Here is a 72,089-nt window from a genome sequence, read left to right as displayed (position 1 = left end):
TGTATGCCTGTCCCTAGATGGGGCTTCTTCTACCCCGCCCCTACCTCTGGAGCCAACGCTCATTGCTGTCACTGAGGGTTTCCCTGTGATTACTGAGCTTATAACGAGGGACGGGGATATGGGAGCTTTACTAGAGAGGGATTCTTCTGCCCCTCTCCCTTCTAACCCAGCTTTTCTAAGTCTACCTATTGCTGCCCCGATTATGGACCGTGAAGGTGCTCCCTCTGGGCTCGATTCTGTTCGCTACAATACTTCTCTCAATTTCTGTGAAAGACTTCCTGTGGGTCCAAATGTTATTCAAAATAGGACTATACTAAGAGGTGCTAGGGGTCCCGACTTGGCGGTTGATTCTTTATCTCAGTTTACCAAAAAGATCTCTGACTCCCTTCCTAATATGTCAGAATTAAAAGTTCCTCGGGATATTATACAACTTACCAGCCTCTGGGGCCAAGATACGCCAATCTGCTTAAACCGTGGAAATATTTTAAAGATCTTCCATCAACTTCCCTCGCTCTCACTCATCTCTAGCTATGACTTGGATAGCATTATCTTCCCCATTCATGACCGGGTAGATGTAAGTAATATCATTCTTAAATCAAGAGTGGTTTTGGATTTGATCATGGGACATAAGGAAGGGTTAAAGCAACTCGGCTTTGAAGCAAATTTACTGAAATCCAATCAGCTCTCCACTAACAATGAAGGGGATGCAAAATATAGGGATAATCTCACTATGGTATATTATCCGGAAAGAACCCCACAGCCCCATGGGAGGCAATTCATGCCCAAATCAAATGGACACTTTCGCAATTGGGCACAGGTCACTGCTGGTCTGTGGAAATGAGTCCCTCCTGATTAATCCAGAACTACCTCCAGATGCTCTTCCTGTGAATACCTTTGGGTTTCTCTCCTGGAATTCTAGAGGTAACTCTCACCTCTTTACGAACTTAGACACTGTTACTGTGATCAGGGCTTCACATTGCTTCTTTCTTCAAGAAACCTGGATGCTCTCAACTCCCATTCTAGATGGGTTTAATATCTTTTCTCAAAATGCTAGACCCAGCCTGGGAGGGAGGCCATCGGGGGGTCTTCTCATGGGATTAAGAACTTCTTTGGGTTATAGGTCTAAGGTGCTTTTGGATACGCCTTTTGGTATCCTGGCCCTGGAGGTGTTCTCTCTTGATCTTACGGTTACTCTGCTTCTGGTTAATGTATACTGGCACAAGGGAATCTCTCCTCTTGAGCCGTTTCTGCAAAAGTTAACGGATATGCTTCTTTCTTGGAGATCTGCGCATCCCAGGGGTAAACTGATCCTGGCAGGTGATCTTAACTCGGATTGTTCTATTTCCTCCGAATCCAAATATGACGACTTGGGACTAGCGATGGAGGACGACTCCCGCCTAGGCATGAAATTTGCACGTGGTCGTTGTTGGAATTTCGCCATGGATTCAGTGGGTCTTACCTGTCTCAATGGTTATTACGACGCTACCAATCTATCTCGACCCACATGGCGTAGATCTTCATTAACATCTACCTTAGACTACGTGTTTGTAGATCACTCTCTCACTCCTTTCTCGTCTAATGTCGAGGTTTCCTTCAATTCATGGAGTGACCATGGTATTCTTCGGGTCTCATTTCTTTGTCTCCTTCCGACTAAGTCTTTGCCCGTGGGGGGACCTACCCATCTCCAAACTGTGGGACAAGGGACAGGGGTTCGTTGGACTCCTCTCAATATCAGCCTACTGAATCGTAAACTGATCTCTTCTTTTAACCACACCTCTTTTTGTTGGAAATTGGCAGTCTTCAATACAGTTCATTTCGATAGCTTTCTCACTGCCCTACAGCGCAGTATTCACGGCCAGCTTAGGAAAGGTGTTATTAAAATATCTCACCCTCATAGATTTGATCAAGAATTGGCTAACGAAAAGGGTCTCACTAAGAAACTCATTAGAGATGTACAAGCCCTAGACATGGAATGGGCCGACAAAAATATAAAAATTAAAACCATCCGCCAAAAATATAAAAACTATTGTAAGTTTAGAAAAGCTTCTATGCTACAAAATGATGCAGATCATATGCTTGAAGTGCTTATAAAACGAGATCTGAGGGCATTTTGGGTTACAGTAGCTAGCCTAGATAATGCGGCGGTCGCCGACCAGCTAAATGCCATTCCTGAGGTCCAATGGGTTGAGCATTACACCAAACTCTTTGACATTGGGGGTGAGGGATCAGTTTCCTGTCTTCTGGGGAACAACCCCTCTAAGGACTCATGGAAGCCTCCGACTGATTCCGAGACAATACTTGGACTCATCTCCAAAGCTAAGAAATCTAGGGCTCCTGGGCCTAACGGCCTTACTAACAACACATTCAAAGCTGAGCCAGTTCTCTGGGCTAACCTCCTTTCCCTGCTCTTTGAAGATGTCGTTAACTCCAGGAAGGTACCCACTAGTTGGCAAACTGCCCACATTGTCCCAATTTTCAAAAGAGGCCTGCGTAACGAGGTCAAAAATTATAGACCTATCTCGCTTATAGATGCGGATTGTAAGCTTTTTGCCTCCTTGTTGCTCTCGCACCTTAATGTTTGGATCAGGGAAAATCATATTCTCCCCAAACTACAAACAGGCTTTAGGGCAGGCCACTCAACTAATCTCAATGGTCTTATTCTCAGTGCCCTACAGACCTCCTCTTGGGGTAAATATGATGGTCCTCTCTATGTTGCATCTATTGACCTGTCAAATGCTTTTGACTTGGTTATCAGGTCAAGACTATGGGGAAAACTAACCAAATGGGGCATTCCGGCAGGGCTTTTATCTCTTATCATGGCCATGTATGAAAATTCAGGGGTCCATATCAGGCTCGACTTGGCAGGAACCCTCTCCAGAAGGATTAGGACACGTATTGGGGTGAGACAAGGTTGTTCGTTAGCTCCCTGTCTCTTTATCCTTTATATGGCTGATGTGGATGACTTCCTGAGAAATGCAGGCATGGTGAGTGCTAAACTAGGGGATCTGAGGCTTTCATGGTTGGCTTATGCCGACGACTTTCTTCTTTTTGACAAAACTAAAGTGGGCCTGCAGAGGCTCATATGTAAATTTGAAGAATATGGTATTCTCAATGGCCTTAAGATTAACCCGAGCAAAACCCGTACTATGGTCTTTTCAAAGGGGATAATGGGGAATAACAAAGTATGGAAAATAGGTGGCGAAAATATAATTAGAGCAAACAAAATCGTCTATCTTGGTTATTTGATTTTGGCTAGACCCTCGGCGATCGAACTTAGACGATTCCTCAGACACAAATTGCTCCCTCTCATCTCCCAATCCCTCAAACTAGATAATAAATATGGTATGTTCTCCCTTAAGCCTGTAGTAGATTTTTTTAAGGGTAAGGTTACTCCCAAACTTTTGTATGGAATGGAATTTCACTACTCGGCACTTTTGATTTTCTGGGACTCTCTTGAGGGTATCTATTGGAGGAAAATTCTAAAACTGCCAAATTCCATTCCAATAGCGGCTATTAGGTATGATTTAGGGTTAGTCTCATTTCGAGCCAGGATTCTCTGGAGGATTCTCTCACTTTTTTCAGCTTTGCTTTCTCCTAAACCTGACACTCTTTATGCTGATGTGGGCCACATGATTTCTTCTCAGGGACATTTAGTCAAGAATCTATATCTCAACGCTTTTAGTGATCTCTGTGACAGGACCCTGTTGGATATTTCCTCCGATAGGGACACCCTACTAACGAATCCGAATAAGGTCAAGGAGTGTCTCTTTTCTCACGACTGGAGTAATACTATTGAAAAATTACATTCGTACCCCTCTCTGAGAGATTTACAATTTGATCATAAGAAAAGAGGCCTGTTGTCTTTTATTTTGAACCAATTCCCCAACAGATATTATCGCTCCCTTCTCATTAAACTCAGATGGAATCTCCTCCCTACTCGGGAAGTTCTACATAAAAGGAAGGAGTTCTCTGATTTAGATCCTAGCTGCCGTTTCTGCAAAACTTTGGGGGTGATTGAAACCACTCGGCATCTCTTTTTAGACTGTACTGCTTTGACAGCTTTAAGGGACAAATATCTAGGACGTTTTAATGTAATGGGGCAAATGGGGGAGGCCCATTTGATCTGGTCTCAGTGTCTCACTATTTCAAACATTAAGGATGGACTTGCTGTGGCTGGATTTATCAAAGCTTTAGATTTATACGCCCCGCTGTTATGATTATGCTTGTTATGACTATGCCTGACTCTATGAAATTTCTCTTTATTCTCTGCAGGTTTATTTTCTATTTTTGAATTTTGTAAATTTTAAAGTTTATTGTCGGTATAATTTTAATGCTGCAGTGTATTTTTGCACTGAACTCTTTAAATTTAAATTTAAATTTGTCCCTTATTCTCTGGAAATCTTAACTGGAAATTGGATCTAAGTTTTAACGCTTGTTTGTATAGTTGAAATTTAAATGTAATGAATGTTTTTCTACCTTTTAAAGACAATTTTTTGTAAAGGTTTTTTGTAAACCATATACAATAAAAAAAAAAAATAAATAAAAAAAAAAATACTGGACAGGTGCTGCAAAACACAGCATCCCAGGCCGTCTTTGGGCTTTCCTCTCATGACGATGTTTCTTGAACTGATTACTTGCAGCAAAGGTTCTTATGCTATGTGCCTGCTCGACCGCTGCATTCATCCTCAGACTTTTTGATTCTAGTTCCTAGAGTCTATCGAACTAGAATAGGTGGCTGAACGTTCTCTGTCACAGCCGCACACCTATGGAATACGCTTCCTCTCTTTCTCTGTGTAAAACATCCGGCCATCTGGCTTTTCGGTATAATCTCAAAACATTTTTATTTAATTAATTTCTGGTATTTTGTCTCAATTTCTCCTGTTCTTACTGGATTCCCTCAGCACCATGTTGCTTACGGGTGTAAGCTGCCCAATATAAATACTTTTAACATAACATAACCAGTGCAAGGACGGATTGAAAAATGTTCTGCTGCCACACCTGGAAGGGAGGCCTGCCACTATGAAATTAGGTGAACCACTTTTCTGTCATATAAGTGATTCCTGTCCAACAAGATGAATGGTCCACCATATCAAAAGCAGCTGAGAGAACAAGCAGCATCATCACCCCCATTCCATCCTCCAACAACATCTAATATCTCAATGCCTCAATGCTGTGAGTGTGTCTCTATTTGGTCTAAAACTGGACCAGAGATCTCCAAGAAGTTATTAATGCAATTTGTGGGGGGTGAAGGTGAAACAGTGCAAAATTACATCCAAACCCCTCATAAAATATGGTACCTCAGAGTTGGGCCTACCGTTGACATTAATGGTATGACATGTGCTAGGATTCTTAAATAGAAACGTTATCTAAGCTATTTTAATGATATTAGGCTGAAGGTCCTCTGCAAAATGCATATGACCTATATGATGATATTAGCATAATTCTAATGCATGCAATTGTGTGAATGCAAGATCCCTGCCTGTCTGTCGCACCTTAAATATCTTGGAGGTAATTGCTATTGATCCACCACTATTTTTGCCATATATATAGCTGCAAAAGATAACAATTTACATGGCCCAGACCTACACAGCCAGAAATGTACCACCTCAAATGCTACCTACCCCACGTTGTGCCACAATTAGCACTGCGCGAAATACACGACCGTGCCAGCCCATAGCAAGCAATTTGATTGCAGTACTCCCCTAGCTAGCCTCTCCCCCCTCCTGCCCTAGGTGACTTTGAATACCTTCGACCCCCTAGCACAAACATTTGTATAACCAATACCTTCTCCTACCTAGCAATGCATAACCTAGATTCACCTACATTCAGTCACCCCAGGTGGCACCACAACCCCTCACCTATCAAAACAACTACCATCCCCACCATCAATCAGAGAAATGAAAGACTCAGTGACAAAACGAAAACTACTCCTTACCCTAGGAACTCACACAAGTCTAAGGAATCCCACCCTACTATACCTAAAACAAACATGTCACCTAACAGGCCTCAAGTGAAAGATATGCTCCCCCTTATCAAAGGAGCCCTCATCAATGCCAGATCTCTCCCTGTGCATGCCCAGGACATATCAGACTTAATCACCACCAACAACCTAGACTTAACTGCCATAACAGAAACCTGGCTACATCCGGCAGCTGGTCGGCCCGCCTTTAGCTCTCGCTTTACCAGATGGCTGCTCCATCATTAGAAAAGATAGAACCACCTCAAAGGGAGGAGGAGTCACCTTCATAACCAAGAAAAACCTAAGCATAAGAGGCATACCAAAACAAGCCTTCTCATCAGGAGCATCACTGACAGCCAAAATAATGCTATCAGCCACAGCATCTCTCCTTATCCACTTCATCAACAGGCCTCCAGGCCCCACATCCTCCTTTTAGGAGGACATAGCAGCACTATTACCCACAGATTTCAAGCCCTCCTCCAAGGTTTTCAGCCTAGGGGACTTTAACTTAGGTCTCTATGACAGCACAGACACCCAAGCCACAGCTCTGTCCAACACCATAGAAGCACAAGGATTTACCCTTCGCACTGCAGACCCAGCCCATGCCAAAGATCGCACTCTAGACTGGCTGGCCAACCACAACTGCTCCATGGATTTCGCTAGCAATGACCCCTGCCCCTGCTCAGACCACATCACAATACTGTTCACCATCAACACATCCACACAGTCAAATTCCCCTGCCATCATTGCACCCAGAACTCAAGCTTACAACCACTGCAACATCACACTGGCTAACATGCTGCCCTTGCTCTCAAATCTAACAGCACATGATGAGAAGATCACTAACGCCACCTACCACCAGACCATGGAGGAAGCCATTAACAAATTGCCTCACTTGGCACTTGGAAATCTAAACCCAAAGCTCACACCAATACAGGTTCACCTCAGAGCTTAAAGAACTACGCAATAGAAAAATAAACTCAGAAAGTAACTGGAAAACAAACCTGAGCCACAACAATAAACTTCAATTCACCACTCTAGCCGTCTGAATATAAAGAAAGCATACAAAAAGCACTCATGGACAAAATCGCAACCCTACAACACAAGATTAATCTAAAAAAAGCTGAAGCTCGCCCCACCCAAACTACTACCATGGAACTCAGCCCTCCGAAAACTCACCTATTACTGTAGGTGAGACTATCAAAATCATAAAGGGCTTAAAACCATCAAAATGTTAAGGAGACATTTTCCCTGCCATGCTGATCAAAGAATGCGCAAATAATCTAGCCCCGTTCATCACATCCTTAATCAACAACTCCTTTGCCTCTAACAAAGTGCCAGAAAATCTGAAGGAAGCGTGGGTATTTCCCCTACTGAACAAACCCACACTAGACCCTAATGTACCAACCAACTACAGGCCCATTACACAGTCCCCTTTTTACTAAAAATATTATAGAGAGTGGTCTATGTACAAATCCAGAACTACCTCGAAAAGCATAATCTACTCAGCCTTCGCCAATCAGGATTTAGACCCTCCATGGCATTGAAACAGTCTTGCTAGATCTTAAAATCCAAATGGATCAAATCAGAGACATAGGTGTCCTAGCCATCCTCCTCTTACTGGACCTCTTGGCAGCCTTCGATTTGGTGAATCACAACATCCTATGCCGCCACCTAGCTAGCGACGCCACTTCTCAAATAATACCATAAGCTGGATTGAATCATTCCTTCTAATCGATCAATGAGAGTCTTCTACCCCACTGCAGCAGCACTCCCCAACCCAGTCACATGCAGAGTCCCACAAGGATTGTGTGTCTCCCCCACGCTATACAATGCATTCACAAAACCGCTCTTTGACCGTCTAGACAAATTGGGTGTGACATACACAAATTACACTGACGATACCAAAATACTCCTCCCAATCATGGGCGATTACGACACTGACTCCAAATCCCTAAACTCCATTTACCTCGCTATCCAAGCATGGATGGCTCAACATGAACGTCTTAATGGTGACAAAATAGAGATTCTGATCACAGGCAGCCCTACAGGCTGAAGAACCTCCCATTCACCTACAAATCCTTTGACATCAATGGGAAAAACATCAAAGTTTCCAAAGAAATCAAGACTCAGCACTAACTCTCACCCATCAGGTCAATGCCATCACCTCCACCTCTCCATACACTGCGAAACTCATCACTGCTTGCAAACCGCTATTAACCAGTGAGAACCACATCACATTGGCCAGAGCCCTGATCCTCTCCAGGATTGATTTCTGTAACGCCATCTTCGCAAGCTCCTCAGCAAAAAACATCACAACACTTCAGATTGTCCAAAACAATGCAATTAGAGCAGCACTCAGCATCCCCAAATCAGATCACATAACCACAACCAGAAGAAATATCCATTGGCTCCCAGTCAGAGACAAAATATTCTCACTCACGCAGAAACGCCTGTCTAACACCGCCCCACGCTACCTCTCCAACCAAATATCTGAAGCTCAACCATCCAGACCAGCCAGATCTGCCTACTTGGGGCAACTGACCCCACAGAGACACAAATGACAAAAAGCAGGAGGCTTTAACTTCGCAGCCAACTACTGGAATGCCATGACCCCAGAGCTAAGGATGGGCCATTCACTCTGGTCATTCCGTAGAAAACTCAAAACCTGGCTCTTCAACCACGATATCAAAAATTACCCCTAGCCCGCCCCTGAGCACTAAACTCCATCATAGCCCCCTCAGCTGAGGCACATCCAAGGGATCCAAGAAAAGTATTATGTTATCAGTCAGTCTAAGCTTGAAACGTATCCATATCACAATTGCAACTGTAACTGCATTAAGTATTTGACTAAGCATGAACGTAACTGGATGTACCATCTCCTTAAGCACAAGACCTGATATGGACTATGTCGAAAATGTAACTGTCTGTAACCATTCTCTTAAGCACAAGCGCCCAGATGCCTTAGGGTTAGGTGCGCTATATAAATGTAATAAATACATAAATAAATATAAGGAAGAAGTGGGACTAGTTGTGAGCACACACATAGACCATTATTGAGGGAAGGTGTCTTCTTGGCAGGAGGTCGAGTTCAGCTTCATAAAATTATGCCCTACCTATATCCTCTGCATGTACAGGTTGAAAAGCAAAGCGTCAGATTTGTTTAAATAATATCCGGAATAGGCTAGTGTGCATTACCTGAGGAACGCTTAAATTACTTTACCAATCACCTGGCAACCAGCCCCGAAACTACGGAACCTGATCACAGATGTTGCGAATATGTAAGGAGGAATTGATACAATAGTGCATTTTTCGACATGGCAAAGAGATGCCAGACATCTATGCAGATACAATTTTGACCAACTAGAAAAGGGAAGGCCTACACAGGCGATATACATAATTCTTTGGAGTCAACCGAATACAGTAGTTGGATCATGATGACAACCATTTGAGCTGATAATCAAATGAATGTTTGAATTGTATGCCTTGGAAAAGCCTGAGTATGGGCGAAACTGATGGCATACAGTCAGCAACATGCATATTTATCTGTCACTAGTCAGCTCTAAGAGTAAAGAATTTGCACACATCACAGTTTTAGCTCCAGCGTGTGGGCTTTCTCTTAGAGACGCGAAACTGCCCTATACTTAATAACTGCCCGACACATAGTAATAGACATAGTAACATTCACAATTAAGGCACAGAACTGTAGGGTCTGACAACCATTTCTCTGCATACATTTCTGGCAGGGGTTTCGATTTATGAGGTGCTGCCCAAACACTTGGGAGATTGTATCCTAGAACTAGAGCTGTATGATGCCCAGAAAGGGAGCTTCTTGCTGTAGTGCACAAAATATTGGTACCACATTTTAATTGGGTGCACTGACAATGAATGTATGATTACTATTAAACACATTATAATGTTATACCAATGTTCTTTCATTGCAATGCCTAAGAATAGAAGATTGGGCTCTAATTTTGTAAGAAATCAGGGCCGAGGACAGATAAGCAACTTCTTCCATCACTCAGGTGTGCACCAGACCAGATTTTAGAATGCTTAGCCAGTTGTTCAGAAAAGTTGCATCTTAGAAAAGGTGTTATTCATCATAGAAACATTCAAGTGAGGCTCATCCAACGGTGGAGTATTAGAATTATTAGGTGGAATTTCGCTATTGTTACAGCCAGTTCAGTTGCATCTGTAGTTTTGAAATTCTTTTGTCAGAATGACGCACAAATCCCAGTTTTCGGCCCAAATAATTCCATGAATCAGCCTGCCCGTGTCCTTAGATAATGGACAATCCTGTCCCGTGCACACCTTCTTAACTGGAAACAATCAATTGTTAAGTAAGATAGTGCTAAGTGTGTAATTTATCTCATTTCAAGGCATCCTACAATTGGGTAATTCTCAGCAACATTCACTTATAAAGAAAACAGCATTTTCCATATTTCATTTGAAGATTATTTAATTAACAGAAAAGTAATTAAAATTAGGATCTCAACGCGTTTCGGGCTAGGCCCTACCTCAGGCGCGAGTATCTCTTGAAAACAGCATTTTTTCACTCTATCTGGCCGATTCATGGAATTAATGTGCGCTGAAAATTTCAGCACAAGCGCGCGAAAGCGTGCGAATCGCAGTGCCAGTGTGAACATCGCAGCGAAACCCGCGCACAGGATTCATGGAAGTCTGTGCGCGTGGAAAACCATGGATGTGCACTGAAATCCTGTTCGGCGCACGCTGGCGCACACGCCTTCAAACAGCGTGCGCTAAGCGCACAGCGAAAGCGCACATAGCGCGGCGCACACAACAAAAGTAGGCGTAACACGGGGCGTGACACGCGGAATGGGGAACAACACGTGAAAATGTGGGGGTCACGGGGGAAGTACAGGAGCCAAGTGCACGGAACACCCACACGCTCACCTACAACATGTATTCATGGAATTGAATAGGGCAAACCAGCGCACAGGCAAAGACGCGCACAGGCCTAAACACGTCCGCAACACGAAGGCAGGCGGTAGCGTCCCTGCGCATGAAAAAATGTGCGCTAACAAAAAGCACGTACATACAGCTATGATGAATGTTCCATAATGTGTCCCTCTAGGACAAATGACGTGCAAAGGGGTACGCGACAAACACGGACACCCGCTGTGTGAAAAATAGCGTGTGCGTGTATTTCGGGGGTGCGTGGGAAGTTTCACATGCGATAGGCCTTGGGCGAGCGGGGTACTTGTATAACTGGGGTTCGCGTGAAGTCTCACACACGATTGGATCCGGGTATGTGTATTTATGGGGTTCGCGTGAAGTTTCACACGCGATAGGCCTTGGGCGAGCAGGGTACTTGTATAACTGGAGTTTGCGTGAAGTCTCACACGCGATTGGATCCGGGTATGTGTATTTCTGGGGTTCGCGTGAAGTTTCACACGCGATTGGCCCTGTGCGAGTGGGGAACGTGTATTTCTGGGGTTCGCGTGAAGTTTCACACGCGATAGGCCTTGGGCGAACGGGGTACTTGTATAACTGGGGTTCGCATGAAGTCTCACACGCAATTGGATCCGGGTACGTGTATTTCGGGGGTTCGCGGGAAGTTTCACACGTGAAAGGGCCTGTGCGAGTGGGGTACGTGTATAACTGGGCTTTGCGTGGAGTTTCACACCTGATTGGACCTGTGCGAGTGGGGTACGTTTATTCCTGGGGTTCGCGGGAAGTCTCACACGTGATTTCAGCAGGGTACGTGTATTTCGGGGGTGCTGGGGAGTGGTACACGTGAATTGGCAGTGTGGGTCCTCCCAGGTGTTCCCTCTACACCCTCCACGGCCCCTGCAGGCAGCCCACACCACTGGGGACTACCCTGCACCCCTGGTCATGTCCCGCAGGCAGCCCATCCACCATGGGCATGCCCCCCAGCCAAGCCACATGTCAGCTTGCACTACTGATCACCAACGCATGACCCCCTGCACCCCCAACCCCAGCAGTGCAGGGCACCTGCCAGCAGGCCCCCACTCATGTCCCCCAGCACCCCCACACCCCAGCAGTCTTGGGCACCTGCCAGCAGGCCCCCACACATGTCCCCCAGCACCCCCAGCCCCCAGCAGTGCAGGGCACCTGCCAGCAGGCCCTCACACATGTCCCCCAGCACCCCCACCCCCCAGCAGTGCAGGGCACCTGCCAGCAGGCCCCCACTCATGTCCCACTCATGTCCCCCAGCACCCCCACCCCCCAGCAGTCAGGGCCACCTACCAGCCGGCCCCCACTCATGTCCCACACATGTCCCTCAGCACCCCCACCCCCCAGCAGTCAGGGGCACCTGCCAGCAGGCCCCCATACATGTCCCCCAGCACCCCCACCCACCAGCAGTCAGGGGCACCTGCCAGCAGGCCCCCACACATGTCCCCCAGCACCCCCACCCCCCAGCAGTGCAGGGCACCTGCCAGCAGGCCCTCACACATGTCCCCCTGCACCCCCACCCCCCAGCAGTGCAGGGTACCTGCCAGCAGGCCCTCACACATGTCCCCCAGCACCCCCATCCCCCAGCAGTCAGGGGCACCTGCCAGCAGGCCCCCACACATGTCCCCCAGCACCCCCACCCCCCAGCAGTCAGGGACACCTGCCAGCAGGCCCCCACTCATGTCCCACTCATGTCCCCAGCACCCCCACCCCCCAGCAGTCAGGGACACCTGCCAGCAGGCCCCCACACATGTCCCCCAGCACTCCCACCCCCCAGCAGTCAGGGGCACCTGCTGTCATGATCCCTACCCCCGGGCATCTGGATCGAGTCCATCAGCCCCGGGATCAGGCATCCAGATACTCATTAAAACCCCAACAGCCCCGGCTGGGGGCTGTTTGGATTCAGTCCTGGCGCCTTAGGTGCCAGGATCATCATAGAAATCAGTCCTGGCACCATAGGCGCTAGGCTCATAGACTTTACTTACCTTATTACCTTATGCAGACCATGCTGCAAATGAGTCCAAGCCAACGTGAGGCCTGTACGGGACTATTTTATTACAGGGACTATTTTGCACTCGGGTGTGGTTCTGGGGAACTTCTTACCTGGGACTACTTTGCAGGCTATTTATACCACGCACGAACAGCAGCCCATGCTTTGCGTTATTCTGCATCCAGCAGCGTGATGCTCACCATGTGTGCAAGTCAGAATCCAGTCTTCTGCCACGCCCGCCTCGAATCCGGAGCTCCAAGACAAAAGGCAAAGAAAGGAGAAGAGGTTAGATCATAGACATTATTTGATTCCTTACCTGATTCCGGACCCAGCACATCTCCAAGCCTGGAAAGGACATTATTTCAGCACGCTTCGCTTCGCCAGCAGCAGCGCCGCGTTATACTCACCAGTCCACTGCATCTTTCGACTCGGCGCTGCCTCCATCATTTTCTTCGTCGAAACCCAGCACCTGGGGGGAAAACAAAAGGAATAACAAGGTGAGCCGAGAAAACCAACAAGGACAATCTCTTTGCCACCATAGGCTTACCTGCTTTACCACCGGAGGTATTATTCTTTAATTCGCCGCATCGTAATATGCCGCACCTATAAAGGGAGAGAAAACAGCAAGTTAAACTCATGCAACTTTTACCGGACAATATTTGGTAATACATACTCTTACCTGAACGCCATCAGCTGCCTCCAGGCAATATTCTTTTGGACCCAGCTGCAACCTAACAAGGGAATGGAACAAGAGTGAACTTCGGAAAAAAAAAATCCCCATTGATTCATGTTCATAATAAAAAAAATAATAAAAAAAAAAGAGAAATCAATCCATAGTCCAACTATTTACAATCCATTGTCCGGAAAAAATAAATCCATTGCTCCATGTCCATAATGCAAAATAAAATGAAAAATTAATACATGATGAAACTATATACAATCCATTGTCCAAGGATGTAAAGGGTCCATGATCCCAACCAAACAAATGAAACCTACGTAACAAACTACCTAAAATATTAATATATGCAAATTTGTGTGGCATTGTCCATTGACCACAAATAAAAGGAAAATGAAAAGGAAACCTTACTCTAAAAACTATTTACAAGGGCAGCGGGCTAGTCCGACGGCTCACTTTTGGATGTCCCGGGCCAGGGCATCATCGAACTCCTGCTCAATGTCCTGGAGGCGGTCCCCTTCCATGGCCCCGAGGGTTCGCAGGGACGACGACATGTTCTCCTCCAACTCCCTGCAAATTGCCTCGAGGCACTCGGCCCACCTCAGGGCCCTCCGCATGGATTTCTCCGCCCTGACTATCGTGAGATGTCCCTCTTCTGCCCACTCCCTCTCCGCATCTATAGCATGGCCTAACCGCTGCCACACGGAAGACACTTCCAGGCCTAGGTCCTCCTGCCCTCTGGCCGATGCCTGCCCCTCCGATATCGAAGGCTCCGAGCCATGATGGCTCACACCTTGTTGCTGCTGCTGCTGTGCCTCTGCCTGTGCCCTGGCTCTTGCTGCCTGCACATCCTCCTCCGGCTGGGGTGCAGTTGTTGAGGTGGCCACCCCTGCTGGATGTCCAACTCCCAACTGTGGCAGGGATGTGTCCTCCACCAGCCTGGCCGCAGGGTCAGAGGCAGCTCCACAGGGTACCCAGGTGATACATGGGTGGGAAGATGGCATGGAGAACGACTGGGGCATAGGGGGTTCAGTTGAGGAGGGGGTCGGCCCTGGTGAGCTGTCCCAGTAGGTCAACGCGGTAACGAGCCAATTCGAGAAGACGTGCAGTCCCCTCATGAAAAGACTGCAGGTCACCTCGCATGGCCCGTTGACGCAACGCCACCCCACCCAGGACAGGCTCAACCCGGTCCCGGATAGCCGCGTCCGCAGGGAGAGGAAGGCCAGTTGTTATAAGCGGATCCCCTCCCTGAAAATGGGTCTGGACGTAGGCATCCCTGATGGTGCGGGATGATGCAGTCACAGGATCGGGGACAGGATTACACACAGGCACCTCCGCGATGGCCTGTGCTGCCTCCTGTCCCTGCCCCTGCACTGCACCACTAGCACCAGTGGAATCCCCACCTCTGTCCCTTGCACGGCCTCCTCCTCCACCAAACCCACCACCAACCTGGATGACTCCCTCAGCAGCTGCGGCCTGGAACGCGGCACCGGACTCCTCACTCCCCGACAAGATGACAACCTGGGAGGGGAGCCGGGCCTTGCATCTCTGGCTGGCGGGACGATCCCTGCCACTGTGCTCCACAGCACCCTCTCCGCCCTCTTCTTCAGTTGACGCTGCAGACAGGGAGAGATAAAACACAGGCATCAGGGCACTGTACAGTGGACTGATACACACATGACAGTTGCACATGAGTGGCATTGTTGAACTACAGACACGGCATCACACTTCACGATACACATGTCATTTTAACTCATACACATGAACATTTCAACAGCAATATTGCACCAGTCAGCACCATCCATACACATACAACAGCATGAACAGCCAAAGGTCAGCCTGACATCACATGAAACACAAGGAGTGCACTAGACATGCACACACGCCACCACACTTACATGCATGTCTATATCTCCTCCAACTGTTGCAGTGATGAGATCGCCATACCTGTCACATTTGCCAATCATCCTTCTACATATCAGTGTCACATGCATCCATGTTCCATCACAGTTGCACACTTGTCAGATACACATATATGCACATGTACACAGTGCAGATACATGCAGCTGGAGCCAACATCCATGTGTGACACCACAACCTTGTCAACTTACATACACAGACATTTAAACATGTGTGCTCACACATCTGTATTTGGCCTGCATGCTTACCCACACATACTCCATCCATGTGTCTCACACATGAGAGGACTTGCATGTGTCAGCCTCACGGCCCTGTACATACACATCCATACATGGCCCTTCAAAACAACATGTGCAACCTGCACACTACTGGCACACCACCACACGCACAGCTTACAATCAGTATGCATGTACACTTACCGCTCGACTCCAGTCGGGTCTGCCTCCGAAGGATCTGGGCGTGGAGCGCTGGGCCTACGCGTTCCAGGACCCTCATCTGGATGGTACTCATGCTGCCCCGGCCCCCCTCCATGAGGCACCAGGCCTTTATGAGGGTCCTGGACCTCAAGTCCTCCCAGCGCTTCTTGAATTGTTTGATGTTGCGGGTTGCCACCCCCTCGGCGTTGATGGCAACCACAAAGTCGTCCCAGATCCTATCCATCCTTCCTTGTTGGCGCGTGATGTTCCGAAGAGGGCATCATAATGCCCCACGACATGCTCCACCAGGACACCAACTTCCTTCTGACTGAAGCTGGTGGCCCTCTGCCCCTCTGACTGGGCGTCACCAGTGGTTTCAGATGGTGTTTGCCCCGACATGGCGACCCCCGAGGCAGGCGTGGGTGGGCAACTGTGTCCTGGGGCTGGGCTGTGGAGCGATGGTATCCCAGTCGGGAGTCTTCTGTTCCAGCAGGGGTGGACACAGCAACTGGACCCCTGCAGATGGCCGATGTGCAGGCACCAAATAGCTGGGCACGTGGGCAGCAGGCAGTCAGGCAGCAGCAGATGGCAGGTGGGAGCATGCTCGGGGCTCTGGGGGGCAGGAAAATGGCCTTCAGGGCAGGAGCGTGGTCTTCCATGTGTTTTCACGTGGCCAGCTTGATACGGAGTGATTTGGCACATGAAAAAAGTGCACGTCAGCGTGTAATTCGAGGAAAGACCTCATGGTGGATGGGCTGCCTGCGGGACATGACCAGGGGTGCAGGGTTAGTCCCCTGTGGTGTGGGCTGCCTGCAGGGGCTGTGGAGGGGGTAGCGGGGACACCTGGGAGGACCCACACTGCCAATTCACGTGTAGGACTCCCCGCGCACCCCCGAAATACGCGTTTCCCGCAATCACAGCAAAATCGCGTGTGAAACTTCATGCGCACCCCTGAAATACACGTACCCAGGCCAATCGCATGTAAAACTTCCTGTGCACCCCTGAAATACACGTACCCTGCTGAAATCGCGTGTGAAACTTCCCGTGCACCCCTGAAATACACGTACCCCGCTCGCACAGGTCCCTTTCAAGTGTGAGACTTCCCACAAACCCCATAATACACGTACCCCGCTCGCACAGGGCCCTTTCGCGTGTCAAACTTCACTCGAACTCCAGGAATACACATACCCCACTCGCACAGGCCCTTTCGCGTGTGAAACTTCACGTGCACCCCAGTAATACGCGTTCCCCGCTTGGCGTTTGCTGTTTGGCAGCCCTGTAAACTGGTCCAGGGTTAGCGCAGCCCTTTGCGTTGAATTGGGAATTTTTATGGCTTTTCCTTGCGCGAGGGCGTTCTTGGGGGCGTAACTGGCGCTGCTGCAGGGTCGCTGCGCTACTCTGCGCCACGGCTGGTTTTGGAGGCAAAAATCCATGAATATGCTGTGAGCGGAAATCAATTTTAGCGCACGCGGCTGGCACAGACATTCGCACGCGCACACTGTGCGTCAACCGCGTGCGCCACTTTTGTGCGAAATTCTATGAATTACCCTGTAAATGTGATTTCTGGAGAATAAGTACAGAAAATACTGTCAATAATTAGAATATGATATACAATTGTAATGTAGGCACAATAACTGTTGAGCCCACTCATTATAGAGGAATGCCATTTTAATCACCTGGTTAGCAGAAATGGTGATTTTTGAAAGAAAATTCGAATCCGTTAAAGTCACGGAACGAAAAGGATTTCAAAAGTCCAAAAAATGTGTCTATTGGGAATAGTCAAAAAGTGGCTGTAAGTAACTTACTGTGGTTCAACTACATATGCTTAAAAACAACATGGACCTGTCTGTGTGTTCAATCTTGTAACTGTGAGGGTGAGAAGGATCTATTAGTTCCTTCAAAAATGATCAATGGGATAGTGGGTGAAGACCACTAATATTAACAAACGATTAAAAGTTTGGTGTGTCTTTGCCTTTGTCACTCCAACAGGTGTTCATAGAGTGTTATTGGCACAGGGGATTGTAATCCATCTGCAGAATTGAAATCTATGCGTTAAGATACATGGTGGCAGATGGCAAACTACCACGTTCAGAGTTCATATTCTAAAGTCTTCAATTTGCCCTCATTGGTGGAAATTCTTACCTGCCGCAGTCAGAATGGCATCCTTTCGCAAGTACGCGAATGATACAAATTGTCCGCTTCTTATCATGCGTCCAGGGAGTCTGACGTGGAGGCGTCATGATGTCAGATTGACACAGGTAAACATAAGGTGTGTCAGTACTTGCACTTCTAATGTTAGCCCCCCTGTTCTGCTCATTATTATTAATCAGATGCTTACTGTATCTATATTTCTAATGTAGGTTACCTGTTATTTGATGGAAACGATGTTTTAAGTTATATGTTATATTTCAAATTTACGGTGCAATGTATTAGTACAAGAACCACAGTAAGAGCAAAGTGGTACTTGTAGTTTTAAGTAACCATTCACCAAAATGTTTAAATAGGGGCATTTCCAAAACAATGTAACATCGAGATCCCACTTACATCATCTTCTGTACACGATTAATATAGTAGTGTTCTGTAGCAACAGCTATGTATGGTATGGTTAGAAAGAGTGGCATGGAGATGTGCAGTGGAGCATGCAAAAATAGTGGAGTGGGCAGGCACAGCTGAGGCACAACAATATTTTCATTGGCATACGAACATTATTCTTAGTGTACTGAAGGGTCAGCTTTTGGGAAGAAAATAAAGCGAAAAGCTCCCTCCTGCAGTCTCAGTAATACTCATAATTAGAGTTGGAGCCGTCCTCTGAGATTGTACACACCACTTCTTATCCTCTTTGGAAACTTACAGCACCACAGGAGTGCCAACATCGTGGTTTAGATCCAAAAATCAAATCCAAGGAAACAATAATGAGAGGCATGGGTTGCATAGAAAACAGCTTTAATGCATGCAATTAAACTGTCGGGAGAGCCAGTCATCTCTGTGGAACTGACAACTGCAAATTCGACCTGCCCACATTGGGTTAAGGAATTTTAATACAAAAACCACTACATTAACAAACAATACAAAATATCAGGTGCATTATAATTCCTTTATCCTTATTGGTTCCCAGCTATATAGGTCTCTAAACACAACATACATCATCACATTTTATTGGTTAGTGAAATTGTAATGATGTAGTTAGTGCATCACCCTGCAGACGCCCTAATTGGATAATCAGCAGAAAAAGTGAAACCAACCCCTGTGGCAACACAGTTGAAACTTCCCCCATGAAACATACGATTTTGGCAACCCCCTCGTTCTCAGGTCTTGCAGCACCTCAATTTGAAACATTCTTTAAGCAACCATCTTAGTGTAAAATGTTGCAGTCTCTGGCACACAGTCTTCTAGTCAAGACCCCATATCTCTTGGAAAGCAGGTGGCCTTGTGGGAAGTGTAACTGAAGCACCACTCTTGGTGAATGCTCTTGGTAGCCAACCTACTATGGGCACAGCAGTCCTAATACTTGCCAGGGGTCAGTGGAACCACTTGCCTGGTTTAGTGGCATCATCTCTAAATGAGGTCTTTGTTCATATTGAAAATATGCCCTTTTAGTAACTCTTGTGTTTGTATGCTCTACCCAGAGGACGGAAACTATTACTTTGTGCAACGCTCACATGTCCTGGGAACAGCTTCATGGAAAGGAACAAACAGGGTCTAATTTTCGAGACAATAGCTATTGTGTCCTGCCCCTCCACCACAGGGTCTTGCATAATGGTTTTCTCTAAAGGGAAGCAAGACTGCAGTTTGATTTTAGTAAATGACAGAACATTCAGAAATAGGCCTAGTGATGTGAATGGCAAAACCTGTTACCAGTAACTACCTCTAACGCAGCAGAGAGCAGACCCTGGCCCTCATTACGAGGTTGCCGGTAGGCCTCCGTTGGTACTGGCGGCCTACCGGCAACTTCGTCATACTGTTTCCGCTGCCTGACATCCCAGTGCCACTGGGATATCACAGCCAGCAGATGAATAGCATGTTCACATTCCTTGGGAATGGGAACCACTGGCACTGTTAGTAATGGTGAACTGGGGTTGCCGACCCAGTCCTTTAAGAGGAGATAGAAATACTTTGAGATGAATGGGGTTGCAGATGATGCTCAAACATCAATAATAAAATTACCTCAGGAAGTTGGCAAATCACATCTGTTTTTATTAACAATAGTCTAAAAAATAGGGAATTACAACGAACATCAACAAGTCCCTTGATCTTCTCACTCAGCAAGTTTCATAAAAAACAGATTATATAGCAAAAACTCATCATTATTGACGTCATCCTAAGTGCAAACTTCAAAAACGTATTTGGAAAAGTGATAGGCTTAAAGGGAAGATATAAGTATATGTTCCATACTGGTCAGGGAAAGTGATTGGGTCTCTAACATGTGGGGCAACTAAGCCCTCCTCTCATACAGGTCACTACAAGCGGCATCAAATACACGACATCCCATTGGTTATACAAACTATAGGGATATCTATTAGGTGGACCTCAATAATTGGTTGGCACCCTCCTACCTCACTTTACTTTTATAGTTATAGTTAAGTTGCTCAACCGATAGGAAGAGAACATTTTGGGTGGCTTATAACTTTGCAAAAGAAGTATATCATCCCCTTGAAATTATTTTGCAAAGTTTGGTGTGGTTTTCACTAGGCGGGGCAAAGTTATAGGTGGATCCCAAAATGTGTGGAAATCCTCATAGATGCAATGGAACAAATGTTTTGCTCATGCCTACAGGCCAAACCGCTGGATGGATTTTCACCAAATTTACGCAAGGAGAATTGGCTTGGTCCCAAAAGCATGCTTTTGTAAATTTGGTGTACATCCGTCCAGTAGTTTTTCTGAGATAGTGCCAAAAAGTAGATACACATAAATTATTTATATCTGGGTACAGTCCGCAGACTCACTTCCCTATTCCGTCCACAGACACCCCCCTGGACCAACCAGGGGGCAGCGTGATATCCACAGACATCGGACACGCCTGCTGATTGGATGGTGAAAAGCGTGAGGTGCGTCATATATTTGGAATTGGTTGCCATGTTGGATCTGCAGACAGCCGGCGGTGTCTGTGGATAGCGCGGTGGGGAAAACCTCTGGAAAACATATTTGGGGTTATTTGGTGGCCGGAAGAGTTGATGGAAAAGGTGGGGGACTGCATTAAAGATGATATGGAGCTGTTTTTATAGGTGAAAAAAGGGCTTGCAGGTGCTGCTGTGTCTGCGGACAACGCAGTAGTCTGCGGACAGCCCTGTGAACAAACCAGTTTGGAAAACACATTTGGGGTTATTTGATGGTTGAAAGATGGTGTGGGAATGGTAAAGGAATTAATAATATTATATGGAGCAGTTTTTATAGTGAAAACAATGGTGTGCAGATTCTGCTGAGTCCGCAGTAAATGTTAGTGTCTGTAGCAATGTTTTCAATTGCAGGGTGTTCAAGGTGAGTTTTGTTATTTGAAGGTGTATTGTATGTATTTGGTATATGGTTTAATTATATTGTGATGGTTGTGGCCAATGGCCAGATTCTTGTGGGCATGGCCATGGCCATAGGCCATGCCAGGAAGAATCTGGGCCCTGGCCACACACACTATAGTAATATGTGTATAGTAATTATACGTACTGTAGGGGGAGTATATAGTATTTGTAATATGGTGGAATGGTATAATTGCAGTGTAAATGGTATTTATGATTGTAGTATAGGCCAATTGAGGATAGTGCTTATGGACTATGTATTTTTTTATGTTTTCATTAGTTTGTGGTGGATGGGGCCAGTGGCCAGATCCTTAAGGGGCATGGCCGAATCTGTCCACTGGCAACACACACTATAGTAATATGTGTATAGTAATTATAGGTATTGTAGGGGAGCATACATTATTCATAATATGGTGGTATAATTGAAGTGTATATGGTGTTTATGATTGTAGTACAATTGAGCATAGTGCTTATGGAATATGTATTTGTTTATACTTGGTATGGTTACTCAGTTGTATACAGTAATAAAGGTGGAATATCTGGTTCTTTTTCTGTGAGGAAAAAAACAGTATAATGTGTTATGATGAAATTATATGATATGATAGTTTATTTATATAACACCTATACACAATGTATTTCAAAGCGCTTCAAGGCAAGGGAGGGAAAAAGGGACAATACAATGACATTCTTACAGGCCATGAACAGTAAGGATGTGAAATTAACAATCGTACTCGGCCTGGCGACAATTCAGATAGTGCAAGAGCTAAGACATAGATAAGGAAGGGAGGGGGAGAGTGGGAAGGAAATGGAAACAGACAGGCGACTACTGTACTAGGCCTGACGACATTTCTGTTAGAGCCGGAGAAAAACAAAAGGTGAGGGAGAGGGGTGCAGAAAGGGAGGGGAGGACCAAAACAAGCAACTATCGTACTAGGCCTGATGACATTTCAGATAGTGGTGGGGTGTAAACAAGTAAGGCGAGGGAGGAGACATACGAGGTTGCTTTCATACTAGGTCCCGGGACAATTCTGATAGAATAAGTGCATTGAAGAAAGTAAGGGGAGGAGATAGGAAAAGGGAGAAAGGGAGAGGAGGAGAGAACAGAGAGTAAGCAGTCAAAAAGAGTGGAGAAGCAAGAAGGGAGAGCAAATACAATTGCAGAAGTCAGTAGTAGCACATAATGTTGCAAGCCTGGATACAAAATGAAGATGGGAACAGCATGATTCAGTGACACCATCAGAAAGGGTGATGCACCGTGAATCAATGAAGTCCATAAATGTCAAATCCAGCATTGGCCACAAGACGGTTATGGTGAAACCAGAATGTATCAGTACATACCCCTAAGCAGCATAGTTTAAAGACTTTAATCGCATGCAATTCTACATATACATTGACTTTTTTTACCCTAATAACAGTACATTCTATGTACTATGTTTGGTACAACATTAGTGTGTGCTACACTGTTGCTGTACTGACATTAAATAATCATTGGTTCATTGGGAGAAAAAAATCAATAGAGGATTACAAAAAAAAATATTATAATTATGTGAGTGCAAGTTTGATAGTATGTTTGTTTGACGTGTGCTATAATTAAGGGAATGTTTAAAGTAGTTAGATACCTGTTGCCGTATTCTAACTATATTGGACGTTAGGAGAGGTTTTGTAGTAAAAAGAACTGTGATGGAGTATTTGAAGTGCATTGCAATGAAGGGTATTTTTGAAATAGTTAGATACCTGTTGACATATTCTGACTATCTTGACTTTTAACAGTAGTATTGTAGTATTATATATGTAGTTAGATACCTGTTGACAAATTCTGACTGTTTATAGTTTTTGAGTAATTGTAGTGTTGTTACATTCAAACGAGCCACTTCTATTTTTGACGTATGTAGTATAGTGACCTCAGGTGGTTGTGGCACCAGTGTGGTTATTATGCCTACCGTTTTGAAGGTTTTCTTGCCAAGAGATACTTGGCTATGTGTAAAGATAGTGAGCTTACAGTTATGTTTGGTACCACCAGTCAGGTGCATCAGCGCCGGCTCGTCTGGGCTTACCCGGTCTGCATGTGCATATAGAAACAGAAGGAAACAGCCTCATGGCTTATAGTGTTTAATTGTTATTATGGAATCCATTACTGTTATTATAGAAATCCATCACACTTTTAAGGGGAACATTTACTGAGCTTGTTCTGTGATTATTCCGAAACTCTTATTGTTTCAGGAACTTCTCTTTAACAAATCCGTATAGTGTGCTTTTAAATATTCCTCATATTGAACTACAACTCCCTGCAGTGTTGTAGTCTTAGTGTTTACTTAACTTCCTGTCAGTTGTGTCAGCGTCTGCGTGTTTGGGCTTATCCAGTCTGCACATGCATATATAAATAGAAGGAAACAGCCTCACGGCTTATAGTGTTTAATTGTTCTTACGGCATCCATTACTGTTATTATAGAAATGTGTTGCATTTACTGAGCTTGTTGTGTGACTATTCCTAATCTCTTATTGTTTCATGAACTTCTTTTCAACAAATCTGTATAGTGTGCTTTTAAATATTCCTCATTTTGAACTACAACTCCCTGCGGTGTTGCAGTCTTAGGGGCTGATTCATGGAATGTTTTGCGCCGAAAAACAGGGATTTGTGCGCCATTCTGCCTGCAAATCCCCATTTGTTAAACGGCGATTTGCGGGCGGAATGGCGAACAAATCCCTGTTTTTCGGTGCAAATAATTCCATGAATCAGCCCCTTTGTGTTTACTTAATATCTTGTCAGGCGTGTGAGCGCCGGTGCGTCTGGGTTCAGCCCGTCTGCATGCATATATAACCAGAAGGAAACAGCCTTGCAGCTTATAGTTTTTATTGTTCTTACGGGATCCATTACTGTCATTATAGAAATTCGTTAAGGGGAACATTTACTGAGCTTGTTGTGTGACTGTTCTTTACCTCTTATCGTTTCATTAACTTCTTTTTAACAAATCTGTATAGTTAGCTTTTTTGATAGTCCTCATCTTGAACTACAACCCCTTGCAATGTTGCAGTCTTAGTGTTTACTGGTTCCATGTGATAATGACCCCGCAAAAATGTCACCATGCAAGAATGGTGCCTTTTTTTGTGTGTGGCAACATTATTATATGGAACCTGCGTGGGACACCCACGCAACCCCCCTTTTTTAAAGGGCAGGGGGACACCCCTGCAAACCCTGCTCCTATTTACCCCATATTTTGTCCCCTTATGTAATGTTGCCTATGCCGTTTCCCGGTGACTATATGTATGGCGACATTATTTAAAGGGGACAATATTACCTGATACCTGTTTACTTAATATCGTGACAGACGCATCAGCGCCGGTTCCTCTGGGCTTAGCCTGTCTGCGCGAGTCTGCACCCAGGACATGACGGTGCCGCTCCATGGCCTAATGGACTGGAATTAGGGTGAGTGCTGTCTCCTTGATTTATTCAGGGCCTGTATCTCACCCTCCTTCTTGTTTGGGGGTGTTTCTTTCACATTACTCACAATGGCCAAAGGAAAAAATCGCAAATGCATGGGAGAGGACAAGACAGTTAGGATAGTACTTTTAAATACACGTTTGTTAGAACAAAATGCAATAAACGTCAAAGATCATATTATAGACCATGAAGTAGATATTATGTATCTTACTGAGACATTGTTGAAAAAATCTAGTGGCCCTAATATTGATCTTGCCACTCAAATTGACTATACATTAATAGGTCAAAATAGAGAGTACAGTATTGTAGGTGGGGTGGCTATTTTAGCCAGAGAGGATTTAGGCTTCTTTTAATCATCTGTTTCATGTACTGATTGTGAAGCAGTATTTTTTAAAACAATGCCTACCCCAAATAACTGTGTCAATATAATATTACTATATTGCCCTCCTAAAGATACTCCATCTTTTTATGGGGAAATGTTGGCTATATTGGCAGATGTGAATACACCTTTCAGCTCGACTCTTATTGGGAAATTAAAGAAATTGGCTGGGGAATACTTCGGACTCTGAGGCTGTAAACCTGGAACAACTGTTCAAGGATTGTTGCTTTGTGTCACTTGTAAAGGCACCAACCCACGGTTAACTCATCTGATGTCACACTGTGCCCATGGTCTGATCACTTTATTGTCAGTCTGGAGTGTGTATTACCATCTACGCATGTACAGAAAAAGTATGTACAAAAAAAGGTTGTGAGTAGACATTTTAAGAAAATCTGTGATAATGAATAAGAATGATGTTTAAAGATGCCCATGGCATACACCTCAGATGATGAAACATCAGAATCCTTGGCAGCCAAATATAGATTGGCATTGACAGACCTACTTGATTGTGTGGCTCCATTAAAACTGAAAATTGTTAGAGAACATACTAATAACCAAAAATGGTTCTTACCAGCCTTGATGATTTGCGAACAGGAAATGCATAGAGCTCAGCGGCTAAGGTTTTGAAAACCCAACTCAAGTAAATAAGGATTCTTGGAAAACACCATATAGGCTCTACAAAAGTGAAATCTATGAGGCTAAACGGAATTATTACAACAATCAAAAAGAAAATTAAAAAAATAGCACAAACAAGCATTGCATTTTGAAATCCTTAAAAGTTTGGAAATGCTAACAGTTCAACACAATCTGTTTATTCCCACCAAAGAAGACTGTGTTGCAGTTTAGAAAGCATTTGCAAACAAAATCCAGTTGCCTCAAATTAAAATTGCAGAAAACTGCACACATGCAGAAAGAAAGACTAATTAATTTCCATGGAGAATCCTCTGGGCATTACTCAACCTCCTTTTTTTGTTTCTGACACTTAAGACTATGCAACCTATGTTATCTCCAGGAGATGTCTTTCCAGCAAAGATTATGCTGGACAAGGCCAAGCTTTTTGCACTATTTGTGGTGCATTTTCCCAATGCAACTTTTGATTATTGAAGTCCCGGATCTTTTGAAAAAGGTGGTGGTTACTCCACTGCTAAAAAAGCCAGGGCAGGATTGCAAGAATTATAGTATCCTGAGGCCTATCACAAATGTACCGTTTCTGCTGAAGATTATTGACAAATCTGCAGCGATGCAGCTATAGGAGCATTTGAAAAATAATAAGATACTTTACCAAAAACAGTTGGGCTTTATAGCCCATCATGGTACAGAGAGCACCCTGATAGACCTTCAGATAGGGATGCTGCATACAATGGATAGAAGCAAATTGGGGATGCTATTGTTATTGGATCTGTTGGCAGCCTTCAATTCGGTGAACCACGATTTGTTGATAAAAAAGGCTTGCAGTCGTGGGACACTGCTCAGAAGTAGTAGTGAAATGGATTTCTCTCCCCGGCTCTTTTTAATGTATTCTGAGGCCCACTATGTGACTTACTGGACAAGTTGGGTATCCGTTTTTTACCAACTATGTGGACAATACCATGCTTGTCATGGAACTACAGGCGGACTGCAATAGGAAAACCAAGGAGGTTTAATTTATCTATGAGTCAGTCAAGGTCTGGATGACGGTTAATGGATTGTGTATTAATGGATCTAAGACTGAGTTTCTAATATTTGGATCTTCACAATCGCAAGCAAAACTGAACACAGAGTATGTAGGCTTCCATATTGAGCAGCAACTGATTCACACTGCTACCAAAGTTAAAACACTAAGTATCATTCTTGACACTTCTCTGAGCTCGGAAGCCCATGGCAGCAATATTGTGAGCAAGTGAAGAAGGGGCATACACAGGTAAGTGGTATAATGGGTATTTAATTGGGGAGATAATATAAAACATATCTGTTACTTTCTTCTATCTTTATAACTATCATTATGGGCTTAAGGTGGGAGGAGGGAACACACACGTCTGTCGTGTAACTTCTCCGTCTCTTCTCTTCCAACCCTCGCCTCACACTCCGTCCCTCGCGGCTTCCCATTCCTCTCTCGAGCCACCTTCAACATTACATTTGCTACGCTCGATGCTACACATCCCCTCTCTTTAATAATGAAGGCACCACCAATTAAGACTCATCATTGTCCAAAAAATGTTTAGGTCTGTTGTATGTTCTACCAACTCATGATGATCTCCGTGGCACCTCTCTTGAAGCCTCCCGCTGCATATCTGTAACTTGTGCCATGGATAACCTCTTAGCTTCATCACTCTGTTCAACACCACCAATAGGCTTACATCCACTCAGTATATCTTCTCTACCTTTTTTTTCCAAAACCATCACTCTCTCATTGTTCCATACTCTACCATCACTAGTCCTTAACGCATGCTTCAACACTTCCACAGGTTTCGACCAACAACAATCACTCTCTCTTAATACTACTAGAAGTTTGATTCTAACCCAACTTCCCACTTCTGGTAACCTTCTTCTCCTGTATCTCTTACTATCATACTGTTCTTTGTTGGTCAACTGTCTCTTCATAATGTTTTCTGTCACATCACTCAAATCAACACTCGTACCAGCAACCGCATTCATCCGGAAATAACGTAGTATTCGCTTTCCTTCCCCTGCTTAACTCAAATGGGGAGACCCCAGTGGTGCAGTGCGGCGTGAATCAATGGCCTAAAACTGTCTCTTTCACTTCCACTCTCCAATCTCTCCCATTAGACCAAGCTAACTTAATGGCATCCTTGATGATACTATTGTACCTCTCAACCACACCATTGGAATGGGGATGATATATAGCACACACCTTATGAATAATCGATCTTTCATCAAAATATCTTTTCATTTCTCTGGATTTGAACTGAGATCCATTATCAGACAGTACCTCCTCAGGATACCCCTCATGCTCACACACTTCCTCCATAAACTTAATGACTGTCCAAGTCGTGACATGAGGTACCATGGTTACTTCTGCCCATCTCATCAACATATCAATCAATACAATACAATAAGTAGCACCTCCATCACTCCAAACAGGACCCAACACATCAATTGCAACAGTGTTCCAAACCCTCTCCGGAATGTCTCTCAACACCATAAGATAACTCGCTCCCACCACCCTTTGTCACTTTTCATACAAAGGATACAATTTCTTATTGTTCTTTCCACTTGTAGGTCGCATCCGGACCACCAATACATGTTTCTTATCCTTTGCTTCGTTTTCATCATTCCCTGATGGCCTTCATGTCCCAGTTGAATGATTTTGTCTCTGAATCCCTCTGGCGGTACCAACTTGTCGCTTCTCATCAAACATCCACTTTGGATATATAATTCATGTCTGACATTCCAGAACATGAGAGCACCAGTCTCTCTCTTGTTTTTATTCCAGTTTGTTTCTTCCACATTCTTTATGACTTCTAGAAGAGCATTATCTTTAGTCATTTCCACATCCCATTCTAGCTTGGAAATTGCTGCATTTGATACTTCACAAATCATTTCTTGTTCATCTATATCCTCATTCAATTCATCATAACTGGTTAGTCTTGATAAACAGTCTGCTGTGCAGTTTTTCACTCCCGGAATATAAACCATGCTGAAGTTGAATTCCTGCAGCTTTGACACCCATCTGTGAATTCTACTCAAAACTTTGTCCAACCCTTTCGTGGCAAACACTACAACAAGAGGCTTGCGGTCAGTGTGAATTTCAAACCTAATATCCCATATGTATCTTTGGAACTTCTCAGTAGCCCATCTGATGGCAAGAGCCTCTTTCTCTGTGGTAGCATACACCTTCTCTGCACCTTTAAGTAAACGTGAAGCAAAAGCTATCACTAATTCCTCCATGATACTGTACCAGTGTTGCTCCCAGCTCCACATTGCTGGCATCAGTGGTGATTACTGTTCTTCTTCCTCTCACATAGTTCTGGAGTGTTGGGGCTTCCGCCAATGCTGTTTTAATTAAAACAAATTCACTGTCACATCTTTCGTCCCAGGCAAACTTCTTATTGGCTTTTAGCATACTTCTCAATTTAACTGTGTGGTCTGGAAAACCTTTGGTGAATTTTGCATAGTACTCCGCCATTCCTAAGAAAGTTCTGAGCTCTCCTTGCTCTCAGGAGTTACCATGGATTTTATTGAGTCTGCCAACTCCTTTTTTGGCCAAATCCCTCCTCCAGAGATCACATGCCTTAGGTATTCAATCTCCTTTCTGTTGATTTTTGATTTCTCCTTACTCAGTATCATTCCTGCCTCATGTAATTTTTTGAAAACTCTCTCCAATCTTTTGTTATGCTCTTCTTCATTGTTTGCATACACCAAAATATCATCTTGGAAGAAAATTACACCACTATCTCTATACAAAATCCTGTACATGACCTTCTGAAAGACTGTGGCTGCTAATATCAGCCCAAAAGGCATTCACCGAAACTGGTATAGCCCTTCTGGCGTAAGGAATGATGTTAGATGTTTGGAATCTCTGTGTAATCTCACCTGATGGTACGCAGCAGTTAAATCTAATGTTGAAAATATTTTGGCTGGACCTATTGTAGAGATTAATTCATGAATGTTTGGCTATGAATGCCTTTCTGGAATAATACATTTGTTTAATTTTCTCATATCGATGCACAATCTTATCTTTCCAGAGCTTTTCCTGACCACCACCATCGGCGATACCCACCCCAAGGTGTCGATGCTTTCAATTATTCCTTGATCCTCTAATTTCTTAAGTTCAAGTTTAACTTCTTCTCTGAGTGACAGCGGTACATTTCATAGTTTCTGAGCAACTAGTCTGGTGCCAGATTTAAGTAAAATCCGATGAGTAACGCCTTTTACACATCCAATTGCATTTTCTTTGAAAATCTTCTCTCTGATTTTCTCGATATTTGGTTTAGTTTCAGTTCCTTCTACTAACAGTACTGAATCACTGGCATTGTGGTCCAAACAAACTTTCAAAAGCTTTTGGTGTGTCCAACTCAATAATGAAGATGTCCCGTTCTTTGATACATAAATGCGACCTTCCGCTTGTCTCTCCTTGAACATGAATATGGCATTGAACCAACCGATCAACTCAATTTTGGCTCCTCCATACGCCCTTGGTTTCACATCCACCTCATTAAAAAATTCTGGTCCACAGCTCTTCCATACTTTTTCTGGAATCAGTGTATATCTGGCTTCTGAATCTACCATCATAAAAATGGGTAGACCGTTCACTGTGATGATTGTTTTTGGGCTATCAATTTCTTCACCTTCATCTGAAACCATGAAGACACATTCTTCTTCTTCATCATCATAGTCACCACAAATCCAATTTGTGTTAGATGATCCTACAACACCGGGAAATGACCACTGCCTCTGCAGTTCCTGCAGATAATCTTCAAAGCAGGACACATCGCACTTCTTGCCCAATGTGATGGGCTCCCACATCTGTAACAAGATCTTAATAATGTCCTCCCTCTACCTCTTTGGGCATATCCACCTTGATGCTGGTGCTCCAATTATTTCCTTCTATTCTTATATGTTCCTTCTTGAACCTCTCTCCTTTCAAGATTTGGCCTGCTTTCAACCTTCATTTTTCTATCCACTTGATGGCAGGTGTTTGCTCCTTTAGCTTCATTTTCACTAATTGCAACCATATTTTCCATGTCTGGCTGCACAGTGGCGACTGATGTCTTGACTGACATGTCCTTCATCCTGTTTTCCAACGTTTTCACACGCTTTTCTGTATGTTCTACTTCTTTGGCCATTTATGGTACATCATCTAGTGAAGGATCATCCTCAGCCCATAGTTTCTCCCTGACTTTACTACTGACACATTCGAGCATGAACTGGTCTCTAATTATTTTTTCCAGCTGTTGGTCAAACTTGCATGTCCTTGCCAACTTTCTTATTGTCGTAACATATTGCTCCACCGTTTCACCCTCTTCTAGAACTCTCTTTACAAATTTGTACCTTTCTGGAATTGTACTGATTTTCTTTTCATACTGTTTGTTCAGTTTTTGAATTGCTTTCTCATACTCATTCATGTCGCCACTTTCACCCACTGAAAAATCAGGTAAGTCCTCATACTTCTCCTGACCAGCCGGTCCGAGACAGTGTAATAATAAAGACTTTTTTCTTTCCAGGCTATAATTGGTTCCACATACCGCACTGGCACAGTTTTCAAATACCTTAAGACACCGCTTCCAGGGTAGTACAGGTTCCCCTAGGTCTGGCAAAAACATTTGAGGAGCTGGTACACCAGGCATGGACACATCGCTACCACCTCTGTGAGCCATGCTATCACTGGATATATTTCTGGCCTTTATTCTCCAATGTTCCTAATGTGGTTTATGAAAAATGACTTGGCCCAACTCGTCTTTATTTCACTGTACTTTCTATGGCATCAATGTTTGGGTAGTTTCAGGAGTAAAAATGACTGTGACCAGTGTGATGAAGATTTATGATGATTTCTGAGTCACTTCCTTGCGAAGGAGAAGATGATCCAATGATGATTACTAGTAATATAGTAATGCTGCCTGACCTCATGATGGCCGGCAGGTACTGTTGCAAAGAAGAAGACGATCCAAGGATGATTACTAGTACTATAATAATGCTGCCTGACCTTGTGATGGCTGGCACTGCTTCCACTCACTTCCAGTCACTTTCAGTATTGTATGCTCATGCGCATACACACGATCTTCTTGTCCTTCCGCACTTTTTTTTTTAACGTAGCCACTTTGCTGCAGCGCCCCTACCTGCAGTCGGCCGGAGATCCTTCTCAACGGCCCTGGGTTAACTTCCTCGTCGACACTGAAGAAGGGGCATATACAGGTAAGTGGTATAATGGGGAGATAATATGAAACATATCTGTTACTTTCTACTATCTTTATAACTATCTTTATGGGCTTAAGGTGGGAGGAGGGAACACACACGTCTGTCGTGTAGCTTCTCCGTCTCTTCTCTTCCAACCGTCGTTGCACGCTCGGTCTCTCGCGGCTTCCCGTTCCTTTCTCGACCAACCTTCAACATTCCATTCCCTAAGCCCGATGCTACAGCAAGGCGCAATACCACCTGAGACTGCTCTGATTAGTTAAACCTTTCTTTTCCCACACAAACTGTCTGATTGTGACTATAGCATTAATAATGATGGGATGGGATTATTATAATGCCATTTTGAGTGGAGCTAATAAAGGGTGCATCCACAAGATGCAGGTGCTGCAAAATGATGCAGTCCATATTGTGAAGAGTATTCTGAGAGGCGACCCAATTTCAGAGCATAGAAAGGATCTCCATTGGCTGGCCATTGAAGAGAGGATTTGTTTTAATATAAACATGATCACCCCTAAATGCTTGTATGGTTCAGCCCCTTCATATCTATGGGATGGTCTGCAGCTACGGAAATCTTGCAGAGTCACTAGTCCAATGACTCTATGCTTCTTCGATGCCCACGTATAAAATTGGTTAGGGGTAGCGGACCTTCTTTTCCTGTACAGGCAGCCTCAGTATGAAATAAATTACCCACTGATTTGAGGCTGGTTAGAGATCTGTACTCCTTCTGGAAATGCCTGAAGGCACTTTTGTTGAAATGAGATGACTAGCTCACTTCCTTTTCAGTTTTTTGTGCATTGATTCCTGCGGGCTCCGGCGTATTAAAAAAATAAATACAATAAACAATCTGCATTGTACCGTAGAAGCATTAGTATGACATATTGGCTATGTGAGTTTATTTGTATGCTGCAACAATTGTCTGTATTGCAAAAAAAGTATAATATGCCATGATTTGCATTCTGCAGAAGCTGGTGAAATGGAATGGATTCACAGTTTGCTATGGATACATACACAAATCGTTCCTTAGGGATGTGCTCTTGTGAAACATGGTTGCAGAGAGTGCATGTATGTTTCCATGTGTATGAAATCTGGAAAATTGCATTTATAGGGATGTTTTTGGTTTCCAGTACTTGTAGTAATTACATTAGAAATTAATGGGTATCTTCTTGTGTGTTTATGGTAAATGTTACCATTCCTGCACAGTAATCCAATCCCTGACTTATACCTGAGACACTGTAAGTGTTGTCAGGATTATTGTTGGCATTTCTAGGAAAGACAAGCATTTGCAATCACAACTGGTCCAAGCCTTTTAAGTGAATGTTGTGAACAATTGGTGGCAATTAGAAGAGAAGATTGATTGTTGCATTTGCATAGCAATTTACTCCAGTTGTGTTGCTGAATTTAAATAATGGACCAGAGAGTTGTGCCTCTGCATTGTTTGATGGGCCTGTAGATCCTTTTTGAGTAGAGATATTTGTCTGTTTGTCTATTGATGGACGTGCAGTTGAGTTTTTAGTAGACATTTTTGTGGTTGTGTTATTTGACGGAGAAGAAGTTGGTTGTTGTTTCTTTAGTGGTATTGTTGGGAGATCTGTTATCGGTTCTGTCTGTATTAGTTTTCGTTTTAAAGGTTTTATTTTTTGAGATACAGGGTACATATCTAGATAGGGTATACAATGCATGTTGTATTATGTTATGCAAGTAATGTCAGCATTGACTTTGTTTGCATCAAAGTTACCCAGGACTAGGCAATTAAGTGTACAGAGATGTGAAAGTGCCACTTAACTCATAGATTCTTTAAAGACTATGCTGCCAATGCCAATCAGTGCTTAATCTGTGGTAAGAGCTTGCAATTTGTGATTTGTGATTAGTGACAGCATGTGCAAGAAATAGAGAGAATGGTTCTCTGCATATATGCATGTCTTTGAAAAGAAGGAATCCTGCTATTGTGTAGCCAATTTGTTTTAACTTCAGCAAGTTTGTCGAAATGGATGTTGACAAACTCAATGTTGGTGTCATGTGGATATGTTTGGAAGCCAAAAACTGTACCAATTGCTCCATTGACTAAATCTTGTTCTACGTCAATGTTATGTTTTAGAATTACTCTGCAGTTTTGACACAAATGTGATATTTTTTATAATCCAGCTGTTTTGGAGATACATTTTTCTAAGCTACTTAGTCATGTTGTTGCTTGTTGACACATAGGGAGTGTCATGCTGTGCACTTCTAGATTATCTGTCGAGTTGATATGCAGTATGAGCTGGATTTCTTTTTGTTTTTACATTCAGCCTCATTATGGTCCCTGCAGTAACCCTGCCGGTGGTAATGTCGTGTTGCTGCTGGACCTGTAAATATTTACTGGTGCCTGACTTCTCGGAGCGACCGGCTCATTACAAATCTGGCAGCCCGGAAGTCAGGTGTCAGTAAATTTTTAAATACCCATTCCCATAGAGTGGCATAGGAAATGGGAATATGGACATGAAAGCCATTATTAACATTGCCTGTGCTTCCGTGATGGCTTTGCTTACCGTGACCGCTGTACCTGGCAGGGTCAGACCTGTCGGGCACAGCATTTCTGGCAGGCAAATCCGTAGTTTGCCGGTCCGGAAACAAGGGTGCCGGTGAGCTTACCGGCACCCTTATTTATGGACCAGCAAACTTGACATGAGGCCCATTGTCTCACTGAATTCACTGCAGCTTACAAGGGTTGGCATAAAGGATATGCATTTTATAATTTGTTGTGTTAATTGTTCCATGACATCAAGAGCAGATGTGTTTCGCCCATATATCTCTCAGATTAGTCTACTATTTAGGATGGATTTTGGATATTTAGTTAGCAGACCAGTTCAAATTCTTTTAACTTTTTTAACATATGTGAGGTCTGCAGACTGATGCATGTTTTGAGTTAGTTCTTTGTAGTGCAAATGTTGCCAGAGATTTACATTTCCAATACTGCTGAGTTTGTTGCAGCATTGTTTGTGTCCTAATGTTTTGAAAATAGGCTGACCTTTTACTGGTGTTAACTGTAGGAGGTATCCGAAAACAATAACATGTTTTCCTCCAAACAGTGCTTCGTAGTCGGTTTTCAGGACCTCTTGCATACTGAGGTGAATTAAAGCCGGCATGATTTTGGAAACCATGCTTACTTCGTCTATTAGGAGCACTTTTATTAATTTCAGAATTTTGTGTACTTCAGTAACAGCTTCTTCTGATAATTTGTAGTATTCTGATTTGCTTTGGTGTTCTACTGGAAGGAGCAGTACTCCGTGTAAAATTACATCTCCTATGTTGTAGGCAGCTAAACCTGTGGGGGCTGTTACAGCAGCCAAAATGTTGGTGTTTGTTAAGTTTTGTAGAAATGTGATGAGTATTTTAATTAACAATGTTTTACCAGAACCAACATCACCACTTACATACAGGAACAGAGGTGTATACTTTTTGCATATTCAACTTTTAGTTTCATATTTAAAACCATGCTCAATTTCTTCAGTGACTGCTAGGTAAATGGTGAGTTGTTCATCATGTAGCTGTGATTTTAGCACTGACAAGTCTTCTTCAGATTGTTTAGGTTGATAGATGGTATATTCTGCCTCAGTCATGGCTATTTCTGCTTCATTTAGAATAAATAATTTTTCAATTGGTTCTTGTGATGGAAGGTTGAATGCCATCAGGAGTGTCTTTATCTAGTTGAGCTTCAATTTCTTCTTCTTGTTGGTGGCGTTGAGTGCCCAACATTTCTACGGATTGTTTGAAACTAACATTTGTTTTACTGCTTTCATTTGCTTTGAATGCAGCTTTAAATGAGTCATAGGGCCTCATTACATGTGTGCTGGTCTAGTAACAACGTTACCAGTAAGCTTGCTGGTACCATTGTTACTGGATCGGCAAACTATGAGTTATGCTCGCAGGTGCCTTCCCGCCTGCTAGGTCTGACCTGGCAGGTGTACTGGCACCCACAAGCAGACCATGTTGGATGCACCGGCACCATTCATGAATGGTGCCGGTGCATCCGACCTCCCCATTCTCATTGAGCCCTATGGGGCTCAAATGGGAATGGGGAGTAATGCATACCGGTGCCTGGCAATGGGGAAATACAGGGTCCACCAGGGTTGTAATGGCCCTGTATTTCCCCATTGCCAGGGGCCGGAAAAATTGACACGTTCAGCGGCAGTCTGACGGTTTTACCGGCAAGGCTACCGCTGAACTTGTAATGAGGCCCAATGTCACACCACATGAGACAAATGGCAAATATTCAGTCTCAACTTGTGAAAGAAGACTAGTGAAACTTATCAGACCCAGCCTAATTAATCATATAAAGTTATCATTTAAATCTCAGCAACATACATGGCCCTAGTGCAACTTTTTAAACCTTGGAGAAAAGGAGAAGACTTATTAGGTGACTATGGGCCTCATTACGAGGTAGGGGGTAGCCATGGTGCTAATAGCAACATGGCTACCCCCTTACCGCATACCGGGGCCGGGTTCTCGGTATGGGGACTTACTGGGTCATTCCAACCTTGGAGGACCCCGTAAGTCCCCATTCTGAAAACCATTCCCCATTACCATTCGAGCCCACATAGGGCTCAATGGGAATGGGGAAGGAGCTAATAACGGGCCTGCAAATAGCTGGTAAAACCAGGCGCCCTTAGCGGGACCTTTAAAGGACCTCGTAATAGGGTGGTAAGGGGTTAACTGGAGTGGCACCCTTACCGTTGCCGTTAACCCCTTACCGCCAACCTCGTAATGAGGCCCTATGTGTTCAGATTTGCCATATAAGGTTGTACTTGTTAAACGGTCTGCAGCTTTTTGGCATCTACATTCTCTATGGGAGAGCATTTTTGCACTGCAGCTGTACAATTTCTGTGACAGTGTTTTGTCAGATGATGTATCATCCCAGTTGTCTTTTAGCTCTGTTTTCTCAACTTTGGTGAGAAAGGCTTTGCAATATCTTGCAAATGCAGTGGAAGTGTCTGCAATGTATTATATGTCTATCTTTGCATTCCACAAAAGGGCAAGGATTGCATGTAATCATTGATGTACTTGGATGCTTATTCCATTTTAATGTTGTATGTGTTTTTAGGAGATTTGTTTTTTCACTGTGTTTAACAGAAGACATCAAGATATTTACTTGCCATTTTTTGCAGACTGGTCTAGGGAAGCCAGAGGAACATTTGGTATAGTATTCACCTTTGTTTTTATATTTGCGTTGGTACTATTTGCCACACTTATGTTTTTGAAATTGTACGATTTGTGTCACAGTGGTAACACTGTCATGGGAACATTTGGGAGCATCTTTTATCCACACAAGCATGTGGATGTGTGGTGCTCCTCTGGATTGATATTCTTTTCTCCAAAAGAAGTGTTGCACTTCTCCGTTCCGAGGGGTAGTTTTATTACAGATGAAGTACAGCATGGCAATGAAGCGATGGTGAAAGTACCTTGATAAATTGACAGGGTCAAGATAACAGAGTTTTCCTGGTGTTTTTATATCTATTATTTTTGTTTGCAGTGCGTAAGATGTTGTGCATGTCATCCCATGCATACTCTGTACAACTTAAAGTAACGAACAATGTGGGGGGGCCTACATTCCTTAGCATGCAACGTACATCAGCCTGACATCAGAACCAGTATTCTTTTTTACAACACATGTTTGGCAAGGGATTTGTGATACTTGACTGGAAACATTAATCTTTGTCTTTTATCTTTTGAAGCAGTTGGGTAGCAGACATGTTTAGAAATTCAGTGACAGTTGCTATTTCACTTTCCAACAGGAGGTGAAAAATGTATTTCACATTTTGTCTGAGTCTGGGGTCTTCAAAATACCTTCGAAAAGAATGATATTCTGATGCACTAATTTTTGTGGACCTTTCATCATATCTTCCTCCTTTTCCAGTAGGAAAGAGTAGAGGATGGGGAGTGTTTCCCATATGCTCACTGGGGATCCTTTGGCTTGACACATTTGCTGCTTTTCAAATGCATCTTCAATGGTGTCTTTGGAGTGCAGTGGGTGAATAGTGTAGGGGTCTAAAATGTTTGCAGCAGTAACAGAATCTATACATTCAAAATGGCTAGTTGCGGGTGAATCTTGAATTATTTGGGTGGTTTCTCTTATGTTTTCCTCTATGTTTATATCTTTGAAGCACACATTGTTTTCTTTCAGATATTGTAGGCTTGTCTAACCCTGTTTAAGTCGACTAGTTGTTGCCACATTTGATTGTGTTTTGTTGGTACACCATTAACGAGTACAATCAAAGATTGATCTATTGGCCATTGGACTCTGAGAATGTGTACATTTTCTTTAAGATCTAATGGCAAACATACTTCTTTGCCATGGATGCCTTTTAATAACTCATATAGAGGCAATTTGGCAATTTTCGGTTGAAGGCACATTGCAGCTTGAAATGAGTGTTATGTTTGGATTATAGTGCTCTCATATGAGTTGAGTTGTTGGAGAGCCTTTGGAAGTGGGAATATTTCTAAGTTATTAGTGACAGCACCTTATGGCTTTTGGTTATTGTCAAGCTTTGTACTGCAGTACATGCAAGCTATTGAGTGGTGAGTTATTTTGTATTTCTTTTCTGCTTTTAGATATAAAGCTAATTGGAACCATTGGGATTCCTCATTGTCCTCTATTATGTAGGCCATATCTACTATTTGTGTGCTAGGTCTGGTATTTCAGCAGATACATTTTGAAAGTTTGCTATTTGATTTTTGTATGTGCTTGTTAGGAGGTAAGTGTTTGTGAGGTGTTTGCTAATGTTTTCTGAAGTTCCTCTATTTGTGCTCTATTGCTCGAAGGAGTTCTATGGCTGTTCCATGTAGGAGAATGTTATTTAAACTTTGTAATCCTAGAGCAGGATACTTCGCATATTAGAGACTATGCACAAGATTCCATATAGTGGAACGGTGTGTTGCTAACATTTTGATGTGGTTGAAGGTGCTTTTGCAAGCAGTGCCTGAAATACAGGCTAATGAATGTCCTTGCGACCCAGGGTGGCTGCGCACTGGACAGGAGTCCATGGTTTGAAAAGTTTTCATTTTACTTTGGTCTTTTAGTTTCACATAGTGATTGCTGTAAGAGGATTCAATTCAACACTACAGCTAAATCAATGCCTAGTCTGGGATACTGAATGGAAACCCTTATTGATATATCTTTATGTCCAGTTCATGCGTTCTGGATGACTACCCCTATATAACACCCCTCTCTTGGAATCCCCCTGACCCCACTGAGCCAAGAAGTAGTTCTGTTTTGCAAGTTTAAAAGGTTTATTTGATAATTTAAACAATGGATATATATATCACACTTTATAATAAATTAATAATTGAATATCACACTTAATCTGAGCAGAAATCAATAATGGATAGTCCGGCACTAGCACACTTGTGAATAGGAACAGAAGAATAAGGTGGAAGAGAATGCTTTATATAAGTTCAGATGGATGTAATGTTGAATGAAAAATGCAATACAAAAAATACTCAATATGATTTCAACAAAACAATGTAATCACTTTTCTCTGGCAATTCACCCCCCCCCCCTTTTATGCAATGCAAGGAAATGGAAGGAAAGCACACAGTTCTCAGAAATGCAATCAAATGTAATTCAGTTCACCCCAGCAAGCTTAGACTACAGAAGTTTGAAACACAGGCCCAAAATGCTTTTATATGTGCTGCAATATATTGGAAAATGTGCTAAAATGATTTTAATTCCCTCTGGAGGTTCAGGGTGAGTGGTATCTAGTTAATATTAGTCCAGGCTCACTCTAGCAATTATTCAGGGATGGTTCTTAAGAGGCAAACGAATTTTTAGCAAGGAAAGCAATGAAGCTGCGGTTTTCACGCGTGGAGAAATTTGCAAATCGCGGTAAATTCGATTGCGGCAAAAGTATCGGGGGTAGGAATGCGGTTCTAGGTTCGTAGGAAAGCCAAGATTCCCAGATTTCAGAGGCAAGTTACTGCAAGTCTCTAAGACAAACGGTCACGGAGATATGAGCGATTAAATAAAGGTAGTTTTTCGGATTTGGAATGTTAAAATTCAAAGTGACAAGTGACAGCTAGCAACTAGAAAATGACAGGTGACAGCTTTGCAAAGGGCAGGTGACAGTTAGGAGGCAGTTCTACTTAGATTAAAATAGATTGAATTATATTATTTTAACTAAGAGATTGGTTCTGCACAGTCTGCTAGGTACTCACAATATATTTTTGAAATAAATGGGCCTCGCCACGGATCTGGTCAGGTTTTAGACTGGACTCTGGTCTGGTCTCTGCACTTCACAGTGATCTGGGTCAGCTCTCTGGTTCTGCTAACAGTGGTCTGGGTCAGCTCTGCTCTCTCTGGGTACAGCACTGCTTCATGTCTTTCTGCACAGCTTTCTCTGGAGATTGATGGATTTGAAGTCTGGATCTCTGGATGTGGTATGGTCCGGCAGCATGCTCCGCAACAAATGGAATTGAATGTCTCTATCTGTCCTGACTGTCTGCTTTTATGTGTTTTGAAAATGGGTGTGTGTGCAGCATCACTAGGCTGTACCCCTCTCCACTTGTCATTGGCCACTTCCTCCTCTTCCCCTTGATTGGGGGAATGAAATGAAGTGTCATCATGATGAGGTCTGTTTATGGTACAGAGAACCCACCCCTGTCAAATTACACACAATCTATATTTTGACCCAAAAGACATATTTGCACAGGTACACATTTGTTTAAAATTACATGCACCCATCACATATCACAGGAGGTATACCCTGTCCAAATCTGCTCTTCCTGGGAGCTTGCATTCAGAAATGGCGACATTTTCACTTTTTAACTGGTTTCGCAATATCGGACATTACCCCAAATTTACACACATGTGCGCAAGGAGTATGGACATTAATTGTTGAAGTGTCAGATTTTTAACATGCATACATTTTAAGTAATACCCTCTTAACTGCTAGTTTGCCCCCAGATCATGCCACCGGTTCTAAAAACCTCTTAAAATGTGGGCAGAAAAATCACAAGAATTATGGTGTCATTTGAATAATTATGACAAGTCCGTACTATGAGTTATTCATCTTTTTCTAAAACCATATTCTGGCTACAGGGGTGTGTCTTTTCAGGTCACATGGTACAGAAACCAGTTTTTCCACTTTCTTCAAGCTCAGCCTCTGTCTCCAGTTTCTCCCCCTCCCAGTTTCTGCCAAGAGAAAGCCATTTTTATTACCCCTGCAATAAACCATCTGCCTGGGCCCTGGAAGGCCCATTGTTCAAGAGGAAGCCATTTATGGCCACTTCCATAAACCCTCTGCCTGGGCCCTATGTTTAGTCTCTAGCAGTCCCTTGGTAATCCAATCAGAGAAGTGTCATATCCCTTTTGGTGGGAGCAGCAAAAGGCAGGTAGGCCTGGGAACACAGCTGTTCTGCAAGTCTCAACTCCTGTCGGGGGTAGCTGGTGGGCAGAATTCAGTTCCTTAAGCCAGGCCCCAGCTAATGTCACTTTTAGTTACCCAGTTTTCTGCATTCAAATAAAATTAACCATTTTTACATATGCAGCTAGAATGCTGATTCTAAGTTTCAAACTATGACATTTAAACAATTGCAACCTATGTGACACTCAAAAGTAGGTCACTCATTTCTTTTAAACATTTAGATTTTTAGTGTCTTTCAGTCCAAATTTACTTAAACTGCTGAAATCCACAGCTCAGCCAGTCTTGTTATAAACCTTCAAGTCACTTCAGAATATAACTTTAGATTGTATCCACGTCTCTGTAAGTCTTTCTTTGGCCTGCTTTGGGTTCATTTATTCAGTTTTACACAAAAAAAAAAGTCTGGTGGTTTTAAAACGCCGGCTTTCTGATAGTGGTGAGTACTGGTAATGCACCCATTTTTGGGATTTAAGAAAATGAATTCCCCACAATTCTAGGTTGCTTTTGGCAATCAGCATTGCCATTCCCAATGGTTTCAGACTACTGTGTGGGTAGTCCAATGGTGGTTTTAGGCAGTGCCCTTCTGTGCCCATAACATCGGCAAAAATGAGTGGCAGCCTATTCTTCATGCATTTCCCTGTGCATTTTCTGGGAAGCTCTGGCCATCATGATGTTTTCCATGTCAGTACTGCACAGTTTTTGAGGTAGGGCTCGGATGTATGGGTAAAAACATCCCACATTGCGGAATTGTCGTAAAGATTTGAAGGATTGTTGGCATACGTTACACATTGAGCTGCATGTACATCTGTACACTGGATGGTATGTTTGGGTGAAAGGAACATTTGGATGAAAGTTTGTTGGGAAGGTTTTTTCTGTAAGGATTTATTTTGCCATACTGGTGTCTCCTACCATTTCATACCCTCGACCATTACTGTTTATGGCAAACAGGTTGTTTGGTTCTTGTTTATAAGCCTCATTGAAATAAGGTTCTGTGTTGCGTGTGTGAATCCATTCACCTTCACAGAAGTTTGAAAAGGTATCTACATTGACATTGTGCATGTTTAGAAATACTTTTTTTGTAATGGATTGATTAATTTAGTTAGTGGTTTCATTCTTTTTTTCATTCTTTTTAAAATCAATATAAATATCTTTCTCTTTAGTAGAAATGTGTTGTCAATTAGAGCTTCGAGAATGAGTGTTCTGCAGTTGTTTTTAAGGGTAGAATGTGACATTTCAGCTGTCTTTAGACGATTGTGAAGAACCCCACGGTGTATGTATTGTGGATCGCTGTGTGGGTGAAGAGAGTGCTGTGTGATTGCATAGTGTGATGATAGGTGTAGTAGGAAAGGTTGTAAGGGTAATAGTCTATGCATGTGTGATGTGCTCGGGTTACTGACTAAGGGAGTGGTTGTGTGATTTAATTAGTAGTGACATTGGCCCTCATTACAAGTTAGCTGGTCCAGAAATAACAGCATTACAGGCACCTTTTCCAGACCGGCTCACTCCGAGTCTGCTGGTAGGGACTATCAACTACCGGCTGGCCCTATCTGTTAACAACGATGCCGGTGCTTCACTGTTCCCATTCCCTTGGAGTCCTATGGGACTTAATGGGAATTTACCGTTCCGCCAAGGCCTATAATATCCTGGTATTACTAGGATATCAGGCCTCAGAAAAGGTAATCCGAGGTTACCAGTAGGCTGCCAGTATTTCCGGCGGCCTAGCAGCAACCTCGTAATGAAGCCCATTATCATGTTTTGAAGAAAACAGTGGGTGTTGTAATGATGGTGTTGAGATGGGAATAGAAAGAACGTGACTGTTGCAATATAATGAGTAAGAGGGAAATACATGTTGTTGATTTGAAAAAAAAATTCTAGACAAATATATACCGAAAGTATATTGTTACATTTAAAAAGGTATATTGCTTTTTCCTGCTCTGTGAGCCTACTGTGGACTGGACACTTTGTATTCCTTGGCAGAGACTTCCTGAATTATCTCTACCTGTGACTTTACAGCTTTGCTCTGTTGGGCATAGCAGGCTCCGCACACTTCATCCACCAACCTGTTCAAAAACTGGGGCCTGTGCGCAACGTGCGCATGCATACTGGGAGTGCTCGTGTTCGTGCTGTTCGTGCTGGGACTCTTGATTTGTCCTGCTCCATGAGCCTACTGTGGACTGGACACTTCGTATTCTTTGGCAGAGACTTCCTGAATTATCTCTACCTGTGATTTTATAGCTTTGCTCTGTGGTAGGCTTTCTGCCTATTTCAACTTGATTCAGTGCTCTCTACAGAGTTTACTTAGCTAAAATCTATTTCCTTTCTTGCAGCGGCAAAGCAGGGTCTGCCGACTTCATCCACCAACCCATTCAAAAACTGGGGCTTGCGCGCAACGCAGACACGCATCATGGGAGTGCTAGTGTGAGTGCTGTTTGGCTGTTCAGCTATCGCAGCTGATAAGCTGACCAACTCTTCGAGACCTCCTCCCTTTTCCCCAGCCTGCTTTCCCTGTCCTTGCCACTGTTCCCTAATTTTGTATCCTAGAGCGTACATGTGCTAGTCTATAAAGCAGTATCATGGCCTTATATATGCTGACAACGACTATGCCTAATTATGCTGACTCCCTCTTTGGAAATCAACAATCAGCTGCAATTACGCAAAACACGGAAGATGCACTCACGACACTCGGAAACAATAGAAATATGCATCAAAAAAGGGAAACATTCTAAATCCTTGAACGTAGATATTCAAAACTTCTGTTTTGTTAAACCCACAGAACTAAATAAACCTCTGACTCTAAATGATAATCTGGTGATGCTGTCTGCTCCTTTGATCGAAGACTCCATGAAAATATGTGAACACGCGACAAACCATATTACAGATGCAGAGATGCAAGCCCAGGCTACATAAGGCATTCCTCCGCCCTTAACTGAATCAATACCTCACCGGAATAAACTCCTTACTCCAAGACGCCAAGATGAAGCTCAATCATGCCATGCACAGATAAACAAATGTGCTAGCCTACATTACATTCCCAGGTTCTCAATACTGGTACAATTTCGAATGTGCCTCTTGTAAAAATGAGCTCTGAAAATATGGCAAGACAAATATCTGACCTTGGACCTCATTACGAGTCCGACGGTAGCCGTGCTGGAAAACCGGGGCATTACAACCACAGTGACCCAGTAATTCCGGAGGCGGAATTCTGAGTCCTATAGGCCAGACCTGGCGGGAGTGACACTGTAGCGGCGGCGGTGACTTGTAATGAGGCCCTCATGTGTCCTTAGAAGAAAATGAAATGTTACCTGTATAATGTGAAGATCTTATGAACTATTCTACTTAGTCTACCTCATCTCTTCCAACAGGCGGGCCTGAATCTGATCACTTAGACTGGCCTGCGGGAATATCAATCCTTTCTATTTGCAGACAAAAGACCCACCTAGAGATTGATAATTTTACTATGGAACAAAAAAGCGCTGAACTTACTTTACAAATGCACACTCAAAGGAGAACAGAAAAACAAAGACAAGAAAAAGTACCTTCGGAATCACTGAAAAAATCATTTACCCACTTGAGAGACTGGAGAGACTGAGATGAATTGCAAATAAATAGATGATATCATATTCGTAAAACAACTGAAAGTGGAGATGCTGGAGCAAACGCTCCAAACATTGATCCGACCATCACCCCTACTGGAGAATTGAGTAGGGAAGATCCCCAAATCCTGCATCAAGATTATGCTCTGAATATAGTAATGATATAGAGACAAACAGAAACCCCTACCCAAATCAGGCGACTCTCCTCACTGTCCTGTCAAACATCCCCAATCTAAAATTATTTGAGTCACATGACATTCAAGTGGTATATCTTGAAAGAACTTGTAAATGGATACAGGATGAATTACCATCCTCTCAAAAAGCATTAACAAAGCAATCTGGGGTGAATCAGATGCTTTAGCAAAGCTGGGGTTTATCTTGACGTATAACAGACATTTTGATACTATGAGAGAAGCATTCTGAGAAATATGAAAGGGAATGTACCCCTTCAACATCTCAAAGAACAATACGAGCTCCCATAGAAAATCTGGACCCCTCTGATTATAAATTGTGAAGGAAACATTGGTAAACTAAAATGAGCAGGTTACTTTGATAAACCTACTCTTCAGAGCGGAAAACGACATGGAATTGGTTAAAAAAAAGCAATAAGATATACTACCCAAAATACAAATTACTAATGGCAACCAAATCAGATCTGTCAAAATGTTAAGATAGCTATATGGAACACTAGAGGGGTTAGCCATCTAATGAATATCAACAACAACCACCATTTGTCATCCTACGATCTAATCATACTTCAGGAGACTTGGATAACCAATCAACTTTAACCTTGTTTGGATTCCTGCTATTAAACAGGCAAAAGGCATATCCATGGCTGGCCTACTCTTTGGTATGAAACTTGACATGAATGCTAGCCTTATCACAGGGGCCTCGCCACACCTGTGCATTCAACTGGCAAAATTGTATTGGAACCCTGCATTAATCAGAGATGATTCATTTTTCAACTACATAAACCAAATGCTAGATCTGATTGCAAATGAAACCATTCCTTATACAACACTTATAGTAGGAGACATGTACATATCATGTATCCCAAAGATTGGTATGCCGATAAAACAAAAGGCTAGGAGATGACTATACTTAATGCAAGAAAGGGCACTCACTATTTGGATGGAATGCTACAGGGAGACCTTCCAACCTAGCCAACCTGGAAAAGAAACCAGTCAACAGCAATATTAAATTATGCCTTTATATCGACACAAGCGATAACTCTGATTACCCATTTCCAAATTGTCCCCACTACTTATAGTGACCTTAACATTCTAACTATAAATTGGCGACACACTTCTACCACCAAGAAACAATACTACACACCACAATGTTACTTGACAGAAGGTCTTAATAGAATTAAATGAACAGCACCAAAACTAAAACAGCTTTTAGCGAATCTTCAAACCAGAAACTATGCTGGAGCTGACTGACTCTCAGCCAATATACACACAGGCCCTTCTGTTTTTTTGCTGAGACTGCATATTTTTACCTTCGTCCAGTCTTTTGAAATAAATATCCTTTTGACCCAATTATTAAGACTACCAGAGCCAAAATGAGGGCCAAATTAAAACACATAAGATAAGCAAATCTTAGAGAATACAAAGAAAAACGTTCTAAGATCTGCACCAAATCTAAAAACTACATAAAACATCAGTGTTGATAGTGCAAAAAGCAAATGAGCACATGCTGTCAGCCCTAGCTTCCAAATCTAGTCCAAACATTTGGAAACTGGCATAGAATTGCTTTTTCTAAATACAATTGCGAAAGAAACATGGATAGCTAATTTTTCAAATTTTTTCGCTGCACCAGCGGTGAATGTGATTATGACAAATACTCAAGAAAATGATTTCACTCCCCTTCATTTTGATCATCTGGATTTCCTGAACCAATAAATAAAATTAAGTCTATCTCGAGCCCCGGGGCCAGACGGCCTTCCAAATGCCATCTTAAAGCGTTACCCTAAAGTATGAGTTGTTATTCTCTATGAAATGTTTTGAGAAGTGAGAAGCACAGGATGTATCCTGGAAATGTGGAAACATTCAATACTAATACCAATATTCAAGAAGGGACATCGGAGCTTACAAACCAATTACCAGCCGATCGCCCTACTTGATATACTGGGATTTCTTTTTGCGAGATTGATATTGAAATATCTAAACACCTGGCTTAAATCAGGAAAAACGATGGATCCCCATCATTCCGGCTTTGTCGGCGGATTAGGCATGGCTGTTAAACTTCTAACCTTAACAGCCCTGAAAAATCAAGTATGGAGCTCTAAACAATCTATATATCTAGCCTTTATTGATTTCCAACAGGCCTGCGACTCGATATCCAGGGCCATCTTATGGAAAAAATGAATAGATGCAAGATGCCCGAACTACATTCTTCAGGCACTTTATCAATTATATTCCAATACCTCTGTTCAAGTTAAATTAACTCAGGAAGGCCTGTTATCAAAACATATCCCCACCTCTAGGGGTTTGAAACAAGGCTGCATTTTAGCTGTTACACTATTGAATTTCTATTTTAGGGACATGTATAAACAAATCCAAACCATGAGAGCCTTCCTGCCTAAACTCTGTAGTTATTCAATCTCATACTTATTTTATGCAGATGATCTAGTTTTAATAGATCCAGCGCCATAGGGCTACAGAGACAATTGAAGGGGCTAAAACATGTTGCTTTATAAAATATGCTCTCCATAAATATGAGTAAATCAAATATTTTGAAGCTGTGTCCAAATACCAGAACAGATAAAGCTCCTTTCTTCAAATGGACAGTAGGATGACAAAAAAGAAAATAATTCATGATTACAAATACCGAGGTATCAATGTGATCGATAATGAAGTTGATCTCCGATATATAAATGGCTTGAAATATAAGACCCAATCCTTATGCTCCCAAGCAAGACTTGTCCATAAGCAATATGGGAAATGTTCCTACTTTCCCATAATACCATTTCATAAAGAAAAGGTAATCTCTATCATTACCTATAGTGCCCATGTCAAGCTTCCAGAAATCATCCTGACTGGGTGCACCTTGAGGGTGTCTTCTGAAAGAACATTTTACCAATACCCAGAGACTTCCCAATCCAAATAGTCTGATACTAGCTAGAACTCATATCAATGAAAGTGATTATAGCATGGAACGAATAATGCTTTATAACAAATGTATGAACAGAGATAAGTACCAGGATTCCCTCATAACACCTTTAGCTAACCTATTAGGAGACTACTCACAGGTTCCCTTAGCTTCATGGAAACAATACTGTATACTAAATATGACCCCAGCTGACACTGACCAGACTTTTGATTGAAAACAAGCCTAACCAAGCTAAACAAAAATTCTGGCTCACGGATTGGAATGCGAGCTGGTATGAATGTAATAAATATAAGATCTTCACCAGTGGACATTTCATACTAAAAATGTCAAACAAGATTCCAAGATATCTGGTTAAATTTCCTGACAAACATAATGCACGCATCTTATGTGTTTACAGTTTGACTTGTGGTCCACAAATGCATTAAGAAGTAGGGATAAAACTGAAGACAGCTGTCATTTTTGTAAATCAATAATCCAGTCCGAAACACTAGAACACCTCTTAGTAGAATGTATAAAGCTGAATACGTTAAGATGTGAATAGTTCCATAGGTTCATTTTGGAATACCGCCTCTTGACACCCCATCAAATGTGGATAATGATTTTTAATGCAAATCATATATCCTTAAATCTAGACACAATTAGGTTTTTAACAAGATTAGAGATCTAAGCAGAGATGTTCCTATTTTGCGATACTGCCTAATAAATTAAGTTGACTAGGGAAAAAGGAAATCTAATTGTACATAGTCTATCAATCTATTGACTAAATGTTTTATAATGTATCATTTTGTTTTTCTTTCTTTTCCGCATATGATTTTATTGTTAATATATATATATTTGTAAAGTTGCCTGACCAAATAAAACAAATAAAAAAAGGTATACATGCTATATTAATGTACTTACTTTGTAGGATTAGAAGAGGGTTCTTTCTTCGATAGCTGTCTTTGGCAATTTTCTTCTTTCCTGTAATTGTAAAAGAAAGTTAGTGGGTATATGTGATAATGGTGAAGTACTTTTAGTAAGCAAGGTTGTTATTTATTAAGGTAGGAAGAACTGTTGGGAAACAAAGTTAATGAAGTTGTGTTATGGGTGGTGTACTAAAGTGTGGTAACTATGTTTTTAGAACAATTGCAGTATGATTACTGCGTTTGGCACATTAGCAGTAACAGGGCAAAAATGGGTGTGGGAAAATGGCGCATATCTAGGTTACTTTTGTGCTGCTAATTTTAATAGAATGAGTGCTGGTTTTGTGGTAAAATTTATTTGTAATGTGTTACATTGTTTTTAAAGAATAGGAACATTGTGGCCTAGTGGTAATGATAGGGCGATTTGCTAATGTAGTAGTATTTGGTGTCTTATACTAGAGGTTGGAAAGAAGAGTATTTTTTATGTAAGGTGAAGTGTTGTATAAAGCTACTTAGGTGGTGTAAACATATGTGTGAGCAGGTGGAGAATGGCAGCAGTTTAAGGGATGAAATGAGTGTTTTGGAAAAAGTGACATTTATATGGTATGGTGTGCGTGCAAATCTCTGCGCCAGCGCGTGCGCTAAAATCCATTTCCGCGCACAGCGTATTCATGGATTTAAGCTACCAAAACCAGCCATAAAGCACAGTGGCGCAGCGACCCTTCAGCAGCGCCAGTTACGCCCCTCGCGCAGGGAAAAGCCATCAAAATCCCCAATCCAGCGCAAAGCGCTGCGCTAACCCTGCACCAACACGCCAAGCGGGGCATGTGTATTACTGGGATTTGCGGGAAGTTTTACACGCGATTGGAGCAGGGTACTTGTATTTCGGGGGTGCGCGGGAAGTTTCACATGCGATAGTCCCTGTGCGAGTGGGGTACGTGTATTACTGGGGTTCGCGGGAAGTTTCACACGCGATTGGAGCAGGGTACGTGTATTTCGGGGGTGCGCAGGAAGTTTCACACGCGATAGGCCCTGTGCGAGTGGGGTACGTGTATTACTGGGGTTCGCGGGAATTTCACATGTGATTGGAGCAGGGTACGTGTATTTCGGGGGTGCGCGGGAAGTTTCACACGCGATTGGCCCTGTGCGAGTGGGGTACGTGTATTACTAGGGTTCGCCGGAAGTTTCACACGCGATTGGAGCAGGTTACGTGTATTTTGGGGGTGTGCAGGAAGTTTCACACATGATTGGCCCTGTGCAAGTGGGGTACGTGTATTACTGGGGTTCGCGGGAAGTTTCACACGCGTTTGGAGCAATGGTACGTGTATTTCGGGGGTGCGTGGGAAGTTTCATACGCGATTGGCCCTGTACGAGTGGGGTACGTGTATTACTGGGGTTCGCGGGAAGTTTCACACGCGATTGGAGCATGGTACGTGTATTTCAGGGTGCGCGGGAAGTTTCACACACGATAGGCCCTGTGCGAGTGGGGTACGTGTATTACTGGGGTTTGTGGGAAGTTTTACATGCGATTGGAGCAGGGTACGTGTATTTCGGGGGTGCATGGGAAGTTTCACACATGATAGGCCCTGTGCGAGTGGGGTAGGTGTATTACTGGGGTTCGCGGGAAGTTTCACACGTGATTGGAGCAGGGTACGTGTATTAATGGGGTGCGCGGGAAGTTTCACACGTGATTGGCCCTGTGTGAGTGGGGTACGTGTATAACTGGGGTTCGCGGGAAGTCTCACACGCGATTGGAGCCGTGTACGTGTATTCATGGGGTGCGCTGACACGCGATTTTGCTGTCAGAGCGGGGTACGTGAATTTCGGGGGTGCGTGGGGAGTGCTACACGTGAATTGGCAGTGTGGGTCCTCCCAGGTGTTCCCTCTACACCCTCCACGGCCCCTGCAGGCAGCCCACACCACAGGGGAATAACCCGCACCCCATGTTATGTCCCACAGGCAGCCCATCCACCATGGGCATGCCCCCCAGCCAAGCCACATGTCACCTTGCACTACTGATCACCAACTCATGTCACCTTGCACCCCCACCCCCCAGCACTGAGGAGCACCTGCCAGCAGGCCCCCACTCATGTCCCCTTGCACCCCCAGCACTGAGGGGCACCTGTCAGCAGGCCCCCACTCATGTCCTACTCATGTCCCCCTGCACCCCCACCCCGCAGCACTGAGGTGCACCTGCCAGCAGGCCCCCACTCATGTCCCACTCATGTCCCCCTGCACCCCCACCCCCCAGCACTGTGGGGCACCTGCCAGCAGGCCCCCACTCATGTCCCCTTGCACCCCCACCCCCCAGCACTGAGGGGCACCTGCCAGCAGGCCCCCACTCATGTCCCCTTGCACCCCCACCCCCAGCACTAAGGTGCACCTGCCAGCAGGCCCCCACTCATGTCCCCCTGCACCCCCACCCCCCAGCACTGTGGGGCACCTGCCAGCAGGCCCCCACTCATGTCCCCCTGCACCCCCACCCCCCAGCACTGAGGGGCACCTTCCAGCAGGCCCCCACTCATGTCCCACTCATGCCCCTTGCACCCCAACCCCCAGCACTGAGGTGCAGCTGCCAGCAGGCCCCCACTCATGTCCCACTCATGTCCCCCTGCACCCCCACCCCCCAGCACTGTGGGGCACCTGCCAGCAGGCCCCCACTCATGTCCCCTTGCACCCCCACCCCACAGCACTGAGGGGCACCTGCCAGCAGGCCCCCACTCATGTCCCGCAGCACCCCCACCCCCAGCACTGAGGTGCACCTGCCAGCAGGCCCCCACTCATGTCCCACACATGTCCCCCTGCACCCCCACCCTCCAGCACTGAGGGGCATCTGCCAGTAGGCCCCCACTCATGTCCCACTCATGTCCCCCTGCACCCCCACCCCCAGCACTGTGGGGTACCTGCCAGCAGGCCCCACTCATGTCCCCTTACACCCCCACCCCCCAGCACTGAGGGGCATCTGCCAGCAGGCCCCCACTCATGTCCCTTTGCACCCCCACCCCCCAGCACTGAGGGGCACCTGCCAGCAGGCCCCCACTCATGTACCCTTGCACCCCCACCCCCCAGCACTGAGGGGTACCTGCCAGCAGGTCCCCACTCATGTCCCCCAGCACCCCCACCCGCCTGCACTGTGGGGCATCTGCCAGCAGGCCCCCACTCATGTCCCCTTGCACCCCCACCCCCCAGCACTGGGGGGCACCTGCCAGCAGGCCCCCCACTCATGTCCCCTTGCACCCCAACCCCCAAGCACTGAGGGGCACCTGCCAGCAGGCCCCCACTCATGTCCCACTCATGTCCCCCTGCACCCCCACCCCCAGCACGGAGGTGCACCTGCCAGCAGGCCCCCACTCATGTCCCCTTGCACCCCCAGCCCCCAGCACTGAGGGGCACCTGCCAGCAGGCCACCACTCATGTCCCCTTGCACCCCCAGCCCCCAGCACTGAGGTGCTCCTGCCAGCAGGCCCCCACTGTTAAGCGGAAAACCTGTGCAGTTCCCTCTGGGACCACTGCAAAAGATTTAGGCTTACAGGTGTTGGCAGTAAACCCACTTGGTAGCTGTCTGTACCACACAGATTCACCTGGTAGCTGTGGCTGAGCAGTCAGACCTCTCTCAAGAAAAGTTAGGCAGTATGTGGAGTATACAAAATAGGGCAATTTACACAGTAGAACAAGCAAACACGGAACAGAGCTTGGGTGTACAGATATATAGGTATTTATTTATAACAACACATCTATAGAAAACACTCTGGCACTAATACGGCAAACAACTTCAATCACAATTACTATAAGTAAATCAATCCCCCTAACAATAGTTTGACAAGTCTAGGTTCAACGACACCACTTATTTACAGAGGTGAATGCTTTAACCTAGATGGCACTCTAGTATTCGTTAGGATGGGAGAGAAAAGGCGGGATATGAAATCAACTCTGTACCAACACTTTTACGAACAAATGCAAGGCAAGTAAGGCAGGGTCTACTGTAGATCTCAAAGTCAAAAGCCAGGCCCACTCGGAGAGAGGCAAGGCGATGTGTCCGAAAAAGTATCACAGTGGAAATGCACTTCGAGTCTTTGGCGCAAATTGTCACAGAAAGATTGGACCAGTTCAGAACAGAAAGTTACGAAGGCTTGGATGCGACCCAATGGAGAGGCGAGGATTAAGACACCTCACGCTAACCGACACAAGGGAAGCCAGGCGGACACGGTACCTTGTATGTGGAGAGACAGCTCCGGCGGGGGCAGTTGTTCCTGGTGGTGGATGCAAGTCGGGGCTTTGCAAAGAGAAGAGATGATCTCGTCGTTGAAGGAAAGTTGAAGATCGTTGCACCACCAGGGAAGAGACCAGCCGCGGAGTGCTCCGTCACAAGGCACCACCTTTTGGTCGCGGTACGGGTTAGTGGCTATCCGGTTGCCGGGGTGCTCAGCACGGGCAATTCGACCACTATGCCCTGGAAGCGAAGAAAAAGCAAAGGGGACTGGTTGTTCCCACCAGTCAGGGGAAGAGACTCTCCGGTGGGGAGATCTCTTCTGTCATCGGGAAGTGGTGAGTCGGTTCAGCAGGGCTCCACCGGAGGTGTCGTCGTTGCAGGTCGGCTCAGCTTTACCCTCGTCGGATTCTTATGTCCTGTGGTGACTTCTGAAGATCCAGTCCCAAAAGCCCTGCTTTTATGCAGAAAACCCCCATTCATTCAGCCTAGCTGTCAATCAAAACACGCTAAGTGGTGAGCGGGGTGGCTCACCACTTGGGCCAATCACACCAGAGTGCGACTTGAGTTGGCAAGGCAACTCAGTCTAGGGTGCCTAAACCCCCTCCCACACCCCCTGTGGTACCCAGACAGAATGGCACCACTTTGGAGGGCCTCTGTGCAGAAGCCCGCCAAAAGTGGAACAAAGGGCTCAACTTTTGGTTTAGGAGTCACAGAGACGAACACAGATGCCATTTTAAAAACCGAGTTCTGGCAGAAAATACCAACCAATAGATTTATTTTAGATAAATAAACCGGTGGCATGTTAGAGATTGACAAGAAAAAGTATTAACCTCCAACAATGGGAAGAATCCCATAGGGTTATGTTCGGGGTCGAATATAACAAGTAGTTTCCACTGCCACCATCCAAAACTCGACGACGGGGGACGGGACAGTGCCCCCTCGAATAACAGACCCAGGGGTAATCGAATTACCCCTACTAGTACGTCCACAATAGGATGGTTTGTACTAGTTCTGTTAGTAAATTTAGGTCTATTAAAGCCAATGGTGACTTTACATGCCCGGGGAGAATGTAGTCAGTCCGCGGGTATGGAGTCTATGGTGGGGATCCTCTAGGATGTCCCAGTGTTATGGCACGGAGGGTGCGGTGTAACACACATAGAAAAACATATGAGACCCTATGGGGTAAAAGACCCCATAGCCCATAGAACACATTGACATTCAAAAGAAATAACCACATTCATGTCCAAGAGTGGGAGAAAAGAGTCTCACTCTTGGCAGGATGGAAAAAAAACAAACTCCAGAAATCCAGCAAAGCTGCTGGGGGACTCACTAGGTTAGGAAATTCAGCCTAAACAGAGAATTCTCCCTAACACCCACTCATGTCCCCCTGCACTCCCACCCCCCAGCACTGAGGGGCACCTGCCAGCAGGCCCCCACTCATGTCCCCCAGCACCCCCAGCACTGAGGTGCACCTGCCAGCAGGCCCCCACTCATGTCCCACTCATGTCCCCCTGCACCCCCACCCCCCAGCACTGAGGGGCACCTGCCAGCAGGCCCCCACTCATGTCCCACTCATGTCCCCCTGCACCCCCACCCCCCAGCACTGTTGGGCACCTGCCAGGAGGCCCCCACTCATGTCCCCTTGCACCCCCACCCCCCAGCACTGAGGGGCACCTGCCAGCAGGACCCCACTCATTTCCCCTTGCACCCCCACCCCCCAGCACTGAGGGGCACCTGCCAGCAGGACCCCACTCATGTCCCCTTGCACCCCCACCCCCCAGCACTGAGGTGCACCTGCCAGCAGGCCCCCACTCATGTCCCACTCATTTCCCCCTGCACCCCCACCCCCCAGTACTGAGGTGCACCTGCCAGCAGGCCCCCACTCATGTCCCACTCATGTCCCCCTGCACCCCCATCCCCCGGCACAGAGGGGCACCTGCCAGCAGGCCCCCACTCATGTCCCCCAGCGCCCCCACCCCCCAGCACTGAGGGGCACCTGCCAGCAGGCCCCCACTCATGTCCCACTCATGTCCCCCTGCACCCCCAACCCCCAGCACTGAGGGGCACCTGCCAGCAGGCCCCCACTCATGTCCCACTCATGTCCCCCTGCACCCCCACCCCCCAGCACTGAGGTGCACCTGCCAGCAGGCCCCCACTCATGTCCCACTCATGTCCCCCTGCACCCCCACCCCCCGGCAATGAGGGGCACCTGCCAGCAGGCCCCCACTCATATCCCCCAGCACCCCCACCCCCCAGCACTGAGGGGCACCTGCCAGCAGGCCCCCACTCATGTCCCCCTGCACCCCCACCACCCAGCACTGTGGGGCACCTGCCCTCAGGCCCCCACTCATGTCCCCTTGCACCCCCAGCCCCCAGCACTGAGGGGCACCTGCCAGCAGGCCCCACTCATGTCCCCTTGCACCCCCACCCCCCAGCAGTGAAATGCCGATCTCATGACACAAACCAAAAGTCAACTATGTACATCAACACATGTCCGTCATACACATACACTGGTTGGCATTGCTTGTGTAAACCCACATTTTCACATGCATCAACCCAATGAGCGAATCCCACACATGGAACTAAAAAATGAAAATGTATTATGTACATAAAATCAAAAATGAAATGAAAGCATACCAAAATATGAAACATGAAATGAAAAGCATGTGAAAAAGATGATTGAATGAAAAAGATAACCAATCCAAAAAAATTAGAAAGAAAAACAGTCCAAAGTCACCCTCCAACAACGCAAATCCAAAGGAAATGTAAAAAAAAATCTCCATTACTTCATGTTCATAATAAAAAAAAAGAGAAAGCAATCCATAGTCCAACTATTTACAATCCATTGTCCGGAAAAAATAAATCAATTGCTCCATGTCCATAAAGCAAAAAAAATAAAAAAAATGAATACATGATGAAACTATATACAATCCATTGTCCAAGGATGTAAAGGGTCCATGATCCCAACCAAACAAATGAAACCTACCTAACAAACTACCTAAAAATATAACTATATACAAATTTGTGTGGCATTGTCCATTGACAACAAATAAAAGGAAAACGAAAAGGAAACCTAACTCTAAAAACTATTTACAAGGGCAAGGGGCTAGTCCGACGGCTCACTTTTGGATGTCCCGGGTCAGGGCATCATCAAACTCCTGCTCAATGTCCTGGAGGCAGTCCTCTTCCATGGCCCTGAGGGTTCGCAGGGACGACCACATGTTCTCCTCCAACTCCCTGAGAATTGCCTCGAGGCACTCGGCCCACCTCAGGGAACTCCGCATGGAGTTCTCCGCCCTGACCATCGTGAGACGTGCCTCTTCTGCCCGCTGCCGCTCTGCATCTATAGTATGGCCTAACCGCTGCCACACAGAAGACACTTCCAGTCCTGGGTCCTCCTGCCCTCTGGCTGATGCCTGCCCCTCCGATGTCGAATGCCCCAAGCCATGATGGCTCCCATCTTGTTGCTGCTGCTGCTGTTCCTCTGCCTGTGCCCTGCCTCTTGCTGCCTGACATCCTCCTCCGGCTGGGGTGCAGTTGTTGAGGTGGCCACCCCTGCTGGACGTCCGACTCCCGACTGTGGCAGGGATGTGTCCTCCACCAGCCTGGCCGCAGGGTCAGAGGCAGCTCCACATGTTACCCAGGTGATACATGGGTGGGAAGGTGGCATGGAGGACGACTGGTGCGTAGGGGTTTCAGGTGAGGAGGGGGTCGCAAGGAGGTCCAGCACACGGAGGAATCCAGCACTGGTGACCCGTCCCAGCAGGTCAACACGGTCAAAGAGGCACCCGAGATGACGTGCAGTCTCTTCACGAAAAAACTGCACGTCACCTCGCATGCCCCATTGACGCAACGCTATCCCGGCCAGGACAGGCTCAACACGGTCCCGGATAGCCACGTCTGCAGGGAGAGGAAGGCCAGTTGTTGTGCGCTCATCCCCTCCCTGAAAACAGGTCTGGACGTAGGCATCCCTGCTGGTGCCAGATGATGCAGTGACTGGATCAGGGACAGGATTGCACACAGGCACCTCCGCGGCGGCCTGTGCTGCCTCCTGTCCCTGGTCCTGCACTGCACCACTAGCACCAGTGGAATCCCCACCTCCAAACCCCGTGTGTGTCCATTCCACGGCCTCCTCCTCCACCAAACCCCCCACCAACCTGGATGACTCCATGCCATCTTCCTCCGTTGGACCCTGTGGGGTCACAGCTGCCCCTTCTGCTGCCGAGGAGTCCACCTCCAACCTCTGCCTCTTGGACCTACCCTCGGCCGCTGCGGCCTGGGACGTGGCACCAGACTCCTCACTCCCTGATGAGATGACAATCTGGGAGGGGAGCCGGGCCTTGCGTCTCCGGCTGGCGGGACGATCCCTGCCGCTGTGCTCCACAGCACCCTCTCCGCCCTCTTCTTCAGTTGATGCTGCAGACAGGGAGAGATAAAACACAGGCATCAGGGCACTGTACAATGGACTGATACACACATGACAGTTGCACATGAGTGGCAATGTTTAACTTCAGACACGGCATCACACTCCATGAGACACATGTCATTTTAACTCACACACATGAACATTTCAACAGCAATATTCCACCAGGCAGCACCATCCATACACATACAACAGCATGAACAGCCAAAGGTGAGCATGACATCACATTAAACACAAGGAGTGCACTAGACATGCACACACGCGACCACACTTACATGCATGTCTACATCTGCTCCAACTGTTACAGTGATGAGATCGCCATACATGTCACATCTGCCATTCATCCTTCTACATATCAGTGTCACGTGCATCCATGTTGCATCACAGTTGCACACTTGTCAGATACACATACATGCACATGTACACAGTGCAGATACATGCATTATGAACCACCATCCATGCCACAACCATGCCAATGTACATACACAGAAATTCAAACATGTGTGCTCCCACACCTGCATTTGCCCAGCATGCTTATCAACACATACACCATCAATGTGTCTCACAACTGAGAGGACTCACATGTGGCAGCCTCACGCCCATGTTCATACACATCCCTACATGGCCCTACATAAACACATGTGCAACCTGCACACTACTGGCACACCAGGACACGCACAGCATACTATCAACATGCATGTACACATACCGCTTGACTCCAGACGGGTCTGCCTCTCAAGGATCTGGACGTAGAGCGCTGGGCATATGCGTTCCAGGGCCCTCATTTGATGGTTCGACAGCTGGCCCCGGCACCCCTTGGCATCCGCTGCCTTAGCGAGGCGCTGGGCCTTGTTGAGGGTCCTGGTCCTGAAGTCCTCCCAGCGCTTCTTGACATGATGTAAGTCGCGGACTGCCACCCCCTCCGCGTTGATGGCAGTCACGATGTCCATCCAGATCCTGATCTGTCCTTCATTGTCGGCGCGCAAACTTCCAAAGAGGGCATCATACTGCCCTAGATCTTGCTCCACCAGGACACCAACTTCGGTGGCAGTGAAGCTGGTGGCCCTCTGCCTCTCTGGCTGGGGGTTGCCAGTGCTGCCAGATGGTGTTATGCTGGACATGGCAACCCCAGAGGCAGGAGTGGGTGGGCAACTGGGTCCTGGGGTTGGGCTGTGGAGCGATGGAATCCCAGTCGGGAGTCTTCGGTTCCAGCAGGGGTGGTCACAGCAACTACACCCCTGGCTGACGTGCAGGCAGCAAATGGCAGGGCATGTGGGCAGCAGGCAGTCAGGCAGCAGGAGATGGCAGGTGGGAGCGTGCTCGGGGCTCTGGGTGGCAGTAATTCGGCCTTCTGGGCAGGAGCGTGGTCTTCCATGTGTTTTCGCGTGGCCAGCTTGATACGGAGTGATTTGGCACATGAAAAAATTGCACGTCAGTGTATAATTCGAAGAAAGGGCCTTAGCGCGTAAGCGCGTCAGCACACGCACGCGATTTCATTGGACCAAAGGCCCTTAGCGCATAAGCGCGTAAGTTACATTACGCGCGCAGGGTGTTTCCCTCACAGCACGTGATGACAGAGCACACGTGGAATAACTGCACGTCTGAGTGTCATTGCGTGTAATTGGAGGAAAGTGCCCACGTGCACGCGTATCAGACATGTACGTGTGGGCTGGTTTAAAAGCTAGTGTAGGTGTACGTGTATTTCGTGGAGAGCGAATGGGTGAAATCTGTACTTCTTGTCGGTTCACACGCGATTACTTTACAACGTTTCTAGTTCGTACTCCCTGTTACCTCTGACAGCTCTTTTCTGAATTTTTGTTGGGCCTGTTTCCTCAAACAGAGTTCACTTCTCCTTTTGTCCTGTCTCCTCAGACAGCGTACAATTCTTCTTTTGGCGGGGGTGTTGCACATGCGCGTATTTTTCACGTTCTTTTTCCAGGCAGACGGTGAGTTCCGCACGTACTTAGCAACTGTGCTTGCCCCGTGTGTCGCATTCCCCTTCAGAGGTCATTGTAGGCTGCGTGTATTACTCATACGCTTAGTTTTGTGTTTCTGGGTGCCACAGCGTAGTGCGGGTTCATTTTTTCACGCACGTGGTCTACGAGGGGTTGCGTGCACGTTAATTTTTAATTTTGGGCTGCCTGCGCGTTGCGTGACCCATCATCTTCCCCCAGGGGTCACAGACAGCCTTGTTAGAGCACTAGGGTACGAATTCCATCTGGTATCCTACCCCTTTGGCCCCCAATTGCCCAAGACAATAGTTTACTGCAACTCCCATACGCACAACAACATCAGTGCCATGGTTGGGAGGCGACGAAGTGGTAAGAGAGGCAAAGGTGGCCGACCTTCAAAAGGTGGGCATGGGGGGCGCGGTAGGCGACGTGGCTGGGATTTGCAGGGTGCCCCTATACCCCCATGTGTGGAGGAACAATCAGGGACACCCATGCCCCCCATGGTTGAGGGAAACGTGGCTGACACCATCCCAGCTCAGCCGCTGTTGGACCAGCCCATTGTGGCACCTGACCTGGCACAGGATGACTCCCTGGCTGACTTCCAGGTCAGCAAGTCTAGGCCACGTGTGGCGGTGCAAGTTGTTGTCACCAAGCCACGTGGATCTGGGGCAGCTATGTCATCTGCTGCCCCAAGTATGCAGGGTGGGGAGGCTGCAGGGGCAGCTGCAGCTCCATCCGCCCCAGCTCTGTCTCTCCCAGCCAGGACAGTGTCTGTCCAGGTCCATCAAACTGACGTTCCCCCTGCCAACCTTACTCTGCAACCAATGTCTGCATCAAGACCTATGGTCATTCCCACACTCCTACTACCCAGTCCACCAGTGATTCTGCCCCTACTGACCAGCGCGGCTTTAAAGAAGAGGAAGAAGGGTGCTCTGGCATGACAGGCTGAGACCCCAGACACGGCTACACACTCCGGTACCTCAAGGAAGCCTTGCTTTAATGATCCGGAACTTGATGCACTTGTGGCATATGTGTCAGCACATAGCCGCGAAATGGTGGTGACTGCAGGGTGCAAGACCACACCTGGTCAACGTAGGACACACTGGCAGACCATCGTGGACCGCATAAGTGCCCTTGGATTTGTGAGGCGCACAGCTGATGATTGCTACAAGTGGTGGAATGACCTGAAACGCAGAGCAAAGAACAAGCTGGCCTCATGCCGCTACTCTGGTGACTGGCGGTGGGTCTCCACAAGAGGTCAACAAACTCACTGAACATGAGTCTGTTGCTGGGGCCTTCGTCACAGAGGAACAGATCCAAGGTGTGGGAGAACTACCTGATTATGATGCATTGTCCGGTGAGTGCCCATGCATGTGTGTGTAATGCATGTGTATGTTGTTTGGGTGACGGGTTCTGATTGAGTGCCAGTTGAGGGTGTGTGTGCCTGAGTGGTATGGGTCACCCATGTGCTCCATCCAAAACATTCAGCGGCCTTGGATTTGGGTGTGACAGTATCCCTTCTGCCCACAGTAGTAATTTAGCGCAACATTACAGCAGTTGCCCTTGAATTGGCATCTTGCAACAACATTGTTTGTATTTTCCAGTGTTCGTTCAGGCTGATTGATTCAATTCTCCCACTTTTGCTACGCATTCCTCAGCCCTATTGTCACATTTGTGACATGCTTCTGTCATTGATGAACCCCACATTGGCCCACATGTGTTCCTTGTTAGGTGAATGATTTGACCTTTGAGGCTGATTGAGTATTGGCCTGATCACATACATTTTTGGGGCCTGTTTGAATGAGGAACATGATAGTTGTTTCCTGTCATGTTGAAGTGCACAACCATTGATGTGTACATCGGCTTGCAATCACTGTATTTTTGTACACTGGATGTGTTGCAGTGTGTGGCACATGCCTATTTTGTCACACTATGTAGCATTTTTCATCTCATCATGTCCATCTCACATGGATGGCTGACAGTATTCATTCACTGACATATGGGTGTACTTGTGGAATGTACCATGGCTATGGTACATGCCATCTGTGTTATGGCATGTGTCATGTATGTGTATTGGACATGCCACTCACAGGCCAATGTGTGAAGGCAGTTCTACCCAGCATGCAGCAAATGTGTTGCTCTTCCATCTTGGTGTCATCAGTGTCTGCCTTTTGCCTCCCCTTCCAACTCAGTGACAGTGCATGCATGGGAGGGTTATAGTCATGTGGGACATGTGTAAATCATGTACTGGTTCTGTAGTTTGTCAGACCTAATTGTGTGCTATGGTGATAATGCCTGTTTCCATTTTTTGTCTTTCATGTTTTTGCAGGGGATGATGCACTCGATGCTGTTGAGGTTGAGGAGATGATGCAGACCCAAGAGGGATCTCAGGCATGACCGGGCACCAGTGGGGATGTGGTGTGGTGGTGGGTGAGAACCCAATCTTGCTGCAGACCATTCTGTCCAGGGGTGTCTCTGGGTGCACCTCACCAGAACTCTATTCAGGTGCTGATTCAGATCATGAGACCTATGTGGCGTCGCAAGTAAGTGTTTCTGGAAGGGATTCTGTTCTGTCCAACCCACCTGCACCAGGGGTAGAACCCTCTATGGGGATGTCAGTGTTGGTAAGTCCGCCTTTGGCAGTTACGGATGCAGGGTCAGACTCCACAACATCTGATCCTATTCCTGGGCCAGCAGAGGGGGGAATGCAGTCCTGCAGCCTCAGGAAGTGCCGGTGTTAGGGAGAATTCTCTGTTTAGGCTGAATTTCCTAACCTAGTGAGTCCCCCAGCAGCTTTGCTGGATTTCTGGAGTTTGTTTTTTCCATCCTGCCAAGAGTGAGACTCTTTTCTCCCACTCTTGGTCATGAATGTGGTTAATTCCTTTGAATGTCAATGTGTTCTATGGGCTATGGGGTCTTTTACTCCATAGGGTCTCATGTGTTTTACTATGTGTGTTACACCGCACCCTCTGTGCCGTAGCAGTGGGGCATCCTAGAGGATCCCCACCATAGACTCCATACCCTGGGACTGACTACTGTCTCCCATGGCATTTAAAGTCACCATTGGCTTTACTAGACCTAAATTTACTAACAGAAATAGTACAAACCATCCTATTGTAGACGTACTAGTAGAGGTAATTTGATTACCCCTGGGTCTGTTATTCGAGGGGGCACTGTCCCGTCCCCCCTCGTCGAGTTTTGGCTGGTGGCAGTGGAAACTACTTGTTATATTCGACCCCGAATATAACTCTATGGGATTCTTCCCATTGTTGGAGGCTAATACTTTTTCCCGTTAGTCCCTAACATACCGCCGGTTTATTTGTCTTAAATAAATCTACCGGTCGGTATTTTCTGCCAGAACTCGGTTTTTAAAATGGCGTCTGTGTTCGCCTCTGTAACTCCGAACCAAAGGTTGAGCCCTTTGTTCCACTTTTGGCGGGGTTCTACACAGAAGCCCTCCAAAGTGGTGCCATTCTGTCTGGGTACCACAGGGGGTGTGGGAGGGGGTTTAGGCACCCTGGACTGAGTTGCCTTGACAACCCAAGTCGCACTCTGGTGTGATTGGCCCAAGTGGTGAGCCACCCCACTCACCACTTAGCGTGTTTTGATTGACAGCTAGGCTGAATGAATGGGGGTTTGCTGCATAAAAGCAGGGCTTTTGGGACTGGATCTTCAGAAGTCGCCACAGGACCTAAGAATCCGACGAGGGTAAAGCTGAGCCGACCTGCAACGATGACATCCCCGGTGGAGCCCTGCTGAACCGTCTCACCACTTCCCAACGACAGAGGAGATCTCCCTGCTGGAGAGTCTTCTTCCCCTGACTGGTGGGAACAACCAGTCCCTTTGCTTTTTCTTCGCTTCCAGGGCGTAGTGGTCGAATTGCCCGTGCTGAGCACCCCGGCAACCGGATAGCCACTAGCCCGTACCGCAACCAAAAGGTGGTGCCTTGTGACGGAGCACTCCGCGGCTGGTCTCTTCCCTGGTGGTGCAATGATCTTCAACTTTCCTTCGACGACGAGATCATCTCATCTCTTGGCAAAGCCCCGACTTGCATCCACCACCAGGAACAACTGCCCCCGCCGGAGCTGTCTCTCCACATTCAAGGTACTGTGTCCGCCTGGCTTCCCTTGTGACGGTTAGCGTGAGGTGTCTTAATCCTTGCCTTTCCATCGGGTCGCCTCCAGACCTTCTTAACTTTCTGTTCTAAACTGGTCCTACCTTTCTGTGACAATTTGCTAGAAAGACTCGAAGTGCATTTCCACTGTGATACTTTTTGGGACATATCGCCTTGCCTCTCTCCGAGTGGGCCTGGACTCTGAACTTTGTGATCCACAGTAGACCCTGCCTGACTTGCCTTGCATTTGCTTCGTATAAGAGTTGATACCAAGTTGATTTCATACCCTGCCTTTTCTCTCCCGTTCTAACGAATATTAGAGTGCCATCTAAGTTAAAGCATTCACCTCTGTCTGTAAATAAGTGGTGCCATTGAACCTAGACTTGTCGAACTATTGTTAGAGGAGTGAGATACTTATAGTAATTGTAATTGAAGTTGTTTGCCGTATTAGTGCCAGTGTGTTTTTCATAGATGTGTTTTTATAAATAAATAACTATATATCCTTACCCCCAAGCTCTGTTCCGTGTCTGCTTGTTCTACTGTGTAAATTGCCCTATTTTGTATACTCCACATACTGCCTAACTCTTCTTGGGGGACGTCTGACTGCTCAGCCACAGCTACCAAGTGAATCTGTGTGGTACAGACTGCTACCAAGTGGGTTTACTGCCAAACACCTGTAGGCCTAACTCTTTTGCAGTGGTCCCAGAGGGAACTGCACAGGTTTCTGCTTAACAGCCAGCACAGCAAGGCACAGATCGCCTTGCCCCAAACAGGTGTGGTGCCCGCCGACGCGGTGGCCGTACGCCACCAGGCAATACCGCATGGGACCAATCCATGTACGGTATGGCAACCCAACAGGCAGCATCAGTTGAGATGATGGCTCAAGCAATGGAGAGGGTGGCCACTTCCATTGTCCCCCCTGAAAGGCAGATGGAGCAACTACAGCAGGCAACAGACTCCATTTGCCAATCACACAGGGAGGACATGTTGGCATCCAACAGGGACAGACGGGCGGCACTGGAGACTCTACACCAATCGATATCAATAGAGTCCCAGGGCCACAGGGAAGCCCTGAGGGTAGAACTCCATCACCTCAGGGCGACTCTTGTTGACCTTGAGGCTTCCACTAACTTGAGGACAGAACAGCAGCTGGAGCGGCTCACACATTCGCTCTCAGCTGAGATGCAGGCAACTCGGGAGGAGATCCGGGCATCACGTCAGGTGGTGCATGGGGATCTCTGCACTATAATCCTCCAGGACGAGACCTCCACACCCGCATGCTTGCTGCTATAGAGGACAATACCAGGGCTTTGCGTGGGCTGCCTCCCATAGCACCACCACCGCCTGTGGCAGCAGCAGAGGGTGATGAGAGCGACAGCAGCAGTTCTTCCACATTGGCATAGCCGTGCAGGCCATGAGCCCATGGAGGTGTTTTTTTTCCCAACATCCACACAGGTGGCTGTTGGTGTGCACCCTGTCCTCAGACCTCCTAGGTGGCCTCCCCCCCAGCCCCCACATGGCAATTTTTGATTTTTTTTTTTTATAGTGTGTTGCCTTGTGTGGCTCCCATGGGCATCCACTGTATTCCGGCTGGGCACATGCAGGCTTGTCCTGAGTTTGGGTTAGATGCTTGGGTTTCATGAGACACACACCCCTCCTGCTTCCCGTTTCCATGGGCTTGCAAAGGGTGTGCCCAAGTGACAGTGACTTACACAGTGACGTTGGACTCCCATGAGCTGTGTGGGCAGTCTGTAGTCAATACTGTGTATACATTCCTAGTGGATATTGTTCTTGTATTGTACACTGCATGGTGTATTGATATGTGCTTGTGCATCCATGTCTTCCTCCTAATTTGCAGGTTCATTCCTCATGTCTTCACAAGGCCGTCTACTTTGGAGATGGAGTTCATGTTGTAAGCAGTGCACTTACACATTTGCGTGGCAGCTGCACTGTACAGTTGGAAGTGGTCGATGTGCTGGCATAATCAGGTTGTAAGACTACCACTACTTTAACTTAGTACTGTCATGTTTATGCTATGTTTGAGGTTGTGTAGCTGCATTGTATTGTTGGTAAGTATTTGGTCATGTGTGTTGTTAGTTCTACATTACTGGGAGCATATTGTGTGTGGCCAGTTTCCATTAGGGACACTGTACTTTGTGACACTTGTGTCATGTTTTGGGGATTGCTGTGTTTGCTCTCACATTGCATGACATGCCATGGTGTGTTGGGTGGCGGTGCTGGGGAGGGGTTGGGTGACATGGCACTGTTGTCATGTTGTATTTTTCAAGGGGGTAATGAATTTAGCAGCATAGAAGTGTGTCTTTTGATGACACAGCATTGGTGGTGTTTGTGTAGGTAGGGATGCACACAATGTAACACTTCCAGGTGACCAATCTCAGGCTGGTATGGTTGTGACAGTTGACTGTCCCTTATGTCATCATCATTGATTGTCAGATGGTATGTGCCAGGGCCGTGTGCACTCCACAGGGGTATGATTTTAGGTGAAGTAATTATCCACCAGATGCATACGGGCTGCCTCCCCCGTGCCCTTTCCCCTCCCATGTGCAGCGGGCGTGCATGTGGTTGGAGATGTGGGGGCACCACCATGTCCACGGACAGGCCCCGGCGTGTTGCAACCTTGTGCAGGACACATGCTGCCACTATGATCCTGCACACTAGTGGGGGAGCGTATAACAGCTGCCCGCCAGAACGGTCAAGGGAGCGAAAGCGTGACTTGAGCACTCCGAATGTGCGCTCCACTATGCCCTGGGTTGCAATGTGGGCTGTGTTGTATTTTACCTCGGGTGGCGTGGTGGGGTTCCGAATTGACGTCATCATGTGGGTGCTCAGAGGGTAGGCACTGTCCCCTGGGGAGGTGGTGATTGGTATCATTAGTGGGGTTGTGACATTGCTCAGTATCTGACATGCATGCATGTGCTGTGGCATTTATACTCACCGAGCAGCCATGTATCGCCATGCCGCCCAGCTTCTAGGTCCCGGTTTAGGATTGGCATTCTGTAAATAAAACTGTTGTGGGTGGAACCTGGTTGGTTGGCATATACTGAGGCGATGATTCCCTTGGCATCACATACTACCTGGACGTTGATGGAATGCCAGTGCTTGCGGTTTCTATAGATGTGCTCTGATGCCCTGGGGGGACGTAGAGCCACATGGGTGCAATCAATGGCACCTAGGACTTTGGGGAATTGTGCCACCCCGTAGAAATCCTGGACGGCAGCCTGCCTTTCTGCAGGTGTTCTGGGCAGGTATATGTGCCTGTGGACTGATGGGCGTGTAGTCATGGTGGCCAAGACCTGGTGTAGGCAGCGTGACTGCGTGGCCTGTGACCCCCCCCACTATAGCACTTGTCCGCTGAAATGATCCAGTGGCCAAGAAGTGCAGTACATTGAGGACCTTCTCCAGGGGGCTGAGTGCTTGAGAGCACAGGGTGGGTGATGTGAGATCATCCTCCCACTCACTCACCAGGTCGAGTATTATGTGAGGTCGAAACCTGTACCTCCCATACACCTGGTCATCAGGCATCCCAAAAAGGCTGGTTCTGGGTGTGAAAATTCTGGGCCTGACTATCCTCCTCCTCCTCCTGCGGTATCCCACGACCACTGCTGCTAGGAACGGTATATTCATCCTGGCGTCTGAGCTTGTTTGTTGTTTGCGCGCACTTTTATGCTGCGCGGGTCCATGTATGCCTGCTTTCTGCTGGCATACGTGTTTCAGGATTAGCGTGTCTTTTTTGGCGCAGAAACTATAGACAGTCATGGATTTCTGCGGACATCGAGGAAATTGCCAATTAGGTTTTCTGGGTGTGGTCTGTGATGTGCAGGAAGACTGGGTAGCAAGAGTTATCTTTGTTGTGTGTAGTGAGGATGGGTATGGTAATGACTTTGAGGATGCAGACTGTATGGATTGTGGGAGACTCATGGATCCACTGGCTGAAGGTGTTTTCTGATAATTGTGTATTGTCTTACAATCTCGAATTTGATGAATTTCAAGTTTCATGGTATGGAGTTTTGAGGAACGGAGTGTGCAGAATTACTCAAATTTTGTGAGAATATGGTTAACTTAAAGCATCCAGACAACATTGTAGTGCACTGCGCAGACAGCAGTTTGGGCTATGTTACCAGAATCTCATTACAATTTGCAATGAGGATAACATTTGGAAAATTGATGGAACTGTTTCCATTTTTTTCACGGATAGCTCAGAGACAAATGTGGATACATTTGAATTTATTTTGTCCACAAATTGAGACAGCAAGGCTCAATGTGAATAAAGTTGTGTGTGTTTTCTGTGGGATGTTGGGATGACATCTTTCCGTAATGAAAATATAAAATTTGATATTTTTGATATTGTCAACATTTTTCAAAGGGATGGAGTATGTCTCATTGATTTGGGCAATCAGATTTTTCTTGAAAACTTTCAAAATGCATTGAAACAGTTTTTGTGAACATACAGAATATGGATTGAAGTATTCTTTAGTTGTTGAAGTAAAGAAAAAGGAAAAACAGATAAATTAGAAGCAATTTTTCTGAAAGTTAGACAAAATAAGTTCAGTCGAATAATTGTTAGTTGAGTACATACAGCCAAAGTATTAAAAAATATATAAATCCAAAAAGAGACAAAAAGTTTCTTTGCAGACCCACCATTTTTTAACAAAAAACAGTTAAAATGATTTGAATTCTCGCACCCCATGCCTGGAATTTTCTAGGTGTCTGCAGACTACCGCCCTGTACGCGGACTATGCAGGCTGCAAAGGGTCCTGTGAATTTTTTTTTCAGTTCTGGTTTTTTAACTGTGAAAGGTGTATCATAAAGGAACCTTTTTGTGTTTTTTCATTTTGTATTTTTTGACTTTTTTGTTTTTTTCAGGTGCAGCAAGGTAAGGTTGGTCAGGGAAGGTGCACCAACCACAGACACAGAGGGGCAGGTGGACAGGGGAAGATGTTGGGTGGGCCTTACATTTAATGTGGGGGCAGTATTTTTCATGCTCCTTGACCACAGCCCCGAAAGCACTACGAAACTGCTCCCCCTACAGATCGGTGCATCGCAGTACAAACATAGCACTATGACCATTGAAAATTAAGGGTCAACAGCACTCTGTATGGCCTGGGAGACACCTGGTGGGATCCTCTGCTCCAGAGAAATTTTCTTTGTGGTGACTGGAGTGGTCGAGGAAGATGGGGTAGAGGTTGTCAACCTACTTTTCCCTGAGAAAGGTATCACCTTTCTCAGAGCATCTGAGTGGTTGGATTTGGTGTGGCAGCATTTGAAGGTGGTATCGTAGGAGTATATCCCAGGTTTTCCACAACTGAGTATGAAGTGGCACACAGTGCACTTCACTTTGGCTGCCCAAGCCTTTGGTACACCCACAACAGTGGTGTAAAACCACCACACCCAGGACTCACTCCAGGCCCTGGAGATATGGACTGTAAGGATATTTGGCGTGTTACAGCACAGAGTACAGCACTACTGCACAGGATCAATGTGTAGCATGTTTTTTTTATGCAGCACCACTGCATGGGTTTGGTGCACTGCTATGATGCAGTTGTTTCAAGCTATGTGTTGCCAGTGTAACATGGACATATAAGTAAGGGCAGGTTATTCAGTCAAAAACGATTTTTACATATAAAATGCAAATACATTTTTCACAGTTAAAAGCACACATCTGTACCTTCAAAATGCACACCATTTCTCACTTGAAATGCCTATGTTGCAAGAGACACATTTGGTAATGAACAAACTAATATCACTAACAAGACTAATAATTATAACTCATTAATAAAAGAATGTGTCTTCACTGCAAAAAGAGGCAGACTGAAAATCAGTTTTAACCATACATTCAAGTTTTTATTTTTCTTTGCCTTCCTGTGCTCTGTCCACAGTAACTGCAGGAAGCAAAGACTTCGAATAAGCAGGAAATCAGCTTGTTACAGTTGCAACTGTACAAGAAGAACCATTGTTAAAAGTAGGAGGATAGAACATGATTGATTCTGATTGGAGCACGTCACATCAAGCATCATGTTGGAGGCTGTGACTAGTGCTTTGCTGCAGAATCTGGGGGAAGAAAGGCAGAGACATCTTGACACAGCTCGAAGAAGGACGGGGTTGACAGCTGGGGAGGCCTGATTCCTAAAGCAGATTCAACTTGGTTGCAGAGACTGGCTTTTCCAGTCAACAAGTCCCAGTTCGAGTGACGGCAGATGCCTGTCCTTGCTGGGTGAACCCCTCCAGAAGGCGAACAGCCAAAGAAGTTACATGCTGAATAAGCCTGGTAATTATCTCGCTGAGGTGTGGGGGCTGAGTGTGTACGAGAATATTCAGTCAGTGTAGGAAAGGAGATTCCTGTGCTTTACTCACGTGTTCAATGTTGCAAATTGAGTTCTTGTCTCCGCCACTCTCTTTTCAGTGTATCACAGATAATGCTGTTACTGTGCTATTTCATTTATTTCTGTAAAGAGTGAGATCGTGTTTAAATGCAACTTTTATAATACACAAAAATATCTGAAAGCAGACGGGTGGTGTGTTTTATATTTACCAATACAGTGCTGATGATGTGGGGAGATGTTTAGACAGTGCAATTGTCATTTTCAAGGTAGCTAAACATAAGATTTGGCTGCAGCCGTGTGCACAATGTAATTCAGTATGAGCAATTATAACTAACTGTGTGTGTTGTAGTCTGCCGGAGGTCTATGAGTTGGCAAAAAGGGAGGCCCGGGACATAGTTCACTACCGTATATAAGATAGTGAAAATACCACATGATAGCTCACTGCCGTAGATAAGACAGAGAGAAATTGCCCATGGTGGCACACTAAAAATGAAAATCTGGTGTTCCTGAAATGCAAGCCTGAGGTCTCTCTAGTGATTACACGAAAAATCTCAACAAAAATAAGGGGTTCTGGATATTGGGGCCACAAATAAAACAAGGGAATTATGCTCACCAAAATACCACCAACCATGCATACCAACCACACATACCAACCACGCATGTCTGTGTGCTGAAATAATGCATGTCCACTGTATTATTGTTGTACATGGCCCAATCTGAATACAAGGAGTGATTGTTGCTAAATTATTTTTAGGCGGTAAGAAAATACCGTCAGGCCCCAAATCTCCACAAAAATACCTAACAGGACTTCCTCTTCCTCATCTTCATCTTCCTCTTGATCCTCATCTGTATCTCCATGCCTGTTTGCCTCTCCAGGCCCTCCAGGTTGTTGTGTTGGTGGTGGTGGGGGTGGCTGGGGAGGAGGAATGGCCATGGGGGATGCCATTTTTAGCAAGATTGCAGCTCTTCCAAATAGCTCTGCAAAGCAGATCCTCTCTTCTGGACTGTCAGATTGAGAATGACTGAAAGTAATGGGTGGGACCCTTCAGAGGAGCAGCCTGCAGACCACATAACGATCCGCAGAGACGAAAATAGGCCTTGGAAAGTTGTATAAAGTTGCCAGATCAATTAAGATTGGGCTGAGGAGCTCTGAAACAGTCCACTTCCAACTTGAAACACCCTATATTGGACGTAAATTCAGTTTCATACTGTCTGCCGTCATGCCACATGGGTGCGGTTACATGCTGATGCCTTGAGACATCTGCAGCTCTGATGGCCATCTGCGGACACCCATCGGGCGTGAAAAGCAGGCAGCATGCACGTGGGTGTCCATAGAACTGCCACGCTGTCTGCAGACTTATTAAAAGTGCGTGTGGTGAGACAGTGGACTGCCTGCGGACACCCCCATTTTGTAAACAGACACCCTGGACAGTCGTATAGTCCTCAGACTATTAATTGGGATTTAAAAAAATATATATATGACAGAGCAAGTTATAAGATATGTATGAAAGGGATGGGGTATCAGAATCGGAAACATGAATTGGAGAATTTGGAAATTCTGTGCAATAATTAACAGGGGAGGAAGGGAGTGAAGTTTCATCAAAGGGTCTTTTATTTATATTTTGGGAATTTGATGGGGATGTTTGCTGGGGAAAAGGGGGGACAGGCGCAAGAAGGACAGTGATAGTCAGCATTTTTAATAACACAATTTGTAACATAATTTACAAATTCCTTAAAGTCATTGTTTATCCAATTTTGCAGACAACATCATGATTTCATTATGTACAGTTGGGGATAGAGATTGTCTTTGTGGTTCCTGGGATTCTGCATAGTTAAATTGTGGTGTTGTTCATTCATGTAAATTATGTACTATAAGAAATGAGTACCCGTGAATCGTGGCTGAACGAGAATACCGTGTGGTGATTGGCTCATTTGCGAGCCATACCACACGGTATTCCCGTCCACGCCACAG

This window comes from Ambystoma mexicanum, chromosome 2q (genome assembly GCF_040938575.1).
Source record: "Ambystoma mexicanum isolate Mex_15411 chromosome 2q, UKY_AmexF1_1, whole genome shotgun sequence".
Classification (NCBI taxonomy): domain Eukaryota; kingdom Metazoa; phylum Chordata; class Amphibia; order Caudata; family Ambystomatidae; genus Ambystoma; species Ambystoma mexicanum.
This window is presented reverse-complemented; position numbering follows the sequence as displayed.